A 68,260-nucleotide genomic window follows, 5' to 3' on the forward strand; every position below is an offset into this window, starting at 1 on the left:
ATCCCTAAAATAAGTGCAGTAAAAACTGTCACCCACAGCTTTGCAGATGTCACAGGCTTGACTCTACCTGGTGCCTTCACCAGGTCCGGCCCTTGCCTGCTTGAGATCTAGTGGGTCTGTCTCCTCCCGCGATTTCTAGAACAAGGTTCCATCACACAGCCTTGAGGGGAGACGGTCAGGGGCCCTCGCCAGCAGTTCTCTCACTGCCCAGCAGTCATGCAATTTCCTTAAACCTCATTTTGTCCTCACCTGGAAGATGGGAATGAGAATCTATTTATGGGTTATTAGGAGAATTAAATGATAAGCATATAAGGCACAGTGTCCTCACCATGGTACACACACCCACGCATTGCACTGTTACCCTGTCGATTGACGGTTTTGAGTGCTTTTACAAAAGCCGTGTACTTCGATTTTAAGTAGCTGCTTAGTTTATTAACCCCAGTTGTGTTAGGCACCCTGTTTTTCCCGTCAGGCAAGCACTGGTCTTGCTGTCTCTTTCCTTAGCACTGACCTCCATGAGTGATTACTGGGTCATCCTGTAATGCACCACCTTTAATGAAGCAAATGCTCTCAGCTCTGAACGAGGAACCCAGCAGTGTCATGCATAAAGAAAGAAGGAGGAAATTCCAGAGCCTTCTTCAGGCTTAATGAAGGAACTTTATAACTATTTATGCTTCTCAGAAAACAGAGACGTCCATATACGTTTTACTCCCATGGCAACAAATCACTGAGTGAGGTGACCACTCAGAGTGGTGGACTTTTAGGGGTTACGGGTGCATTTTGCAGCCACAGCAACACTCTCTGGAGCCACCATTATCACTTCCAGAGACCCTTACGATCAGGGAACACAAACCCCCGTCTTCACACGGCCTCACGGAACCGAGGAGGGAGGATGGGCTCGCGCGATGCAGTCAAACCGGCCCCTGTGGGGCGAAGGCGAATGCTAGCTTGTCTTTCTGAGATTTCCTTTTCTGGTGTTTACCAGGATCTGTGGCTTCAGCGCTGAGCCCGAGAGAGCAAGAGCCTAAAGCTGACCTGGCGGCCAGGCCAAGAGTGGCTCGGCGCGAAGGCGTCCACACGCTGTGTCCAGTCTCCGCTCGCTCCCCAGAGGCTGCGCCCGCCACCAGCAGGGAGCGATGGTGCCGCGTCTTAGCTGCTCAGGGATTGTGTTTCCAGCGTATTTGTGGAGTGTGGTTTCTAGCCAGTGTTTCTCAAGTTTCTGCCGTAAACTTGAAGGGACTTGGAAGGTGGTGTTGGCAGCAGAGTTGGGAGCTGAGAAACTGGTGGAGAAGGAGCAGCCTGCCGGCGCCGCGAGCTGGGCTCCGTGGGCTTTAATAGAGCAACGCGGTCGTGACGGCTGGTGCTCACCTGCGCTCCTGTGTGCCAGGCGCTGCTCGCTTGCTGCGCCTGGCACATGCCAGGCCGCTGGAGCACAGAGAGGTTCGGGAACTTGCTCTAGGTCACACAGCTCACAGGTTTTCGAAACTTAGATTTGAACCCAGGCAGCCTGGCTTCCAGACCAGTGCCCTTAACGTCTACACTCTGCTGCCCTGGTAGAGACACATAAATACATACGTGTGTATAGGACATGTGATCATGGAAATCTGTGCAACGTGTATCAACAGCATTAGAGAAGGGATTTCTGTGTCACCCACAATCCTGCCGCACTGTGACTGTAAAATCGTACTTGTACATATCGCGGGGCGAGGGTCAGTGTGCGTGTGCTTTGTCCTCTCTCCTTCCGTACTGTCCTATCTCATTTACGATCCCACCTAAGGGCCCACTGGGTGTTGTACCGGACTTCCTGACGTGATGGTTACTGGCTGTTTTTGTGCGGCCGTTGCTGCCGCAGAGGACGCCAGAGCTAACTCGGTGTGTGTGTCCTTTAGTTTCCTCTTCAGTGTCTCCTTGCATGAGAACCAAGGCCCGGACGTGGCTCCTGCCCTCGTTCTCTGGGCAGTGTGGGCCCGGGAGGGAGAATAGGATTCAGACACACTTGGGGATGAAGTTGCATGTTAAAGGATAGCCGATGGGAGAGGTGTGATGTGCGCAGTGGTGGCATCTGAACTGCCAGCCGGGCGAGACGCCGCGTCTCCAGGCCGGGAAGCCACTCTAGCAGCCGCGCGGTGAGGCCTGGCCTCGTTTTTCTGACGCTCGTGTCTCCCGTTTAAACGATTTAAGGATAAATGTTATGGGTTTTCTTTTAACTTGGTGTGTATGATTGCAGTCACTAGTGGAAATGCTTTGAGGATGTGGCATGTTTTAAAATTTAGTTGGTTGACAAAAACATTCTTTTTTTTCTCCCCCTGGAAGCAATTGCACCTTCAGCAAAACGCCCTCTGCACGATTCCTGAACACTCCTTTCAGTGGCTGCGAAACCTCACCTGGCTGGACCTCCGCTCTAACAGGATCACAGCGCTTCCTTCTGGGATCGGCTGTCACAGGTGAGCCGCATGTTTCTTTTCCCAGGTTAGGGGGTCATCGTCACCTCCTTCAAATGCCCGAGTGCCTGTTCTTTGGCTGCCTGGCCGCACCCCACCCCACTGAATGTCGACTTTAGAGCAGAAGCGTATATTGGGGTTTTCAAAGCTGGCTCGGAGGTGCGGTGGCTGCAGGTACCAAAGGCACCTGTATGGTTATAGTTTAGGACACGTAGCACCGCAGAGCACGCTGGCACCACGGCACCTCTGCTGGATGGACCACGCGGCTTTTGCAGCCGGTTCCATCTCTGACTCCCTCACGTGAAGCTGCCTGAAGGGTCAGAAATACTGTACTGAAGAACCTGGGGGTAAGATGGGCATAAAGACACAGACCTACTAGAGCATGGACTTGAGGACTCGGGGAGGGGGAAGGGTAAGCTGGGACGAAGCGAGAGAGTGGCATGGACATATATACACTACCAAACGTAGGGTGGATAGCTAGTGGGAAGCAGCCGCGTAGCACAGGGAGATCAGCTCCACAGGGAGATCAGCTCGGGGCTCTGTGACCACCTAGAGGGGTGGGATAGGGAGGGTGGGAGGGAGGGAGACGCCAGAGGGAGGGGATATGGGGACATATGTTTATGTGTAGCTGATTCACTTTGTTGTAAAGCAGAAACTAACACACCACTGTAAAGCAATTATACGCCAATAAAGATGTTAAAAAACAAAAACAAAAAAAACAAAACAAAAAAAACAGAACAGAAATGCTGTCTGTGAATTAAACCAGCGGCTTTGCTCCCGAGGGCGGGCTTTGCTCCCGAGGGCGGGCCCGCGTGTAGCTGCGCTGCTTCCTGGCAGAGAGTGAGCCATTCCTCCTTTTCGGGAAAATCGGAAACCCCAAAGCAAGCTCTGTGCCATCCAGCCACATTCCTGCCACTCCGATGCCGCGCGTCTCCTAGTACTCCCACTTCTAGAACTGGGGCCAAGCTGCCTACCCCCTTCACCCGCCCCTCCCAGCAGCCACGGGTCAGCCGGCACCCCCCAGTCCTGGAGCCACATGCGGCGTGAGGCCCCCCCGCTCTCCTGGCCCCTGTGCCTCGGTGCCCAGTCCTTCTGTGCCAGCTTCTTAACCTTTAGGAAACCTCACGACGTGAATTTCAGACACGCCTTGAACACGAGTGCCTGCTGAGCAGAGGGAAAAGCACGTGCAGGGGCCGTGCGGTGGCCGTGGCCGTGGGGACGGGAGGGGCGGCAGGGAGGCCGTGTGGTGGAACAGAGGAGGGAAGGGGCAGGAGGTGCCTGCAGAGGCAGTCGACCAGAGCCGGTAGGTGCGATCGCTAGTCTGAATTTCATCACGAAAGAGACAGGAAGTCACAGACGGTCTGAAGGGAGGGACGGGGCTTTAAGATCACTCTGAAAGGAGGGGTGAGCGTGCCGCAGGGTGGCCAGTTAGGCTGCTGCAACCGTCCACACAGGAGAGCCGGGGGATTCAGGTGGGATGGACGGCGTGGGAGGAACAGAGGGGTCCAAGGGTGACCCCCTTCCTGCCAGAGTCATTGCAACCCCCGTGAAATGGCAGAGTAGAGGCGCAGAGGCCCTTCAGTTGCCTGAACTATTGCTCACTGGCTTTAAAAGTATGTTTAAAGAAGTGAGTATCTTGTCTGTGTAAAATAGTAAGAGAAAATCCCCGTGCGCCACCCGTGGCTTGTCAGGCTCTTCAGGGAAGCAGCTAGTTTCTGTCGACAAGTGGGTGTCTCCGGCAGGGTGGGGACACCCCCGGGAGCTGTCTTCCTGGAGCTCCCGGGCCTTCCTGGACCCACTGGGTCGGCCCCGGTTGCCTAGAGCAGTGTCCTCAGCTCCAGCCAGCGCGTCTGCCAGCGGCAGTGTGACAAGCAGCTGTGCCTTCTCTGCTTCCACCTGGTCCCCGCCGGCGTGACCCGGGTGGCCCCAAGCGTCTCTGAGTGTGTGTCAGGGAGGCTTGGGGAGGCTCCGCTCTTCACGGGGTCCTGGGCTGATGTGTCGAGGGCAGTTTCATGCTTCTGGTCCATGGCTGTCTTAGCAAAACGGCACTCAGTTCTGGAGAGTAATTGCTTCTCAAAGGATACCAATAAACTAGGGCTTGTGCTCATAAGCACTATTCTTTATTCTGAAATAAATACGTGGTCTCAGATTTTGGAAATCTTTGATTTTGCCAGTCAAAGCCAGCTGCTTAATGCTGTCTAAGATATAATTTTGCATGTGATTTATAACCAGTTATATCATTAAAATTAGATCAGCTTGCTAAAGAGCTGAAACATTCATTAGAAATTTTAAGTAATTATGGGCTTATTGAAAGGCTTAAACTTTCCAAAAAGCCTAATTAAAACAAAGCCAGTGTTCATATTCTCCCCGCTCTAAACGTCTTAGATGTGTAAGCTTGCTAGCAGGGAGAGAAGGTTTAAAAAGGTACATCAGTGTATATGCTTCCTTAGGCAAGCAGCTCCAGTCCAGCATATAAATGCGTGGCGTTCAGTTGAAAGTCAGTGAAATGAAATAATCAGTGGTTTACTGATAGCATTTGGGAATTTATCACTTAAAAGTGTGCACAAGAATATTTTAATGCATTATTATATAAGGTGGAAAAATCCCCTGTACACTTTCAGGTTCATAGTTGGCTAACATGCCCCCCCCCCCAACAAACAAACAAATAGACAAACAAGTGGGCTGGAACATCCTTGGCTTTGAGGAAGGTGTGTTGGAAGGTCCAGGGTACGTGGCTGCCTGCACATCCTGTTGAAGAATCTTAGAAAATCGAACGCTGTCCTCCTTGGCTGCTTTTGTATTAGCAAAATTAAAAGGGGACTAAACCAAAACCAGTACGTTGAAGTAACAATGTTTAACTAATTTGCCTTTGTGTTTACCAAGGAAAGTTTAATTCCCCAAGTTTACTTTTTAAAAACTTTAAATAATAGGAAAATCCAAGACACTAAAGGGAAAGAGAATTGTCTAATCCTCAGGTAATCCGATTTTCCTTTGGGGCTGCCAGCCAAAAAGTTAAACTTAGTTTAAGTGAATACTTACTAGAGCTCTCAATTCTGTGTCTGTGAAACTGTATTTTCTTCTTTCACATCTTGGGGACTCTGGTCAGTGTGATGTTGAATTTTAATTTTTTCACCTTCCAAGGAAAACGAGACGCGAGACCGCCCCGCCCTCTAGCCGGAGCATCATTTGCCGGTGGGGTCTGCGGGGGGCTGTGTGTCTGAGGAACGGTTTTGGGGAAAGGAAAGCTGAGGATGTGGGTACAGGTTAGCCTCTGCTCCCCATTGGTCTCCCAGGGCTGCTCAGGGCACGGAGCGTCACACCCAGTGACAGAGAAGGCAGGCGGAGCTTCTCTGTCCCTCCCGGGCTGTGAGGTCCTCCCCCGTGAGGCAGCGGCTGTGTCTGCTGCAGGGCAGGCGTGCGGGGCGCCAGACTGTCCCTGGCGATTAAATAGTGCCTCGGCCCCAAGGAGTCCCCAGTCTCCCGGTGAAGCCTGGGCGGAGCGGGGCGGGGATGGACGCCCAGGAGAAGGGGCCGTCGCGCCCCTTGGCTGAAACACTGAATGAGCCAGGGCATTTGAAATCTTTTTACACCAGATTTTAGCTGGTGATCCCTGAAAGCAACTGAGAAAGAGAAAATGATCGTTAATAACGATGGAGCCCTGATGAAACGTGGAAAAACAAAAGCAGCCGAACGAAAGGGGCAAGACGGAGTTTAATATGAACTATTTATCGTCCGCTGTCATTCAACTAGTAAATGTTTGTTGGACATCTTCTACCTATCTATGATATGTCTTTTGCTAAACCTTGTAAGGGATATTAATAGCTATTAAGGGACAGAAGAGATCCCTGGTCAAATACTGGGAGAAACACCCCTTCACCATGTTTCCTGGCTTTGAGACTTCAAAGAGGCCTTAGCGTGCGAATTATTCATCTCTAAGCAGAGCGGATACTCTGTCTCCTGGACATCTTTCCGTGACTGTTCTCAGCCAGGGCGATTGTGCCCCAGTGGACATTGGCATCACCTGGAGATCCTGTGGTTGTCACAGCTTGGGGAAGGGGGCGTCCAGCGGGGTGAGGCCAGGAGGCCGCTAAACACCCACCGGGCACGGGACGGTCCCCCCAGCAAAGAACTGCCTGGTCCCGAGTGTCTGCAGTGCTGAGGCCGAGAGCCTGACCAGATGCTGAGACGTGGAGTCTATTTGCTGGTGGGGGCAGAGCGTGGGGTAAACGTCTGCGTTGAAGCCGCCCCCTTAAAGAGAAGACAGATGAAGAAATGTGATGGTCATTTGATTTTCTGCTTTTAAATTACATAGGTTTTGTTTTGCTTTAAAGGCATTTGAAAACTTTGCTTCTATCCTATCAAAATGTTACCCGTGGAGCTGGGTAAGTGCTAAAACAATAAAATAAAAGATGGTTTTAAATGGGGCCTTCTGCAGTTACCAGACCTGTAACGGAAATACAGGCCTGAGCCAGCAGGGAAGGCCAGCCGATGCTTTAAATCCCTTCCACACCATCCTCCTGGCCCCTGAGATAACATGGATCCGATCGCAAGAGCTGATACTGCCGTAACGTGTGTCCTACATGCGAGCACAGTGTACGAACAACGCAGATGCGGAGCCCCGTACCTGGTGCTCAGGGAAGATCGGCATCAGGCCTTTGTGGAGCCAGGTGTGCTCGTGAGTCCACCTGCCCCGCTCCCCCGGCCGGCGTGGTTTTTGTTCTTCCTTCATTGCTTTCCTTGAAAGCTTTACCACTTACTATCCCTACACAATACGTGTTTACAGGGCCTTCCTTTCACACTTTTTCTAAGTTGCATCGTCCCCTGTGTATTCTTGGTGACCTGGCGTTTGGGGGCTCAGCACGATGTCTTTCAGGTTTGTCCACGTGGATGTGGACAGCTGTTGTGTGTTCATTTCTGTTCATTCTCCAGTGAACGGTCAGCTCCGTTGCCTCCTTCCTGCCTTTTGTGCTGCTGTTTTCCTGAATTTTGCTTTTATATTTGTAATGGATCCAGGAGACACTCTTTAAACTGTCTTATTTGTGTTTTCTCACATGGTCGCCCTTCTGGTGCTCTTCATTTCTTCTTGAAGTTTCGTGCTTCCATCTGGGATGACTGTGTTGGCCTAACGATCTGTCTTTTGTGTTATATTGAGTCTTACTGTAATGAATTATTTCAGGATTTTAAAAGGTCATCTTTATTTTCCCTTCGTTTTTGAAGGTTGTTTTAGCAGACTGTATAGGCTCCTAGACTTTAGGCATCGTGACTGCTTTAGAAATATCTTTATTGTCTCGTGGACTCCATTGTCTGTCGAAAAGTCAGCAGTCTTCCTGGTTTTCCCTTAGAAGTAATACATCTTTTTTCTCTTGCTGCTTTAAAATTTTTCTCTTTTTGTTTAATTTTCAGCAGTTTGTTTTTGTTTTTATAAATTTATTTACTTATTACTTATTTTTGGCTGCGTTGGGTCTTTGTCGCTGCACGTGGGCTTTCTCTAGTTGTGGCGAGCGGGTGCTGCTCTTCATTGTGGTACGGCGGCTTCTCTTGTTGTGGAACTTGGGCTCTAGGCACATGGGCTTCAGTGGTTGTGGCACGCGGGCTTAGTTGCTCCGCGGCATGTGGGATCTTCCAGGACCAGGACTCACACCCGTGTCGCCTGCATTGGCAGGCGGATTCCTAACCACTGCGTCACCAGGGAAGTCCTCATTTACAGTTTTTGTGTTTTGCCGTTTGGCTTGACTTTAAAAACTATCTTTGCTGGCATTCACCCTCCTTCTGTTTGGTGTCACGATGGATCCAGTTTGCCTCTGGCTCTAAGTCAATTGTCCACAAGCAAATTGGACAAATATGTTCATTTCTAGTCACTCCTTAGGATTTTTTTTTTTTTTTTCGGTACGCGGGCCTCTCACTGCTGTGGCCTCTCCCGTCACGGAGCGCAGGCTCCGGACGCGCAGGCTCAGCGGCCACGGCTCACGGGCCCAGCCGCTCCGCGGCACGTGGGACCTTCCCGGACCGGGGCACGAACCCGCGTCCCCTGCATCGGCAGGCGGACTCTCAACCACTGCACCACCAGGGAAGCCCACAAGTAGATTTTTTAAAGAATGCAGTAGAGAAACGAGCAAAGTGTAGGATAGGCAGTTCACAGGTGAGGAAGCCCCAGTGGCGGTAAATTCAGAAAAGAAGCCCGGCTGCTCGGAGCTCTGGGTGTAAACAGCCGCCAGCACCGCTCGGGAAGCGGCCGGCAGAGCAGAGGCCTCAGGCAGCAGGCTCCTGGCCACTGCTGCTGCCAGGGCGTCAGCTGCTTGGAAATGTCTAGTCAAGTTAAAAATACTGGTTTCTTGGAAGACTTCTGGTGTCCCGCCCCACAGAAGTAAAGCGGTCAGATCGCAGGCCTGTCCGTACAAAGACCTGGGTTTGTGGCTTTCAGCATCGTCGGCATGCCCACCGCATCCTCTGTCCCCCGGCCGCGCCAGGCCCTCCCGCGTTCGGGCTGCACCCGTGCGCTCTGTGGGGTCGCCCACGTCCTGCCCCCGGAGCCTGAAAGGAGGAAGGGAAGGGAAGATTCCTCCCGCGTGGGCAGGGGGCCTGAGCCTCCTGACTCATCACCCACTTTTCACAAAGCCTTGCATTTTCATTTTTCACGATGCTCTAAACCCGGCAGCTGTGCCAGTGACCTCTGAATCCATCTTATCGGCCTGAAGGATATCCCTCGTCTGCTTGACACTCAACATGTAAAACTCGGGGTCAAGGGACTTCCCTGGCCGTCCAGTGGTTTAGACTCTGCACTTCCAGTGTAGGGGGCCCGGGTTCTATCCCTGGTCAGGGAACTAAGGTCCCACATGCCGCAGAGCACGGCCGAAAAGTAAAACAAAACAAAACAAAAAACTTGGGGTCGAGCCTCTCTCAGCCATTAACAGGGCACCGTCCTCCTCACCTGCTCCCCAGGGTGCAAGGTCCTCCCTCCTCTGTACTTTGCGATAACCGCAAAATATGGCTGGGGTTTCAGTCCAAGTCATACACTTTTCCAGGTTTTAAAGATAAAATTAAATGTCTGACTTTAAGAAGTACACCTAGTGGCTTTAGCACTAGCTCTTCTCCCCGGGTTGGAACACTGTTGAGGAGAACCCCGCTGAATGGCAGCGTGCCGGCTCCCGGGCAGCCAGCAGAGAGTTTCAATTCTGCTGCGTCTGCAGCCTGGCAGCACCGCGGGGGGAGAAGAGCAGGGGAAAGGTCGGACGTGGGTCCTGCGCCCCCTCCCCCGCCCACCCGCCCCCCTCCGTCCTCCCTCCTCCGTCCTCCCTCCTCCCTCCCAGCCTTCCCCGGCGCTAGGTCCTTCTAAGAGTCAGACAGGTGCTGGGGTGGAGCTGACCACGCAGGCGGACGGGTCCCGCCCCGGTAACCCGCTTAGAGGTGACCGGACAGATAAGCCCCGCACCGACCCCCCCTCGCCTCCCCAGGACCCGCCCCCCAGCCTCTCCCCAGCCCCGCCCTCGCCCTGTCCCTGCAGCAGCTGTGCTGCCCTGACCCACACAGACATACGAGCGCAGGAACGAGGAATTCACTAGCGCCGGTCCGTCCGGGGGCGGGGGCCGCAGCGGGCAGCAGTGGTCGAGGGCCCTGGTGTGTTTCCACTCGCGTCCTTGTTACGTGGGCGCAGAGCCCCCAGTTTCTGGCGCTGAGGGCAGGATCGTACCAGGGCCCCGGGGCAGGACAAGGCTGCCACGGGATGGCTGGGGTGGGACGTGGCAGAGGTCACAGGTTCTCAGGAAGCCCCGGGCACCCCAGCAGAGCAGTGAGGACACACCCCCAGCAGCAGGGTGTCGGGCGCCCTCGGCAGCACGGGGCCGGGCCTGGGAGCCCAGGGCGGTGGGCCTCTGGGTGGGAGCCGCGGAGGTCAGGGCGCAGGAGGGCTCCAACCAGACGTCCAGTCGTGGCCCAAGGAGGGAGGGGGGGAAGGAAGGTTCTGGAAAGGCAAACCTGGTAGATAGAGAACCAGGGAAAGGGGAATCGGGGGGGAGACGGAGGAGGGCCACTTTGAGGAGGTGGATGAGCAAATCCAGATGAGACACACCAGGTCCAACTGACCAGAAGCCCAGGCGTGACGTCCGCAGGCCCTAGGAATGAGGAACCCGCTAGCATCTGTAGCGCTGTTTAAACATATTTTGTGTAATGCTGCAGCCTAGAAGTTTTAAGGAATTTTGTTGTTTTCAACATAAATTGAGGTGGCCTGTGAATTCTTACGGAGAGTTTCCAGAACCACGACAGAACTACCCTGTCTTCCTCTGCCCCTGGACATGGCCCCTCCGCCCAGTAAAACCTGTGGCGGCTGCTGGGGAGAGCAGAGAAAGCATCCTGCAGGAGACGCTGGACGGTAGCCATCTGGAGCTCGCAGGGTCCCTGAGAGCATGGGAGCTTGCCTGGCCTTGGGCGCCGGGCATGGGGTCAGGGGGCTAGTTAGCGGGACACACCTAAGCTCCAGCCGTGCCCGCGCGCGTGCAGGAGGCCCTCCTTCTCACTCGGAGTCACAGTGGTCTTTCTGTAGCAGAAAAGCCAGCACTGAGTTACTTCTTGCACGTTTTCAGTTTGTTTGTGTCCGTTTTGTTGTGTCATTGATCCAAGCTGGTGAATCTATAATTCAGGTTTTCCGACGGCGAGGCTTTTTCTACTTTCCCCACTTTATTAGTCAGGCGTGAGCCCTCGTGTGTTAGCTTGACTTAGCGGTTTAACACAGGGCTGTACGAGAGGCGCGGGGCCCCGGAAAGTGTGTTTCCGTCTGTCGCGCTGGCAGCCCCGGGCCGCTGAGGAGCCGTCCACCCGCCCCGTGTCCTGCGCTCGGCCTCACCCTGCGCCGCCGGCCAGCCCGGGCCAAGGGTTGGGGACCCCGGCGTGTGGGGCACGAGTGTGCTGCACCCGAAGCCGCCTTGGCGTTAGCGGCTGTGCATTCCCGGATTCCTGAAACCGTCTCGCTGCGTTTCCAGGTGGCGTCCAAGATTCCCTTTGCCACTGACCTGATAGGTAATGAGAAAATACCGATGCATTCGCCTGGGAAACTGAAACAAAGCAAAGAGAAATCACTGCAAGCAAGTCAGGAAATGAGGTTGGTACCGGCTCTGATTCCGTTCTGCCGGACGCGGCGCCCTCCGACCTCCCCCTGCAGATGCATCTCTTCCGCTCCCCCCACCTCACCCCCGGCGTGCCCTGGGCCCCTCCTGCAGGTCCAGGTACACTCAGGGACAAAGAGCAGGAGAGCCGCGATGCCGCCGCTTTTCCGCTCTCACTCCCGCAGTGTCCACTCGACCCCTAGAACGCCGCCCTTCCCGCCCCCCCGCGCCCCCGGGACCGCGGCTTCTCGGGGTCCTCCTGTGCTGACACTGCCCTGACGCCGGGCGCTGCGCCCTCGGCCCCCTGCCGACCCAGAGTCCGCACCGGGAATGACCGAGGGGGCTCCGCGCTGCCCTCCCCGCCTTCCCGCCGCCCCCGTCTGCACCAGGCCCACCGCGGGGAGGCACCTCCACGGGCTCAGAGGCCAGAGCTGAAGTAAACCGGGGGGGCTCGGGGTGGGGGGACCCGCCTGCCCTGGGCCCTGGCACTGCCCCCACCGGGGGCACCAGCTCTGCTCTGAGGCCTGGGGGAAGGTCATCACGCTGTGACCTGTGCACGGCAGCGGGCTCATTCTTCCCTCACCCCTGGAAATCGGGGAAACGTGGCAGGTCTGCGCCTGGGGCTAGCCCAGCCACGTGGGTCGGCGTGTGCTCTCATGGCCTCCGGGCGACCTCCGTCGCCCCCGTGGGCCCTCAGCAAGCCACAGCAGACGACATCTACACGGACGCCCCTGCGCCGTGGGCAGGGTTTCCGGAGAGCTGGGCTCTGAGATGCTGGGCGGGCAGGCCCTTCACCCAGCGTCTGTCCTGCGGGGCTCAGGAGGCCGCTGTGCCGGTGGGGCGGGGTCTCGGGAGGCCCGGCCGGGGAGCCACCAGGCTCTGCCGCCCTGCCCACTGCGCGCCCGACGTCCCGCGGGAGGGCTCTGGGCCATACGGAGCAGACGTGTCTAAAGTCCTACTTGAGGCCCTGCTCTGTTCCTCTCTGAGGGTTTATTAAAACTGTGTGTTTCATATGAAAACAAAGACACACCTTGTCCCTCGCGTGCACAGCGTGCGGTGTCCTCGGCGTGTAGCATCTTATGTGAGCTGGCCTAGCAGCTGTGAGCGCAGGAGCGGGCGGGAAAGGCAGCCTGTCCGTCTGTGGGCCGGTGGCCGACCGGGGGCTGGCCGAGCAGCCCCAGGACTGCTGTTTTGGCCAGAGGAGGAAGGGAAAATCCTCCCTCCCTGTTCGGATAGAGTCCTTTCCTCATGCCCTTTGTTTCCCCAGTGCCTTCCGAGAGGAGAACTTAGAGGAAAAGCTGAAACAGCACATCCAGCAATTGCAGGAACGAAGAAGCGGATTCCGAGGGTCAGCGCCTCTCGAGGAGATAGGGAGGCCCACGCAGGACTTGGAAATTGTAAGTATTTGTCAGCTCGACTTGAAAATAAGTGCTTTGATGACAACTCGAAGGGAACCGCACGTTCTCTAAGCTTGTGGAGTCCTCCCAGCGTCACGGGTGGCCAGGGGATAAGGAAACGTTCCCGCAAGCGTGCGCCCCCGGGTGCCGGCAGCACCGGACGGACCCGCGGCTGCGGTCCTCCCGACACGCCCACGTCTGTGTGGCAGGAAGGCTGCCACCAGCATCAGTCCGTCCATCCGTCCATCCCACAGACGTAGATAAGCACCTAGTGCGTGTCTGGAGTGTCCGCCGTTACGCGAGTGACGCAGAGATGGAGGAGACACCTTCCTGCCCGCCCAGCGCCTAGTCAGCCCATCCCCCGCCCTCCCCGCGAGCACCCAGGCCTCCGGGCATCCCCATCAGCTGCCCCCGCTGCCCACGGGCGCTCGCTCTCCCAGCCTCAGGAACACCTGCCTGTCCTCCCGGCACCCAGGCCCCAGCTCGTGGGCCTGTTCCGAGCCGCATGTCTCACCCCGGCGCGGTGGCCGGGAGCCCCTCTCCCGGGTCTGCTGCCCCAGGGCTAGCAGCATCGTCCCCACCGCCTGCCGAGGGCTCTGTCACTATTGTCCCCTCTCTTGGGGCCCACAGGGATGAGGGGGAGGGAAGGAACGCAGGCAGGGGCTGGGGCGCTTTGTAGAGGCCCCCACCCTGCTCAGACTCTGCCCCTCTTCTCAGACTCTTTTCCTTCCCAGCGCTGCCTTCAGAGGAACCTTTATTCTCTCCAAATCTATCATGGAGGGGAGTAACCTCATTCTTGGACAGCCCAAACCCTACCTCTTAGGGCTTCTGAACAGCTGTGTCTCATCGCACTGCTTCAGATTAGAGACTCAAAAGTCTGTTTGGTGTTGGGAACAGCCCTATGCTCACAGATTTCATAACCTATATGAAATGAGTCAATTCCTTGAAAGACACCATCAGCCAAAACTCAACAGGGGAAGAAACAGACAATCTGAATAGACTGATAAATATTAACGAAATTGAATCAGTAATTAATAAGTTTTCCAGTGGGTTCACCGGTGAAGTCTACCAAACATTTAAGGAAGAAATTGTATCAACTCCCTTCCAGAGGCTAGAAGCAGGGGGAATACTTTGTAACACGCTCTGTGAAGCCAGCATCGGCCCCAGTACCAAAAGCAAGGGCATTACATGAAAGGAAAACTACAGACCAGTCTCTCTCATGAACAAAGATGCAAAAACCCTCAACAAAATATGAGCAGGTCAAATCCAACAATGTATAAAAAGAATTACGAACGACCAAGTGGAATGTATCCCAGACATGCAAGGCTGGTTCAGCATCTGAAAGTCAGTTTACATGATGCATCACATCCACAGGCTAAAGAAGAAAAATCATATGATTGTACCAGTAGATGCAAAAAAAAAAAAAGCATTGACAAAATCTAACACCCATTCATGATAAAAACTCTCAGCAAACTGGGAATAGAGGGGAGCTTCCTCAGCTTGTTAAAGGACATCCACAGAGACTCTACACTAACATCATACTTAATGGTGAGAAACTAGACGCTTTCCCCCAACGTCAGTAACAAGGCAGCGGTATCCCCTCTCACTGTTTCTCCTCAGCATCTTTGTTCTTAGATGGCATGATTGTCTGTGTAGAAAATCCCAAAGAATTGACCCAAAAAATTCCTGGAACTAGTAAACAGTTATAACAAGGTTGCAGGATACAAGGTTAATATATAAAAGTCCATTGCTTACCATATACCAGCAATGAACAAGTGGAATTTGAAATTAAAAATACAATACCATTTATATTAGCACCCAGAAAACGGTGCTAGGTATAAATCTAACAAAATGTACACAAAATCTGTATGAGGAAAACTACAAAACTCTGATGAAGGAAACTAAAGAAGAATAAATAAATGGAGAGATGGTCCATGTTCATGGATAGGAAGACTCAGTAGTGTCAAGATGTCAGTTCTTCCCAACTTGTTCCATAGACTCAACTTAATCCCAGTCAAAATCCCAGCAAGTTACTTTGTGGATATTGACAAACTGATTCTAAAGTTTATGTGGAGAGGCAAAAGACCCAGAATAGCCAACACAAGTCAGAAGAACAAAGAGGACTGACACTACTCAACTTCAAGACTTTCTATATAAAGTTACAGTAATCAGGACAGTGTGGTGTTGGTGAAAGAAGAGACGAATAGATCAATGGCACAGAAGAGAGAGCCCAGAAATGGACCCACACAAATACAGTCAACTGATCTTTTGACACATGAGCAAAGGTAATAAAATAGAGCAAAGAGAGTGTTTTTCAACAGCTGGTGCTGGGCCACCCGGACATCCACATGCAGAAAAATGAATCTAGACACAGACCTTATACCCTTCACAAATATTAACTAAAAGTGGATCACTCTTACCAGACTGTGTACATTGAATATGTACAGTTTTTGTATATAAATTATACCTCAATAAAGCTGTAAAAAATGGGTCACAGACCTAAATGTAAAATGCAAAAATATAAAGCTCCTAGAAGACAACATAGGAGAAAACCTAGATGACCTTGAGTTGGTGACGCCTTTTTACACAGATCATCAAGGCGTGAAAGAAAAAATTGGTAAGTTGGACTTCATTAAAATTTAAAAATTCTGTTCTGTGCAGGACACTGTCAAGAATAAGACAGACAAAGACTTGGAGGAAATAGTTGCGAAAGACGTATCTGATAAAGCACTGTTGTCCAAAATATGCAAAGAACTCTTAAAGAGTCAACAATAAGAAAGCAAACAACCCAATTAAATAATGGGCCACAGATCTGAACAGACAGCTTGCCAGAGAAGATATATAGATGTTAAATATGCTTATGAAAAAATGCTGAACAAAATACTTCACCACCAGTGGGAACACAGAGCAGTGCAGCCACCTTGGAGACAGTGTGGCGGCTTCTTACAAAACTAAGTATACTCTTATCATACAGTCCAGCAGTTGTGTTCCTTGGTGTTTACCCACAGGAGTTGAAAACTTATGTCCACACAGAAACCTGCACACAAATGTTTGTAGCAGCTTTATTCATAACTGCCAAAACTTGGAAGCAACCAAGATGTCCTTCCGTAGATGAACAGATTAATGAACTGTGGTCCATCCAGACAATGGAATATTATTCAGCGTACAAAGAAACGAGCTAAGAGGCCATGAAAGACAGGGAAACACTTGAAATGCGTATTACAAAGTGAAAGACGCCAATCTGAAAAGGCTGCCTACTGTATGATTCCAACGCTGTGACATTCTGGGAAAGGCAGAACTATGGAGACAGTAAAGAGACCAGTGGTTGCCAGGGGTTGGGGCGGGGGAGGGATGAACGGGTGGAGCACAGAAGATGCTTAGGGCAGTGAGACTACCCCGTGTGACACTGTGAGGATGGAGACGTGTCATTATACATTTGCGCAAACCCACGGGAGTACAACACTAGGAGTGAACCCTAAGGCCAACTGTGGGCTTGGGTGGTGATGTGTCAGCCTGGGCTCATCAGTTGTAGCAAATGTCCCCTCTGGCGGGGGGTGAAAACTACAGAAATAAAGTCCCGTGTGAAGTGTGGGTACCCGAGAGCCACGCACACGGTTCACAAGACAGTCTCGACAGCGTGTGATGCACCACCAGTGGGGGGAGGTGGGCCCCTCGGCCAGGAGCTCGCATCAGGTTGGAAGGCCAGGATGTCTGCGTCTGGTGAGAGGGCCGGCTGATGCCCGGCAGGCTCTCCCTCCAGGTGTGCGTGGCCCCTTTTCTCGTGGGTTAGTCTCCAGTCCCCCTGCGGCCCCACCAGACAACAGGAGAGGAGCAAAGTGATGTAGCTCCTCAGCACAAAGGAAAGGGAGAGGAGAGGCCAGCTCCTCCCATAATCACAAACAGAGCACGGGCCGCCCGCTGGAGGCCACGTTTCCCAACACCCCTTGCACTGTGTGCGACGGCCTGTGACTACGATCTGGCCAACAGGACAGGAATAGACATAGACGTGTGTGTGAACTTCCTGAGCTTGTCCTCCCCTCCCCCTGCTGGAATGCACAGGCGATGGTGGGAGCTGGGGCAGCCATCCCAGACCCTGAGGTCGAGAGTGTGGAGTGAGGGGCAGAGTAACGTCCCCACGCTGACAGCGGCCCCCGATAAACCGCCGCACCTGGTTCAGCCTCCCCATCTGGGCCTTTGTTCCAGCCGCTGAGCCTGTAACCTAACCATTCACAGGCCAGCTTGGTTCTGGAGGAAGAAAGCCACCTGCTGGTGTGACACGAGGGCCTCTGAGAGGGAGGCTGGCAGGAAGCGAGATGGCTGGTGCCACGGGGCCCACAGACTCAGCACTGGAGGGGCTGAGGGTGGAAGGTCCACAGCGCCCTCACCACCCTGCTCAGCTCCCCTGCCCACCCAGCAGGACGCGCGGGGGCTGGACCCTCAGAGGTTGAACAAGGAGGCGCCCCGCGGAAGGAGGGCGCCACGCGATGCCTTCCTGAGCGCGAGAGCCATGAGGATGAGGCCGGGCGCCTGCTCCACCCCGTTGAGAGCGGGAAGGGGCCTGTGAAGAAGACGGGCGGAGACAAATGCCCTCAGAACCCTGGCTCATGGGCCCCCCTGCCCCCCATCCTGACTGACCAGAAGGGCCGCAGCCCAGTGGGTACGGCGTTTCAGTGCCTACTCCTTGCGTGGGTGGGAGCCGGGGCGCTGGGCGCTCGGGGAGGGACCAAAAGGGCCGCCTGGAAAGGTGCAGACGAACTGAAGTCCTCTGGGCTGTGATGGAAACAAGCTGTTACAAAAGGGGGCACTCAGGTAGCTGAGAACTCGGAGTTTAGTGAAAAGTACGGCCAAAATTCCTAAAAATTAAAAAGCCTAAATCAACAGGTGAGGTCGAGCAAATCCCCCAAGAAGTAGAACAAAGACGAAAGGAGGGATGGAAAGCAGAGATGAGTCAGACCCTAGGGTCGACCGGAGAGGCCTGACCTCCGAGATGCTCTAGAAACTCACGGGAAAACCCAGGGAGGTTCAGGAAACAGTCTGTTTCCAGGCTGCCAGGCGGCCACGGGCCCAGACCATCCCAAACAGGCTCTGAGGTCCTGGAGCCCCCAGGGAGGGACAGGGCACATGCAGAGGCTGGGCCAGGCGCCACGTGGGGCCCCGGGGATGTCCCTTCCCTTCCCTCTGGAGCTGGAAGAGCGGGCGTGTCCTCCCAAGACGGGGAAGAGACCCCGGAGGAGGAGCCCGGCCCGAGGGTCTGCAGGGGAGCCAGGCGAGTCCAGGGCCTGATCCTCAGATCGGGGAGGATATTGAGGACTTGTACTGCTCGGATGACCCCAGGACAGGACGGGCGTGGAGAACTAAGTGGATGTTTTTAAAGGAGCAGTCAGCTCACAAAGAGTACACATCTCTGCAGGAAGGAAACCGGAAGCAGTGGGTACTTAGTGGACAAGTAGCAGAGGTTTCCCTGGGCCTCACAACACAAGCTCTGGATGTTAGTTTAACCCAAGATTGTGGGAGATCTTAGGGGACGAGGCGGTGTAGGGGTCTCAGGGGTGCCTGGGCTGGAGGTGGGGGTCCAGGTTATACCCCAGGGAGACAGAGCTGAGAGGGCGGCGAGGGGAGGGAGGGGAGTGCGGAGGACACGGCCCCCCTGGGGGATGGGGAGGAAGGGAGGCCCCGCACAGAGACGCACCTGCCCTCAGACTGGCAGGAGGGCCCACGACTTTTGCTCTGGCCACCTGGTCCCCTTCGTTCTCCATCTCACCGCTTTCTGGCCCAGCTGATGGATCGGGGTGAGGCACGCTGAGGGGGCTCCCCTTCGGGAGGGCAGCTCTGGGCCCAGGGGACAGATACCACCCGTCACCCAGCACCATCCCCAGCCCTGTGGCCAGGCTAACCTGACCCCTTCCTTTCTCCCCAAGGCCAGGAGGCTGGCAGGATGAAGTAATGAAACTAAAACTGAGGTCAACCTTGAACAGAAACCATCAATGTACAGCTCTCCTGGAAGCCTTTCACTTGGCCCGACTTTGTTGCAGCCTCAGGGTATATATATATATACATATATATATATATGTATATATATATATACACATTTTTTGTTGTTGTTGTTGTTGTTGTTTGCAGTACGCGGGCCTCTCACCGCCGTGGCCTCTCCCGTTGCGGAGCACAGGCTCCGGACGCGCAGGCTCAGCGGCCACGGCTCACGGGCCCAGCCGCTCGGCGGCACGTGGGATCCTCCCGGACCGGGGCGCGAACCCGCGTCCCCTGCATCGGCAGGCGGACTCCCAACCACTGCGCCACCAGGGAAGCCCCAGAATATATTTTTTAACACGAACTATTAAGAACCTGAAAAAGTTCACAGATGCTAATGACAGAGTATCACTGGTACAGACTGAGCATCTTCTCACCTGGAAAACAGGCCGGCAGCTCGCTGCCTTCCCAGGGGTCGCCCCTGTGTGGGGCGTGAGGTTTACGGGTCCCCATCTGCGCTGCCTATCCTGAGGCTGCAGGAGGTCTGAGCTGCATTAAGAGGAGAATACGGTGACCGCCACGTGGCGTCCGTTTGCAGCCCGTCGGCTGGCAGAACGTGGTGTCGGCACCTGTGCCCCCCGACCCTGCTCACACAGCGGGGGTCAAGCGTTCACGACTGACTACAGTGCCGTCCGAGGTCCCATGGGGCCGTCTTTGCCGGGGAGGCAGGAGTGCCCTCCTCCCGCCCAGCGGTGCGCTCCCCCTCCCTGGGCGCTGCCCCTCCCCTGGCCCTGCAGCACTGCCAGGCCCCGTCCCAGGCCCCCGGGCTCTCACCCAGAGTCGGCCCGACTTAAGTCTCTTGTGCCGAACGTCTGATTAGATGTGAAATAAGGGCTTGATCTTGAAAAGACCTTTGATTCGATTTCTTTAACAGATGTAGGATAATTCAGATTTTCTATTTCTTTTTGTGTCAACTTCTTTGGTAGACATGTTTTTCAATGAGTTTTTCCATTTCATCCAAGTTGTCAGGTTTATCAGCATAAACTTCTTCATAATATCCTCATATTTTCTCAGTCACTTAGGACCTGTAACAATGTCCCCTTTCTCATTACTGATGTTGCTCCGTTTTCCTTAATCTTGCTAGGGATTCGTCACTTCTGTTAATCTTTTCGAACAACCACGGTTGGCTTTGTCGAGTTTCTGTTGTGTTTTCTGTACCATTGATTCCTTTTCTTCCCCTTCTTTTCTGTTTTCTTTGCGTTTAATCAGTGCTTAGAGGGAACTTCACCGCTTTCAAGTGCATATGTCACAAAGGAAGAAATATTTAAAATCCATACCCTGGGCTCCCAACTCAAGAAGCTGGAAGATGTGTTAGTTACCTGTTGCTGCATTAACAAGTTACTCCAGAACAAAGCAGCTGGAGAAGTAGATAAATAACAATAAAGAATTATGAATAATTATATTATGTATTATTATATATTATTATATTAACATTGTGTAATAATAATAAATATTTGTTGTCTCTCCCAGCTTCTGAGGGTCAGGATTGGGAGTGGCTCGGCTGGCATTTCTGGTTCAGTAGGGCCATGCTGTTTGAAGGCTCACTGGGCTGGGGGTCTGGTTCCCCATGAGTCCGGTCCTGGGAAATGTGTGAAGACCTGCTTCATGGCTGCCGTACGACCTCCTCTGGGAAATGTTCCGTGTGACTTGACAAGAATCTACTTGGATGTAGCGCTGTGTGTCCAGTCAGGCTGACTGACGGTGTTGCTCAGACCTCCCGCATCCTCCAGGTCGGTTCATCTTGTCCCGTCAGCTGGATACCATTTCCAGCCACGGTTGTGGCCTCATGTATGTCTCCCTTTAGTTGTGTAGGCTGCTGCTGTATGTGGTTCCGAACTATGTTATTAGATGCCTACACATTTAGGGTTGTTGTGTCTTCCTGCTGAATTAACCTTTCTATCAATAGGAAATATTTCTCTTTATCTCTTGTTCCATACTTGTTGCCCTTAAGGTCTATTTTGTCTGATGTTAATACAGGCATATTCCACCACCGTTCCGGTTAGCGTTTACCGATACGTCTTCCATCCTTTTACTTCAATCTTTCTGTGTTTTTATGTGTAAAGTACGTCTTATGTAAATATCATATACTTGGGTCTTCCTTCCTTTCTCTAGCCTGACAATCTTTGTCTTTTAATTAGAGTGTTTAGTCCCCTTACATTCATATGGTTGATTTTAAGTCTCCCATCTTGCTATTTGTTTTATGAGTCTCATGTTTTTGTTCTTTTATTCTTCCTTTGCTGTTCTCTGATAAAGTAAGCAAATTTAAAAAATTTTTTAAATTATTTAAAAAATTTTACCCAGGGCAGCGGAGAGGGAAGGGAAGGAAACATGCAGGGTCAGGGAATGCAGGGAGGAAAATACACGTCTAATTTTCCAAAATTAACAGAGAAGGTAAAAGGATCGTAACTCCTAACAGAATGCAGAGTACAGGGAACTTCAGATGAACAGGGTGAAAAACGGAGTGAATAGCAAACCAGCAAAACGAGCAAATATAAAGATGGAAGGAATAAAATCCAGCGTATCAGCGAGTGAACAGCAAACCAGCAAAACGAGCAAATATAAAGATGGAAGGAATAAAATCCAGCGTATCAGCCATCCCGTTGAACTTGCTAATACTGAAGTTCTGTTGGCTTTCAAAAAAATACACAAAGTAACAATCTTTGACTTTTACCCATACACTGTTTCTAAGTATCATTCTTAGAGCAGAGTGACGTTTCTAAAAGGTTGGAATGAGGGGAGTTTGACTTCCGGGTGGGACTAGGGGGTCTGCTCGTGCGGCAGCTGGGAGACCCCAAGGCAGAGCTCACAGAGGCCGCCAGCAGCACGGGGCCGGCTCGCGGTCTGTTGAAGAGCAGGCGTGTGTGCTCGCTCTTGGCCTGGGCTGCCGGGGCTCTGCGGGCTGGTTCTCTCCCCGCTGTGGTCTGTGCCCTCCGCCGCCTGCGGTACCTCCGCGTGGCCTCTGTGGCAGGTGCCTCGGCCCCTCCCACGGCCGCCCGGGGCCCGGCAGGTGCAGAGCAGGGGTCCCCAGGCCTCGGCCAAGGCTCGGGCCGCGAACAGCACGCTTCCTCCGTGTGCCCCGCGTGGACTCAATCACGGGGCCGCCCAAACTCACCGAGCAGCGGGCCGCACCCCCCGCCCCTCGGCTGTGCCGAGACCCCGTGCTCCTTTCTCTGCTCCTGTGGGTGTCCCCCCCAGGAGGGGCCGGCGCGAGGGGGCCTCTACGTGGCGTGTCAGTGCCACGTCCCCAGCTGGGCTGACATCCCCATAGCCGCCCAGATGTCCAGATGGGCCCCGTGGCTCTGCGTCGTTTCTGCTTTGCCTCGAGGTCTCTGTTCGGGTTTCCAGTTGTTGGGTTCTCCCTGCCTCACACCTGCTCTGCTCTTGTGGGGAAGGTGGTCATGTCCCCTCCGAGCCCATCCTCCGCCCTGGGCGGGCAGTGGCTGTGGGGGCCGCCTCTGGAATGGACACCGGTGCGCCGAGCGGACTTCCAGCCTCCACTCTCCAGAGGCAGAGCCCGCGTCCACAGGTCCCGCGTCTGTCCGTCTTCACAGGGGGCCCCATCACCAGCCCTGTCCGGAAGCCAGGGACCCCCGCTGGGCCTGGCGGACGCCGGTCTCCCCAGATCAAGACCGGCGTTTGCTTCTCTTCCCGGAAGCCTTGACCCCTTCTCCTGTCCCCTTCTGTCTCTGGAGCCCTTACTGCGCATTGGTCAGCTCTCCTGACTCTGTCCCCAGCTGATATTTCCTTCTTCATGCTCGCTGCTTAGAGACGTTTCTTCCTGAAATATCTTCCACGTTTATTCTCTGCATCTCAGCGTGACTGTCCTCCCCTTCAGCTCACTGACGGAAATTCCGCTGGGAGAGTGTTCGCTTTCCAGCTCTGAAAGTCTGGTGGAGGGCACTGGGCCCGGGCCCCTCCTCCGGTGTCTCGCTGGCCCGGGCCCCGAGTCGGTCAGTCTCCTGGGATGCCGGCCCCCTGAGACGGGGTCAGGTCGGGGCCCACACCTTTGGGGCCAGTGCTCTGGGTCCAGGCCCTCCTGCACCAGCTGCTGCCGCCCCCGCCGCGCTTCCCGGCACTTCCCGGCCTCGGGTGTGGGCTCCGGCAGCCCTCTCAGCTCCTCTGGGCCTCTTGGTTGGAGAGAGGCAGGGTTGGACCAGGCCCCCAGATCCCAGCCTGGTGTCCCCAACACCGATTTCTCGCCGGGGGGTCCTGGGGAACCCAAAGCCCGCTGTCCCTGGAGGTCAGCCCCCGTCTGAGGGTGGAAGCCCAGGGCGGAGACCACCTCCCTCGGACCCCCTTCCCCTCCTCAAGCCGTTCATCTGTTTATTTATTCACTGCTGCTCCCGCGAACAGGCTGTTGGGTAACGTCCTCATTCTACACGACCCGATTCTGGCACGATCACTCACCGCACTTGTTCTGAGCTTGCTCGGGGGACCCACCTGGACCCCTGCTCGGAAGGCGCTCGGGCTGCTGGCGGGGGGTGGCCCTGCTCCCCCAGTGGATTCAGAGTATGTGGGGTGGGGGCCTGCTCTGTCCTGGGTGCAGTTGGGGTGTCCGGGTGGGGGACGGCCTCCATCCCCCTCACGGGTCACCTGTCTCCACTCCGTCTCCCCTCTCCTGCTTTGTCCTCTCCTTCCTTAACCGCTAAGTCACCCCTGCCATGCCTGACTGCCCACATGGGTGCTCTGGGACCTGTCTCCTGCCAGACAGCCTTGGGGGGGGCAGGGAGGAAGAGCCGCCCCCCCACCCCAGGTAAAGGCCGAAACCCTGGGTGCGGGGCCTGTGCTGCGAGGGCGGGGGCCGGCCTGGAGACGTGGCGACCGCAGGCAGTAACAGTGGGCGCCCTACCCAGGACCTTCTCCTGGGAGTCAGCAGCCCAGCGGCCTCGTGCCGTGAGCCACGTTCGCCTGCAGGTGGCGCCTTGGCCAGGACGCAGCCTGGGCACACAGCCTGGGCACACAGCCGCTGACCTGCCGCCGGCCGGGGTGCAGCCACAGCCCCACAGGGCGGCCTCCCACCCCCACCAGACCCCTGCGTCCCGACTGGTACCTGGTCCATGAGCTTGGATTCCTGAGTCCTGGGCCCAAAACGAGTATTAGGACAGGAGGGTCCGGCCCCGTCAGTGGCTGCGGCCCCGTCCCTTCCCACAAGCTGCCTGTGGACGGTCAAGCCCACGGCTGCGCCATCCGATCCCTACGCACCAGCCACCAGCCAGCCCAGGGGAGTGACCCCTATGGCCTATCCGCGACTCAGAAGGATGTAGCGCAGAGGTGTGGCTGGGACATGGGCCCTGGGCCCTGTGGGTGGAGGTGGAGTCCCAGGTGACCGCAGGTGGTCCTGAGGTGGGGTGCGGACCCCACACGGACACACATCCTGGCCCGGGGATGCCTTGCCTGTTGGCGGGGGCGGGGGGCCTTCTTGCTGGGCTGAAGGGGGGTAGCGGTGTGTCCTCAGGCACCGGCAGTGCGTCACCTCCTCTGCCCCCTCGGTGTCTGTGCCACCTCCATGGGGCAGGGAGCCCAATGCTCAGGAGGGAAGGAGCAGACCTCGCGGGGCTCAGGGCTGCGTGTTGCCATGTGTTTCCAGCCTGCATGTCCCAGTGCAGTGTTCTCTTTGGGCCAAGGACGGCTGACGGTGGGCTCCTGGCAGCCTGAGGCACAAGGAGAGGAGGGTTCAGAGGAGAAGCTCCCGCCCCAGCATACAACCATCAGCCTCCATTTCTTCCCGGGGGCGGGGGTGGGGAGGCGGCAAGCAAGTAGGAAGCGACTCTGGGCCTTTCCAAACCCTGGGGGTAAAGAGCTGCCCCACCCCCAGCCCTGAGCCCCCCAGCCCTGGGCTGGGTTAGGGTCAGGGGGACCTGGGGCACTGAATCCTCCAGGCCTCAGCTGGCACTTGGGCAAGGACACAGGAGGGCACAGGTTACGGGGCGGGTGGAGTTATGGGAAAGCCCTCTAGGAGGCACCAGACCCCCTACCAGGGCCATTCAGCATCTCCACTGGCCTAGGCTCAATACCAGTGGGGGGCAGACACTGCAAGGAAGATGGCCCAGCTACAGGGGAGAACTGTGCTGGTGGTGGTGGTGACGGTGGTGATGACAGTGATGGTGGTGATGATGATGATGGTGGTGATGATGATGATGGTGGTGGTGATGGTGGTGGTGATGGTGGTGGTGATGGTGGTGACGGTGGTGATGACAGTGATGGTGGTGATGATGATGATGGTGGTGATGATGATGGTGGTGGTGATGATGGTGGTGGTGATGATGGTGGTGATGGTGGTGACGGTGGTGGTGATGATGGTGATGGTGATGGTGGTGACGGTGGTGATGACAGTGATGGTGGTGATGATGATGGTGGTGGTGATGATGGTGGTGGTGATGATGGTGGTGGTGATGATGGTGGTGATGGTGGTGACGGTGATGGTGGTGATGATGGTGATGATGGTGGTGATGGTGATGATGGTGATGATAGTGGTGGTGGTGACGGTGGTGACGGTGGTGATGATGTCACCATGACAGTGGCAATGGGGAGGAGGGTGAGAGCAGCGAATTCTTACAGACTCATTACCCGGTGCTTTAGTGAAATCAACGCCCTCATCCGGGCCCGACTCTTCTCCCTCCCGGCAACGGCCGGGCCCGAGATGCGCCGTGAGGTGGCCTGGGCCGAGCAGTAGGGCCCACCCCGGCTCTCACATCCTTGCGCGCTCTGGGCACTGGCTCTGGGGAGACCGTGGTTTCTGACCCACGGCTCTGGCCTGCGGTTCCCCTGTGACCAGGCACTCTCGGCTCCACCTCAGAAGCACCTGGCTTTGGGAGAGCTGGCCTGAGCTGCAAGAGACCCCCCTGCCAGGCCGCCGAGGGGAGCGCCAGTAAAGGAAGTGGAGCAGGCCCGGGGAGGGGGTGGGGGGAGGACACCAGCCACCTGGCCGGGCAAACCCAGAACAGGCTGGTGACGGTGACAACGTTCCTTCCGGTCACAGGGAGGCCTCTGGGAGTCTCCCACCTCGTGGGAGAGACAGAGGATGACAAAGGCAAAAGTATGTCCCGCGGTGCCGGGCAGGGCTCACGGGCTCTCCCGTGGGTGAAGGGAGTAGGACAGACGCTGAGCTGGGGTGTGGACAGGTCACCCTGAGAGACTGGGGGGCCGGCAGGGAGTCAGGGAGTGAGGGCCAGGCTGCCGTGGGGTGAATCCTGGGGCTCCTCCAAGAACCAGCACAGGACCTCCGGGGGACACTGAGCGGCCACTGCCCGGAGCACCTCTGCTGCCCTCCTGCCAGCTCGTGGTCACCCGACTCCACCCTAGTGAGGCGCTGGACGGTCTCCTGTCCCCCTGCCTGCCACCACCCTGCCCGTCTAGCCAGACTAGCCAGCCCTGGTCACTCTGCCAGCGCCTCGGGCAGGCCAGGCCAAGGGCCGGGTACCGGGCAGGCCCCGCAGCGGCTGTGTGCCTGCAGCCAGGGAACGAAGGCTTTAGGGCCAAAGTCCGGAGACCTAGGGAGAGGCTCCTGGCCCAGTTTTCCCTCAGTCGGGGGCAGCTCTCAGTGGGCAGCTGCCGGGGCCCTACCTGTCTGGGGCTGTTCTCTCCAGGATCTGCCGGCCTCGCTGACCTGCCGGCACAGGGCTGGCCCCGGAGGGGGCCTGGAGGAGGGGACACCGGCTCAGGAAGGAGGAGGCGGCATGTGGGGGTCAGGATCCAGGATCCCTGGGCTGATTAAGCCCCTCTGAAGGAATCTGCATTTTAGTCTGGTGTCTGGAAGTTCCCCGGGCCTTCCAGAAACCAGAAAGGAGGCGGGGAAGCCCGCAGGGAGCAAGTGGGTGGGGCTGGGCTGGGAGTGGGCAGGTCTGCCCGGTGAGGTCCTGAACAGACACCCTTTGAGATGCAAATCAATCTCCGGTCAGCTGACTCTTCTTTCAATACCCTCCCTCCTGGAGAAAGGGCTTTAAAAATGGCTTCCATGCTCACTTAAAAAGTACCAGGCACAGGGCAGGTTGGGGCCCAGGCTGAAAGAAAGCAGGGCGGCCGCCCTTCTTATAGCGCTCTCCCCTCTCAGCCCCCACCGTGGGAGCTGCAGGGTGGTCCTCGGGGCCCCAACCCCGCCCACAGCACACACCCACCGCTGCATCCCCGCCCCCGCAAGCCCAGCGTGTCCTCAGGTGTATCTGTCCGCCCACCGCAAACTGCTCCTCTGCAGATACCTGGGAGTTCCCCGGAAGCCCCCTTCCTCGCCTCAACCCCGGCACCTCTCGGAGGACCCCCTTCTGTGCACTCCCACACCCACCTCTCCAGCCCCGCCGACAAGCCACCAGACTTGTGCTGCCCAAGCGGCCTCGTGGGGCCCCTTCTCCCTCTGGTGGATGCCTGCTGGCCCAAGCATCGCCGCCCCGGGCCCTCTTTCTGGACACCCCCGTCTGCACACGGTCCCCCGTGCACACACTGACACGGCCCACGCGTAGTGCCCCCACCCGCTCCGAGCTGACCCGAATCCCCGCTCCCCGGTGCTGTGTGTCCCCAGTGCCCAGGAAGGGCAACGCCCAGCAGGCATCTCCGGCACGCTGGCGCCTGTGCTGAGCGGGTGGGCAGCCTCTGGCCAGTCCCCCTCCCAGGGCTGCAGGGGTCCCTGCTGCCTGGCCTTTCGGCTCCAAAGTCAGCCCCGCCCAGCTCTGGAGAGAGGAGGCGGCAAAAGGCCTGGGGTGCAGACAGCAGTCAGGCCCCCTGGGGTCCGGCAGTCACACGGAGGGGGCGGCTGGGCTGACCCTGGAGAGGTGTCAGGTGCCCGAGGCCTCCTGGTGGGGTCCCTCTCTCCGCAGGGGAGGTCGGGTGTCTGCTGGAACCCAGGCCTTGCAGGGGACAGGCGCTCGCTCAGCTCTCAGGCCTCCCCGGGGGCTGCTTGGGGCCGGCCTCTGGCTCACGGGGCCTTGATCCCCAGCCCTGTACAATGCTGGGCGGTGGAGCCCTGCGAGGTCTCCGCGGGCGCCTGGCTCCGCCTGGGCTCCTCTCAGCCGGTTCCCCGCGCCGCGCGGCCGCCGGAGGGCGAGGCCAAGCGGCGCCGCGGCGGCCCCACTGTCCGCGGCGGCGCCGGGGGTGGCGGCCCCGGCGCAGATCCGAGCCGGGCGGGCCCTGGACGGCTCGGAGGGGCGGGGCCGGCCGGCGGCGGCGGACGGGTCGTCAGGACAACCGACCGCCTGCTGGTCTCCGGTGCCCAGCCGCGCGCAGCGAGCCCGGCTCAGGGGACCGGGCCGGGCCGCGCTCGGGGCAAGGTCACTGCAACAGGCGGGGCCCTGGGGGCGCCCCGCGGGGTCCCGAGCCGCGTGCGGGACGCGCAAGTGCTCAGGAAAGTCGAGAGCTGGTACTGGGCTGAAGGCGCGTGGGAGCGGGGCCCGGGCGGGGGTCCGGCGTCCGCTTGTCCCCTCCACCTCCCACTCCCCCCATCAGCGGCCCGGCTGCGTGCGCCGGGGAGCCCCAGTCTCGCTCGGGGAAGGCAATCCTTTCCATTGTGAACATTGGCCGCGTGGCGCCCTGGCCCCTCCGGCCGCACCAGGGGTCGCACGGAACCCAACGTTTCCCCGGCTCCCCGGGGTCACGCGACCTAGACTTGTGCACTGATCACCCTCCCTAACCCCGCTGCGGGTAGCCCGGAGCCGAGTGCGCGCCCTCCCGTCACCCAGCGAGGCGCCGAGCACACGGGGGGTCGTCCAGTGCCCCCCGGGGGTCGTCCAGTGCCCCCCCCCAGGCGGCGAGGTGGAGACCGGGCCGCTGCGGCGGGCCCGCCGGTGTCCCCTCGGCGCCCCGCGTCTCCGCGGCCCGGCCCCGCTGGGCTTCCTGCTCGCGCCGCCGGGACTTCCTCCCCGCAGTGCCCGGGTGGCCACCCGGGCGCCAGACCCGGAGGCGGGGAACCCGGGGACACGGGCAGGGAGGGGGGGGCCGGGGCGAGGAGAGGGGAAGACACCCTGCAGCCGGGAGGGGCAGGCGCCCCGGGTGGACCCCCGGCTGGAGAGGAGGGGCTCCCTGGAGCCGGGGCCGGGGCAGTTCTCCAGGCGCCGGCTCTCAGGTCCTCTCCGCGGGCGCTCGCGGCCAGCGTCGCCGGGGGTGGAGCGCGGCCCTGCCCCATCCTGCCCCATCCTGCCCGTTCGGTGGGGCTCCGCAGTGCGTCTCCACGCCGAGTGGGGAGGCCGCACGGCCCGGCGCGCGTCTGTGGGCGCGGGTGCCCCGCGCGCCCCTCCCGGCGCCCCCGGCCCGCTCGCGGAGGCCGCCCCGAGCGGAGCTTTGTGACGTCAGGCGGCCGGCGGGCGGCGTCACGCGCGGGGCTGACCCGGCGCGGGGCGGGGGCCGGGCCGGGACGCGGAGCATGGAGCCGCGGGCCGGCTGCCGGCTGCCCGTGCGGGTGGAGCAGGTCGTCAACGGCGCGCTGCTGGTCACCGTGAGCTGCGGCGAGCGCAGCTTCGCCGGGATCCTGCTGGACTGCACGAAAAAGTGAGCGGGGGCGGGGGCGCGGGCCCCGGGACGCCCCCGGAATCCCCTCGGGACAACCCCCACCCCGCGCGCGCGCTGGCCCGGGGCCGGGACTGCTCCGGGGCGGGGCAGCGTGGCGCCGGCGCCCGCTTTCGGTTTCTCCAGCCCCGGGTTCGGGGTGCGCGAGCGCGGCCGCCGCTCGGGGGGGAAAAGTGGTTCTCAAAGTCGTCGCGACTTCTCGGGCAGGGGACCGCGCAGCCGGGCGGGAACGGCGGTGGCGCCGAGCCGGAGCCTGGGCGCGGCGCGTGGAGCCCGAGACCCCGCGCCCACCGCCGCGCCGCCCGGCTCCGAACTCCGCACGTCTGCCATAATTAACGCACTTTTCTTTGTTCAGACTCACTGTTGAATTCGGCTGTCTTCAGAATTGTCATCCGCCGGGGTGGGGGCAGTGGGTTCCGATGCGCTGCCGCGCTTGCCCTGTCAGTTACTCACAAGGGGGGGCGGTGTGTAATGTAATGCCCCCCCCGCCCCGGAGCAGTCGGGGCTGAGGCGGTAAGGATTGCTAGCGAGCAGTTGTGTCCAGCGGCGGCATTTAAAAACACTGTTTCGGGTTGAGGAGCCCCGGGCAGAACAGGAATGAAAAGACACAAGTTTCAGAGCTGTGCTGAGCTCCCTTCGGGAGCCGGGCTTCTCTGCTGGAGGGGTCCCTGGGCAGGCCTGGCGGCAGATCCATCCTGAGAGGCACCTGTGTGCCGGCTGCAGGGATCCCTGCAGCGGGAAAGAGTCTCCTGGATACAGTGTCACATGGTAGTGAGCTGTCGCGCAGATAAATGATTAGGCATTAATCAGGCACTAATGTCTTGAGGCTCAGGCTGGGCCTTATTTTGAACCGGGAGCAGTAAACGGCTCCCCTTTGCAAAGGCCCAACTTTTTCCCTCCGTGGAGCCCAGATTTTGTGCCGGCGGCGGGGGTGTGGCAGGAGGGCCGTCACCTTTCAACGGCCACTCTGCTGGCATTATCTCCTCATTAGTTGTGCCAGAGCCATTTATGTGCAAGTCATGTGATTTAACATATGGCCTCCCAGGTGACTGTCGCCCTGCTCTGCGCTGGCTACTGCAGAGAGTGCCTGGTGGGACCTAGTGACCCTCCGGGGCTGCAGCATAGCCGCTTGGAAGCCGCCACGCCTGTCCCCTGGGGCGGCTGAGGGTCCTCTGCCACCAGCGGCCACCGCTTCCTCCGCCGGCCTGGTCCTGCCCCTGCTCCTGGGTCTGTGCAGGGCTGCACCCCGCGCTGCCTGCACAGCCCTGCCTGGCCTTTCCTCCCTGAGAGGGGCCCTGGCAGGAGAGGTCCCCCCACTCTCGTTTTCTGTGCTCCCTGACTCAGGGCAAGGGAGGCTGGGGGTGTCGCCGGCCCCCCGCCCTTGGTCTCTGCCTCCAGGCAGGGCCCCGTGGCTAACCTGATGTGGAGATCTGCACCCCCCCACCCGCCTCCCCACCCCCTCGTGGAAGGAAGCAGGCTCTGCTGGGATCCCAGCATGGGAACTGGCAGCTGTAGGGCGTGTGGGCGGCAGCCCCGCCCTGGCCACATAAGGCTGTAACCGGAGCCGCCCACAGAACCGGGAGCTGGGCCTCGGTGGGCACCGCTCTGCTCAGCAGCTCCTCTTTCTGACTTGAGTGGGCTCCCCCCGCCGGCCCCCGGTCCCTGAAGAGAACCTGAGGAGAGACCTGGCCTCTCCCAACCCCTCCGGTGTCTGGGGCTCGGCCCCGAAGCTGCCCCTGTCCCTGCCTACCGCACCTCCCCTCTGCGGGGCACCTCCAGTTTCGCCCCGATGCAGTTTTCTGCCGTGATACTATGACTTGCAGCGCTCATGTTTACAGCCGACCTGTCGGACGGGGTCCAGGGGCAGCTCACCACCTGGCCTGGGTGTTTCCGGCAGAGGGGCCCGGCCTCGGGCCCCGGGGGTCCGTGGCACCGACCCGCCTCCCCGGGGGCCGGTTTCTCCTCAGGGCCCACTCCCCGTACCCCATACGGCACGGTGGCAGGGCCGGTCAGTGAGGCCCCATCCCGGGTGTGGGCACTGACAGGCGGGCAGAGCAGCTGGGGCTGAGCCCAGCTCCTGGGGCCTGTGGGTCCCAGGGCAGCAGGCCGGTGTGCCCGTGGTGCCCCAGCCGGGCGCAGACCAGTCACTGCCACGTGTCAGCACTTCTCGAGCTCGTGGACAGACCCCGGGGGCCTAGGAGGACAGAGGGGTCCCCGGGGAGGGGCAGTTCACGCGGGTCCCTGGGTCCTCTCCTGCAGCGGGGCCCAACAACCAGTGTTAATTTGGGGGCACTGGGGCGGCAGCACCCCTCCCTTGGTGCTCTGGGAGCTCTGGGCTGAACGTCTGTCTGTCCACGGAGGCCAGGCCGAGGTCCCAGCAGGCGCTCGGAGCCGCCGGGCCGGTGCCGAGCCTTGAACCTGCTGACAGGCTGCTGTGTGATCTGAAGCAAGATCCTTGGCTGCTCTGAATGCCTGTGGCTCCTGCATCCACATTCGTTCATTGAGCACCTACTGTGTGCTGGGAAGTGGCCTTAAGTCCCCGGCGTAACTGCTGTGGTGCACGGTCCTCCAGCACCTCCGGCGCGCGGTGTGCGCTCTGACACACAACGACGCAGACGGCCCCGGCCTGCCCTGACCCCACAGCTCCCCTCTCCAGGCTGGGGTGCGGGGGAGGCGTCTTGTGGGTGATTTGGGGGTGGACCTCTGGTTGAGGACCTCAGATGGGGTGGCCCAAAGACAGCAAAGTCTCCGAGTGCTGAAGGGATGGTCTCCCGGTCAGTGGGCGTGAGGGCCAGCTGCCTGTCCGGCCTGGACAATCCGAAGCCTCCGGCCTTGACCTCTAAGTGACGTTTCGTAAACTTCCCCAGCGTGAGTCACCCAGGGCGCCGTTATCACACAGGACTCCGGGGCCCCTCTACTGCAAAGGTTGGGTACGGGCCTTTGGGACCCACACCCGCCCGGGGGGCTGGGGACCCAGGCGTCTGGAGACTCAGCTGGCCAAGAATCCCAGCCACGGCCTGTCCCTGGGCAGGAGAGCGCCCCTGCTCCATCCCGGACACACCCCCTGTCCAGGCCCCACTGGGCTCGTCCTCCCTGCCCTTGGGGAGCTGGAGGGACTGAGAGTGCGCGGTGCATCACGGGGTGATATGACCTGCAGCCAGCGGGCAGATGGCTCCCAAGGGACCTGGCCAGCATGGCTGGTCTCTGGAGCTGCTCCAAGGAGGGCGTGGGGGGCGTGGGCTGGGGGCCTGGCCTTGTGCTCCTGGGAAGAGGGACACGCCGTCATCTGAGCCTTATTGGAATGATGCTGATGGCTTTTCAGCCTTTGGTCCAGGACTCGGGGGGCCAGCTGTGACGAAGCCCCTAGGTTGATATCCACGGGGGAGGGGCAGGGTCCCACGTGTGGCCCTGCATGAGGGGCCACTCTGGCGTCCAGGCTGCAACTCCCCGTGTCATCCTGCTTTCCCCAGCTCCCTGAGCAGAGGTGGACCTCCGGGCACAGCAGCCTGGCACCCACCTGCCCCTCCCCTCCCTCGGGGCTCCAGCCCTGCGGCTGTCTGTTGGCAGGGCTTTGGGAGAGAGAAACGGCCGCCGTGTATTTTCTAAACCAACGCTGGGACGTACAGCCTGGCCAGCCGCAGGGTGGGCCTCGCCTCGGGACCCGGGCCTGTCTCGGGACTGACTGCAGGCTCTGCCCACAAGGTACCTGCCGCGCGAGGCTGCCCTAGGCGCCTGGCCCTGGGCTTTGGCCCCCGGGATGTTTCTGTTCCGGAGCCACATCTCCTCACCTCTTTACAGGACGCGGTGGCGTCTCCCCGTGGGAGGACGAAGAAGGAAGGTCCAGGGCAGATGGGGACCTGGCCGGGGCCAGAGGCTGCCAGTGGGCACCAGAGACGCCTGGGCCGCAGGCCTGCCGAGCTGGGAGGGCGGGGGTGAGGAGGCCGCGAGCTCTGGCAGGCGGCAGGGCCCCTCTTAGCCATGGGCCCACCCAGGCCTGCTGCTCTCGGAGGGGTGCTAGGCTGGAGGTACAAACGAGCCCCAGGGACGTGTGGGCGCTGAGGCTTGGCCACAGGTGTCCCACGGAGGACTGAAGGCCAGGCTGCTTCTCTCTGGGTCCCTGTGTCCATGCCGGTGGCCGTGCCCTCACCTGGGCAGAGCAGTGGGTGACCCTGGGGACTCTGTCTCCTCTTCCCTTGGGGGCAGGACTGCTCTGCTTTGGGGTCTGATCCCTGTAAGCCTTCTGGCTGAAGCTCCCTGTGTGAACTTCTCGCCCGGGCTCGGTCTCCCCAGCCTCTCCTCAAAGCGCAGGCCATCTGCCCCTCCCCTAGCTCCCCAAGGACACGGTGCTGAGGTTTGCTCAGGGCCCCTCGGGTTTCTGCGTGGGCACGTTGGCTGGCCTTGCGCTCCCGGTCGAGGCTGGGCCAGGCCCTGGCTCTGCCCGTGAGTCACCCCTGCGGGGCCCCGTGAGTCCAGACCTTCCGCACCGCAGAGGGCAGGACAGTGCGGGTGCCTGGGTCCCTCGCCCTGAGCCTGGCAGGCCATCTCTCTGGCTCCAGGGCCACCCCAGCCCTCTGCCTGCCAGGGCCCTGCAGTATCACACGTGGGGCTCTGCCAGGCCGGCCAGGGCCTCTGTCCCTGGGTGTAGGCCCACGTGGGCACAGCCCGGCTTCTCTGAGGGGCCCGGCCCCGTGGTCAACCCGCAGGCCGCGGCCGGGCCACACCTTGTGCCTGGGGGTCCAGCAGGCACCCCTCGGCGGACAGGTTGCTGAGGTCCTTCCCAGAGAGAGTGGCCTTGGCTGGTGCCCTTCCCGCGCCCAGAGGCAGCAGAGCTGGGGCACGAGCACGGACCCCACCCGTCCTCCGACCCGCTGGTCTCCCTGGTCTCCCTCAGCTTCACTGTCCCATCCGAGAAATGGGAATGGTGAGGACGGCGCCTCATGGGGCTGTAGACAGAGAACCTGCTCGTGGTCTGCAGCCCGGCAGCCAGGGTCCCTCTGGCCCTGTTTACCCACCGGCAGGCGTGGGTGTGGCCTGGGCAGAGCAGCAGCTCTGGGAAGGAAGTGTCCGAGTCACGGGGCCTGCCGTGGCAGCCGCGGTGCCATTCCGCCGGGCCGTCTGCAAGGAACCTCCCCCTCTAGGCTGCAGCCCACAGCCCTGTGGGCAGAGGGGGCAGGCATACCAGGGCACTGCTCACAGCCGAGGATGCCTCCCAGTTTGATCTGCCTGGCAGGGCGGCATCGACTGCCAGACCCTGTCTGTGTCTGGTAGGTGCAGACCCGGCCCACCCAGGGTCCCACAGCTTAGTGCTGTGGCTCAGGTCAGGGCCTGGGTCTCTGGCCGTCCTGAACATGCAGAGACCGACCCCCTGAGGGTTGTGTGTGATCAGTGGGGCAAAAAGCTCCCTGAATGGGCCACAGCTGCAGAGTCTTCAGGGCCACCTGTCCCCAGCCTGTGTGTGCAGAGAGGTGGCCAGGGAGACTGCAGAGCCCCCCGGGCCGGCTGGCCGAGGGCACAGTACAAGCCTAGGAGGGTCCTGGAGGGCAGCTGGGTTGGGGGGTGGGGGATGACTGGAAAGGGGCTGCCCAGGGGTCCTGCTCCTGGGGTCCCTGGGCCCCAGCTGGCAGGAGGGGCTCTGCACCAGCACAGGCAGGCTGACTGGGGGCACAGGCCGGGCTACGGGGCGGGGGGGTGGTGAGGAGCAGGGCCTGAGGAGGGGGTACGGGCTGGGTCCTAGCGGGGTGACAGCCCCGGGGCCTGGGAAGGTGGGGCGGGGTGCAGATGAGAGGGGGCTGTCAGAGTGAGCCCCCAGTTCATGGCCTGGGTGCCTGTGAATGGTGGGCAGGAAGTGGGTTTGGGGGAGGCCTTGGGAGCGACCCTGCGGCCCCAGATGTGTGGATCCAGCCTGGCGTGTGGGCGCCCGGGTGCATGTGTGTGCGCACGTGTGTGGATACGCGCTTGCAGGCATGTGCCTGGGTTTAGTTGCCAAATTCTCAGCCTGTTCTGAAAGCCCGCGAGGGGCTTGTTGAAGGGATTGAGCCAGCTGCGGGGTCCAGTACCCGCTCTGATGCCTGGGACTCGGGTGAGGTTTGGTGACCCACCAGCCTGTCACGCCCCTGGGGGGGGGCTTGTCGCCCACACCTGGACACAGGCAGACTTTTTCCGGGAGGGGCCGGTGGCCATGCGGCGTCTGTCACAGGTGCTCAGCAGTGCCGCAGGGGCCCTGCGCGGGCAGCGGGCGTGGCTGCGTGCCAGTCACACCTGACTTACAAAACCTGGCGGCTGACTTGGCCTGGGGGCCGTGGGGTGTGGAGCCTGTGTGGCCAGTGCCCGACCCGGGGCTGGTGAGAGGGCGGCTGACAGTCAGGGCATGATCCTGGGACCCCCTTTCCCACCCCTGTTCCCCTGAGAGTCTCCGCCCATCCTGGTGTGGAAATCATACATTCCTGCTTCCCGTGGTGGCTGCAGGAGCCGTGAGACGCGCCCCCCCACCCCGCGTGCGGCCACCGCTGACGGACGTGGTCCGTGGTTCTTGCTGCCATTGCTCGGCTGGGACGTGGGGGCCTGTGGCTGCGGGGGCTGCAGTGGTGCCAGTCCGGTGGGAACGGCTTGGTCCTTCCAGCGAGAGGGGCCCTTGAAGAGCCACATGCCCACGGGTGATGGGGAGGGGGGAGGGGAGGGATCGCAAGGGCTGCCCCCCACCCAGCGCAGAATCCCACCTCACAGGGGGCCAAGTCCCCTACTGCTGGCCTGTGGCTGGACACTCGCCCCAGGCTGGCCCTACTGCCGTCTCCCTTTCTCTCTTTCTGTACCCCTCCCCCTCCCCTCTTCTCCCTCAGTCATGGTCACAGGTCACGTGTCAGCCATCTGAATGAGCTGCATCCTCCATGGCCAAGCAGAGGGCAGGTGGCCGTGGCCCTGGTTTGCTGGACCCGGTAGATGCAGAAGTCATTTTTGAGAAATGACTTCTTTGAGAAACAGCAAAGCCCACTTATCTTTTCTGTTCTGATTGAATTACAAAAGGGAGGGAGACACTGAGGTACAATATTCTAATCCTCGTTTCTCTTAACTTGGCTAAAAGTCTGTTCTGTGCTTAAAAGTGAAAACTAACAGCTTTTAGCTAAAGCAGTTCTTACAAATTAAATCGCATGTGTTTAAAGTTATGTGTGTCACCGCCAAAGAAAGGTGTAGCCTGTTTGGGCTCGGTTTTCCTTACTTGGAGCAGTCTGTTTTCCTGCGGCCCCAAGAGCAGCTTGCTGATCGGATGTGGCTTCCCGACATTCGCGGCACAGGGCCTGGGGGTGACGGTCACTGGCTCTAGAAGGGCGCTGCTCCCAAGCTGTTTGGTGCTAGGACTCCTGAGGGGAGGCTGCTGGCCCCGAGCTTCCCGGGGAGAGAGTCCCAACTGGGGGGCCCCGGAGGTGCCGGCCACACGCCCAGGCTCAGCTGTGGGTCTTCGCTGGAGGGGGGCCTCCTGCTTTCTCTGGCCCCTTCCCATGGGTCACGTGGCCTTATCGGTGCCTCCTGGCCCACTCTGTCCTAGAGCTGGAGGTCCTGAGAGAAGGGGCCGGGAGTGCTGGTAGGAGGGGTGGTCCTTCCAGGTCGTGGTGGGCAGGGGCGGCCTGAGTGACGCCCTCACCTGAGAGCCGTGGAAACAGGGGGGCCCAACTCAGCATTCAGGAGGGAGCGGGCTCACTCCCAGGCCCGGGGCTCAGGTTTGGTGGCTGACCCCTGTCCTTGCTGGGCCTGCCCACGAGTGGCCCCCACCCCCAGACACACGTCCGGCACCTGGGACCCCGGTCCTATGGGCTGTCCTGGGACTGGGGGGTCCTCCCAGGGACACACGTGGGCTCTCGCCTCTGGGAGTGCTTCCCTCAGGGAGGAGGGGCCTGAGTGGGTGAGGCCTGTGAGTAAGGGCCGCTGGCCACACAGCAGCCGGCCCCCCGCAGGCCAGGCCAGGCCCGTCCCAGGAATCAGACCCCGTCCCCAGGCTTCCTGGGCCCCAGGCCTGCACCGGGTGCTGGGAGGCCTCCAGCTTCGAGCCCGCGTTCCCCTTGCTGCCACGAAGTGAGGTGTGGGTACTCAGTGCCTGTCGGGCCGTCGGTCTCCATGCTGGTCTGGTCGTGTGACTTCAGAGCACAGCCTGCAGCTGGGATGCCCCCGGGGCACGTGCTGGGCCCTCCGGGAGTGGGGTCTGCTTGCGGCGGGGTCCTCCCTCCCTGTCCTGACTGTCCCTTTCTGTCTCCCCACCGCCAGGTCCGGCCTCTTCGGCCTGCCCCCGTCGGCTCCGCCGCCCCAGGCCCAGGACCCGCCTGTCAACGGCTGCCACGGGCCGGCCGCCACGGAGGGGGCCGCAGAGGCGATGCAGCTGGGGACAGGCCCCCCGCCACCTCCCAGTGGGGACCAGGCCCCTGAGACCGTCAGCCCCGAGCCGCCCCTGCTGCCCGCCGGAAGCCTGCCCCCGTTCCCGCCCTATTTTGAAGGCGCCCCCTTCCCTCCCCCGCTCTGGCTGAGGAACACGTACGGGCAGTGGGTGCCGCAGCCGCCCCCCCGGGGCATCAAGAGGACACGGAGGCGCCTGTCCCGCAACCGCGACCCTGGCCACCTGGCCCTGAGTCCCATCCGCCTGCGGCCCCGCCAGGTGCTCTGTGAGAAGTGCAAGAGCACCCTGAGCCCCCCGGAGGCCAGCCCCGGCCCCCCGGCCATCCCCCGGCCCCGCAGGGAGCCCCGGAAGGCTGAGGACCCCGACGGTGGGGGTGACACCGCCGCCAAGAGGAGCAAGAGGGAGAGGCGGCAGGAGGCGCGGGCCCGGGTCCCCCGGAGCCCGGTCATCAAGATCTCCTACAGCACGCCCCAGGGCACCGGCGAGGTGGTGGAGATCCCCTCCCGCGTGCACGGCTCACTGGAGCCCTTCTGCCCCCCGCAGGCCCCGCCCGGAGGCCCGGACCCCGAGGCGCCTGCCTCCATCCCCAAGCTGAAGCTGACGCGGCCCCTGCCCCCCAGCGCTGCCCCGCCGCCCCCCAAGATCCGCCTGAAGCCCCACCGCCCGGGGGCTGGCGAGCAGGAGCCCGTCTACAGGGCCGAGCTGGTGGAGGAGCTCAAGGGCTGTGGTCGCGGCCCCCGGGCCGGGTCACCCGCGCCCCTGGCTGACGGCTCTGCCCGCTCTGGGCTGGCGGACTCGTCTTCTGGAAGCTCCGGCGAGGACGACGACTTCAAGGGGTGTCCCCGAGGTGAACACGGGCGTGACGGCCTGGCTTTTCTCGCCGCCTGCCCCCGGGGAACTGGCTGTGCCGGCGTGTCGGTGTGGAGTAGCGACAGCCTGGACGAGTCCAAATCGTCCAGCTCGGAAGTGACGTCGCCAGACCTGTGTGACCTCTCGTCTGGCGACGGTGCGTCTGTGCCGGCCTCGTCCAAGGATGCGCAGCCGACGGTCCCACCCCTGACGGTCAGGCTGCACACACAGAGCGTCTCCAAGTGCGTTACCGAGGATGGAAGGACCGTGGCCGTAGGGGACATCGTGTGGGGTAAGGTTCATGGTTTTCCTTGGTGGCCAGCACGTGTCCTGGACATCAGTCTTAGCCAGAAGGAGGACGGGGAGCCCTCCTGGCAAGAAGCGAAAGTCTCATGGTTTGGTTCTCCAACTACATCGTTCTTGTCTATTTCAAAACTCTCCCCTTTCTCTGAATTTTTCAAACTGAGATTTAACCGTAAGAAGAAGGGGATGTATCGGAAAGCTATAACAGAGGCTGCCAATGCCGCCCAACACGTGGCCCCGGAGATAAGGGAGCTCTTAACCCAGTTTGAAACGTAACTCGGGTTCCGACCAGGTGAGTGTGTGCGTGGAGGGCGGCCTCTCTCCGGCCGTCCCGAGCCCGTGTCTGCATCTGGGCTGTCCCTCCGCCCTGGGCTTCGGTGAGCTAGGGGGACGCGAACGCCCCTGGCCGTCTGGCTCGCTGCTCCGAAGGGGCCCGTCTGGACAATCGCCCCGCTTGCCGGCAACGTTGTCCAGCTTTTCGATTCACAGAAGAGGTGTTTTAAAAGCAGGCGAGTCGTCAGCCACCTGTTCAGAGAACAGAGCTAGTTTGTGTTTTGTGGCCATTTTGCAAAGGACCGTAAAAGGTCTCCTTGCTCTTTCATTTCCCTTTCGAGAGAGGAGAGGGTTTTAAAGATGGCGGCTTTGACTGATGGGGCGGGCGTGAGCGAGGGAGGGGCTTCCTCTGTTAGTCACTCTTCCCAGGCCACAGCCGGGGCCTCCCTCCCTCCCCTCCCCCACCTCCTGCTCGCAGGTGCGTCCAGGGGTCTGACTTTGCCGGAAGGAGGAAGGTCACTGAGTCTGCCTGCCCTCAGAGGTAGCGCCTACGGCCCAGTGCTGCTCTGCTGCTGCCGGTGGGGGCTCCCCTCCGTCAGCCGGCACGTGGGTCCTGGACATTGGTGCCGGGGGCTCCAGGCTCCTGGTGGCGGGGCCGGTACTCTGGGATCTGTCCCTGCGACAGTGCCTTGCCCTCCGTCGCTGCCCCCGGGAGACCTTTGTAGGATCTCCAGCCACAGGCCTTATGGAGCCTCTGTGGGGTTGGGGGTGTCACCACCTGGGGTTGGAAGCATCACCTTGTGCAGTTGCCGTGTCACCAGGTGGGGTGGGGCATCACCTTGTGGCATGTCTGGTCACCTCTGGCATGTCTGGTGGGGTGTCCGGAAACGGCCGAGGGGCTGAGGGCGTCTGCCGTGAGCTTCCCCTGGGCCCCGAGATGCAGGGAGGTGTGGGCGTGTTCTCATCTCATGGCTGCCGCCAGCTCTGGTCCCTGGGCAGTGGGGTGTGTCCAGCAGGTCACTGGCGCTGGTGGCCACTCTTCCCAGTTCTGACTGCCCTCTCTGTCCTCCCCTGGTTGGTCCCGGGCAGGCCATGGTCCCCCGAGGCTCCAGGCCGCCTGGGTGGACCAGAGGGGACATGACAGGGTCCCCTGTGAGGGGCAGCCCGTGGGGTCAGTGCTCGTCCTGGCCCCGTGGCCTCGTGCCCACACCCCCAGAAGCAGACGGCATGGCACGGGGGCCAGCCCGGAGGACGAGCTGGGCCTCTGCCTTCATCTCCGGACCCTCAGGTGACCTTGCTGGCCTGGCTCTCCTGCTCACCCACCTGTCTGTGCCAGTTTCCCGGGTGACGCGAGTTTTCAGGGCTGGGCAGGGCCAGCTCATGTGGCTGGGGAGGGGCTTTGTGGAGTGCTGGTGCCCACTCCCTGCTGTGCCGGGTGCAGCGGGGTCCTGGGATTGAAGAAGCAGTGATGCGGGAGGGGCACGTCTGGGCCGGGGTCCCTGCCGGGGCTCCTGAGGCCTTGTCCCCACCCCTCCTCCACCTGCTTCCCACGTCACCTCCTGCATGGCTCCCCGGATTCCGGGCACGAACTTCTCCTGCTGGGAACCAGGCACATCCCCCATCAGTTCTGGCCTTCGTGTTGGGGCGTGGGCCTGGCACCGACCTGGTGGCATCCAGGCAGCTAGGGTCTCAGGTGAGGGCGGCCAGCTCGCCTGAGGGGCAGCGGTCCAGAGAAAGTCCAGATGCCCTGGCATCGGGCTTCCTGGGGCATCTCCCTGCTGTGGCCAGGCTTAGGGGCACCCCTGGCTGCGGCCGCGTCCCGCTGGCCTGGGGACCGCCGGGGGGACCCTGCCTCTCTCTGTGCCCTTCCGCTCCTGGCCCCGCCCCTCTGCTCACAGGGCCCAGCCGGTCTTTGGCCTGGTGGCGGGCAGCTTGCCCACGTGCCCGTGCTGTGGGCAGAGACAGCCCCGTGGGTTCAGGGCTCTGTGTATCAGGAAGCAGAGGAGGAATCTCGCCGGACGGGTTTGCCTGCTGCGGGGGCCTGTGCCCCCCGCCCCCGCGGGGTGTGGAGCTTGGGGAGCGGGGCGGGGCGGGCGGCCTGGATCCTCTCGGCGCCAAAGCACCAAGTGGTTTTGGCTGATGGGCTCTTGGGTTTTGTTTTTTGAGGCTTAAGGACTGAAATGAGGTTTGTGCCAGCCAGGTGGCTGATCTGCTGGCGTCAGCAAGCCGGGGTCTCACGCTCAGGTGGGGTCTGCGGTCTCCTGGTGGACAAGTTTGCTTTCAGGTGTCAAGTGTCTGGGGAGCAGCCGTCCAGGCTGCTCCTTGAAGGGCAAGCAGGGAACTGCCCTCACCGGGGAAGGTGGACTCCCCCAGGCAAGCTGAGGGCTGCGGGGCTGGTGCAGGAGGAGGGTCCCGGCAGAGCCTGTGTGAGATGCTTGCTGGTGGCAGTGCCCCGTGGTGGTGCTGAGGTAGGGGCCAGGGTGACCAGCACCCGGGCGCGTCCTGGGAGGAGGAGGGACCTCCCGGCGGGCGTGGGCCCCCCGGGCCCCCCACGGGAGGGCTGGGAGGCTGGCACAGGGGCCTGGAGCTCGGCCGGGAGGCCTGCTGGGGAAGGTGGTCCTCCAGGCCCCACCCACCGGCCACCCTGGCCTGGCCCAGCTGACCCCGCAGCCACCTGAGGACGGCTGAGGCGGTGCCAGGAGCTCTTTGGGATTTGGGGTGCCCGTGCTGCCCGCAGGTGTGTCAGGAGAGTCTCAGCAGATTTGGGGCTGGGCCCCTTCCAGGGGCATGTGCCCAGCACCTCTTCCCCGAGAGACCCTGCCCGCTTTGCAGGGCTGCTGGAGGCTCGGCTGAGAGGTGGGTGCCCATGCGGACGATGTGAGAGTCGCGGAGCCGGCCTGGGGCCTGGTGGCCAGGGCGCTGGGGAGAGGCCAGCGGGGCCTGGCTGGGCACAGGGTCTCTGAGCAGGCACCGCCCCCAGGGTGCTCGTGTGCCCCAGCGGGGCGCATCTCCCGAGGGCTCCGGGCCCTGCCCTGGCCCCAGCAGGCTGGCGACTCTGAGCCTCAGTTTCCCCATCTGTCTCCCGGGTAGTGGGTGAGTGAGGGGACTTGTCTGCAGCCCGCTTTCTGGCTCTGCTTTCCCGGGGGTCCTCCCATGTCCCCCCGGGGTGGGGCCGGGGTCGTCCTCCTGACTGGATGGGCTGGGCAACTCCTGCTGCCCACTGGTCAGGGGGGCGAGGGTCCTGCAGGTGGGACAGGGATGCCCTGAGTGCAGGGCTGGCCCCCCAACCTGACAGGTGACAGCGACTCCTCCCGGGGGTGGTGTGACCCCAGGCCTCTTCCTCTCAGACCCGGTTACGTGCCTCTTCTCTCCCCACCCACCCACCCACCAAGGGGTCAGTCTACCGAGAACTGAATGCTCTGCTGGATGGGGGACAGAAGTGTGCACGGTCACCGAGGCCCTTGTCTGGGGGGGCTGGGGAGAGGGCTGTGACTCACAGTCCCCAGATTCGTGCATAATCACGCACAGGAACGTGCTGAGAGGGGACAAGGGCCTCCCAGCAGAGTGTCAGGTGAGGAAGCTGATTTGGACTGGGGATCTGGGAAGGCTTCCTGGAGGAGGTGACATATAGCTGAGATTAGAACAGTGAGCTAATCATGAGCTAATGGGGGGGATGAGCATCAGAGGATGCAAAAGGAGCAGCATGTGCTGGGGCCCGTGGCAGAAGGAAGCTGGGCATGTCCTTAGGGGTGGGGAGAGGCCCAATGTGGGCCTGGTGGCCTGAGGCCCCAGCTGTGGCCTTATCCTCAGAGTAGCGGTGCCATGGGAGAATTTCAAGCAGAGGGTGGATGGTCCTGTGCTCTGGGACAGCAGTGTGATGGGGGCCCGGAGGCTGGAAGGATGTGCCAGAGGACGGAGGCTCAAACCAGGATGGGGCGTCAGAGGGCCACGGGGAGCAGGGGGCGGAGGTCCAGGGGACGGGCTGGGCTGCTGGGCGCTCCCAGAACTCGGGGACCGCCATATGCCCCTCGCCGGCCGTGGAGGGGGTACTCCGGTTGCCGGCATGTGAACGCCTGGGTCTCGGCTGGGAGGAGTCTCGGGGTCCAGCCTCAGAGGAGCCTTGGGGCCAAGTGATGGATTCGCGGCATCCCACGTGGGTGAGGACGAGGCCGTGGGTGAGCACGGATGGGCTGGGGCCTCGCCCAGCCCGCGGGCACCACCCAGGTGAGGGCAGGCGGTGATGGAGCCCTCCATTAGCGGGTGCACGGTCACTGGGAGCGCACCCCGAGGGCCTGGGAGGTGCGGGGACGGGTGCCCCGGTGTCCTGGGAGCCGTGACAGCTCAGAATGCCACCCAGTGTCCCAGCCTCTCAGCCCAGTGGGAAATTCACAGGCCCCATGTGAGCTGGGAGGGTCCAGGGCTGGGGCCCAACCTCCCGTGGAACCGCAGGGGCCCTGGCCCCTTCCCTTCCTGCCCGAGTGGCCGGGCTGCTTGCTGGCCAGCAGGGAACTTTGGGGGCTCACTCCGTGGGCAGCTCCGAGCGCTGGGTTTTTTGGTTTCCCTGAGTGGAGGCTCACCCTTGGGGTGAGCCTTGTCCCCTATGAACTTCCTGTGGCGCTGGTACAAATGACCTCACGCTGGGCAGCTGGAAACAACAGAAATCTCTTCCTGTGGTTCTGGAGGCCAGAAGCCCGAAGTCAAGGTGCCGGCAGGGCTGTGCTCCCTCCGAGGCTCCAGGGGAGGGTCCTTCCTGCCTCTTCCAGCTCCTGGGGGCTCGGGCGCTCCCGGGCCTGTGGCCGCATCACCCAGCCTCTGCCTGCATGGTGACGGGGGGCCTCTCTGCTGTGGTGCATCCCCCCGCCTTCCTCCATGAGGACCCTGTGAGGCGTTTATGGGCCACCTGCTTAGTCCAGCCTGATCTGCTCATCTCAAAGCCCTGATTGCATCACACTGGCCGCACCTGTCCCATGGAAGGTGACGTCCCGGGTTCCAGGGTTGGGGCCCCACTCGCCCGCTGCGTCCTCCGCCCACTCAGCAGGCCCGTGTGGGTCCGTGCACAGCACGTGCGGGGAGGCCGTGCACACGGGCCGGCGGCGGCACCAGGGCCGCTTTCGGCTTCACAGGGTGACTCTCCCGGGAAATAGAGACATCCGCGGGAAGCCAGTCCGGACCGTGCCGCCCGGGAGTGCTGACTCGGCGCCCAGTCCCCAAGCGGAGGCGTCCAGATCCTGTCTCCAGGGGCCGCTTCCCTCCTGTGCCTCTTCTAGAACGGTATCCTCGAGGCGAATGCCCCAAACGGGCTTTTCTCTCTTCCAATGCTAAATAAAGATGTACTCCTGCTTCCCAGCTGACTTCCGCGTTGCTTTCAGGGAGCTCAGGTCCTCTGTGAGGGTTGTAATTATTTTGTTCCAGAGGAAACTAAGGCCTGTAATTCCGAGGCTGCTGCAGGGGCTCAGGCCCCGCCCCCTCCCCGCGGCCTCCCCAGGTGGGTGCGCCGGGACACAGGCCCTGCGTGTGCAGTTGCTCTGCTGGGGTCCCTAGCGGGGGCGGTGACTTCTCCCAGCCTAGGGGAGGGGCTGCGGGCCCCCTGGGCTGGGCCTTCCAGGCCCAGTGCTGCCCCTCCCACTGGTGAGATGCCTTAACCCCTCTTTGCCAGGGGTCCCCACCGCCAGCTCCAAATACTCGCCCCTGTTCCTGTCCTGCTTCTTCCCCGCTGGACGGAGCACCTACCCCAAGGTCGGAGGTCCCAGGGCACACGGGGAGGGGCCCGAGCTCTGCACCCCCGCGCCATGGGATTGGGGCGCGGCCCCTCCACGGGACGGTGGTCCCTCAGCTGCCCGCCGGGAGGCCCTTCTGTCCTGGTGACCTGATCAGCTCCTTAGCCATCCTGCAGTGACACTTGGGTCACCTTTAGATGAGGTCTTACAGAACGGACGGACGAGCACCTTCCGGAGTGACCAGCGTGTCTGTCATAAACATGGTGGACCCCTCTCAGTCCAGGCGAATGTCCCCTTTGACGCCCAGATCGTTCCATTGCTGGCCCTGGGCTCAGCGGCTCGTGCGTCCACCTGATGACCACAGTGGTCTCTGGCAGCGGCCTCACTTTCTGCCAGAACTCGGGGTTCTGGGTCACCGTGGGCATTTCTGGCCCAGACCCAGGGTCAGCCGTTTCCCGAGGAGTCCCGGGTCCTCTCAAGGGGACTGGTGTCCAGCCGCCATCCTGCCTGGGTGCGAGGGGTGCTGGCTGCTGGGGTCGCGCTTGTTTCCAGGTGGTTTCTTAGGCTTTGCAGTTAACAGACCTTGGAATTTCTTTCAGGAGAAAAGAAATCATGACTTCACACTGATTTTTCTAATTCAGATTTTTTACTTCTTCAACTTTCATATTTGCATCTCTCTCTCCTTATACTGAAGATCTTGGTTCTTAGCGATATTAACACAATAATTTTACGTGCAAAGGTTAATATATGTCAAATATTTAGTATATGTAGACTGCATTCACGTATGTAATCGTTTCAGACAGTGATGCCACCAGCTTGCCTGCGGGCCTACACCAAGCTTTGCTTGCAGGCCTTTTGTCCCTGGGCTCTGGCCCTTCGGGGGACACGTCAAATTCCTGTTTCAGAGTTATCAAGGCGGCGCCCCCTCCGTGGTTGTCATGACCTCAGGCACTGTTAGGGTCACCGAGTTCCCTTTTTCGTTCCATCTGTAGAGATCCCTTTACGTTTTGATTCCGTGCGCAGTTCCAGGGGTCCCAAGTCAGCCTGAGCATCGTCCGGGCCCCTCCTGCAGCCCTTCTTTCTGCTGTGTCCGCTTGTCCTTGTGTTTGCAACAGAAGCAGATACGCAGGGCGCCCCTCCCCAGCTCTCGGCTCCGTGTGGCAGAGCTGCAGTGCCCGCCCACTCTGTGCCCAGCGGCCACCTCCTCAGGGACTCTCTCCTGAGCACCCCATGTACGGCCGTGACCCCGAGGAACCCCCCGAGCTTGGGATTCTCCATCCCAGCATCTTGGTTTGTCACGGCTCCTTCACAACCCATTCCTTCGTTCTTTGCTGTTCTGTTTGGGGTCTCCCCTTCAAGGAAGTAAGTTCCTGCACACCCAGACCCGCGCACTGCCTGGCACACGGTAATGCACACGGGGGCCCAGCCTGCTGGGGGCCTGGGCGCGGCCCTCTCCCGCCCTGCCCTGTGCCAGGTTCATGGCACTCTGCACGCTGGGCTGCGTCGCCAGGAGGGGGCCCGTGGAGCCCTGTCCCGCAGGTGGGGAGACCGGTCCCCAGGGAGGCACAGCCAGGGTTTGCTCCCAGGCCAGGCTCTCTCCCCTGTGCGTCCGGCAGCCCCTGGCCCTGGAGAGGCAGAGCCGGATGCCTGACGCGTGCCCCCCCCACGCCCTCAGCACCTCGGGCAAGGGGAGATGCCCCCCAGCTCTGGAGGAAGGGGCCTGGGAGGATGGTCTGGCTCCAGGCGGATTGGCATCTGCCCTGTCCTGTCTCTGGGTTAAGAACCCTGAGCTGGAGGTGTCCACACCCGGTCTACACAGCAGATCTGGAAGAAGGGGCCGCCTGGGCCTCTGGACCAGGAGGTGGGCCGCGTGTCAACCCTCTTCGTCGTATCCTGGGGACATGACGTCAACAACAGCTTTCCAGCGCTCCATCCCGGAGGAGCTGGCATTCCTGGGAACCGTCCCCTTCCCCTCCCTGCGTCTGGGCCAGGGTCTCACCAGACCTGGTGCAGTCTGGGTGTGGCTGAAGGGACCGCGGGACCAAGCGGGCGACTGGGGAGGTGGATGCTCGGGGGCCATGGCCAGCGCCTTGCTGGTCTCCGCTGGGCTGAGGGAGCGGCTTTTCCTGAGCCACGCTGGATGGCCCGGTGTGCGTGGCCCGTGGAAGGTCGTGTGCCCGCAGGGCTGCCGTGGGCCGCCTTCCCAGGTGGCATCGGCGATGCCAGGCCACAGCCGCCTTCCTTTGCTTCCTTCTTCGTGAGGCTCCGTGCTTCTCACTTCCAACGGTGGCTGTTTTGCTTCTTTGCTCGTGAGACGCTGATGTCACCGCATTTCAGAAGGCTGTGGTTTGGGGAACAGGCCTTGTCCGTCCTGGTCTTGTGCTGAGCTCAGCCGGCCTGGTCACCATCCCGCAGCCCAGGCCCTGTCGTGGAGGGAGGGGAGGCCCCCCATCCCCCCATCTTCTCAACAGGCCCCCGGTCTGCAGGCAGCTTAGCCCCGGGAGGGAGCTGAGCCTGGGGTGTCTGACCGCCCTGTGTGGGGAGTGGGCTGGGGGCCGCTTTCCAGGCCGGAGACCCCAGGTTGGGATGTACTGCTGGGAGCCCAGGGTGGTGTGGCCTCTGCCCCACGGCACCCTCGTGGGGAGACCCGGCTCAGGTGTTGCTCGCGAGCTGCATCGGCGTGGCCCCGTGCCGGAGGCGCCCTCCCGCTGGGTGCCCTGGTGCCTGGAAGCTTCCCGGTTAACCTGCTCCCGGCAGGCAGGAAGCGGTGGGGGCCGCCGGGGGGAGCCACGTTCGGTGCAGGTGGCGTTCGCCTCCCAGTTCGAGGGGCCTCCGGCATCGTGGCTCCCCCCTCAGACGCCTGGGCCCCCGGGCAGCTGTGGGACCGCATGGCCTGCCCCTTGCGGTCAGGGTTGGGGCGGACCTGATCCCTGGGGTGCTGGCCACGGGGGGCGGGGGACGCTGGGGCGTCGGGGGGGCCCTTCCAGGACCCAGGCTAGAGGGAGTGCCACCTGCAGGGATGTGAGGGCGGGAGGGGCCTCCGGGCCAGGACGGCGCTGAGCGGCCCTGGGGCGATTCTTGGGGAGGGAGGAACTGGGGGCAGACGGGCGAGGAAGCCTTGCTGGGCAGGGGCGTTGGTTCCTAGCCAGTGGGTGTCTTCCTCCTGGGAGGAAAAATGAGCTTCTCTCTGGAGGACCACCAGCCGTAGCCTCTCGCCGTGATCTTGTGCCCTTTCCGTAGTTTCTAAGTGGGGTGGGGGACGGCAGGGCTGGCACGCTCTGGGGGGCAGCTCAGGCTGTCGCGGTGAAGGGACAGGGGCCGCCCCGCCCAGAGGGAACGTCCCATTATGAAAGAGGGGCCGGTGTGTCCAGGCAGAGGGCCTGCCTTAGTCTCGGGGGCATTTCCCTGGCTGATGGGTCAAGAAGAAAGTACAGGGGAAGTCCGGGTGTGTCCCCCGCGTTATGAGAGCCCCTGCTGTCCTCACAGAGGCCCGGGCCAGCCTGAGGGCTTCCGAGGGCCACCCGCTGGCTGCCCCAGGCAGGGGGGTGGGACAGACGCTGAGGCAAGACCCACCCCCCTGGGGCCTCTGCATCGGGCTTTCTCCTGCCTGACCACCAGGGCTTTGGTCATAGCTGCTGTCCCACGTCCGCGTCCTCTCCGTGCCCCCCACCGCCCCTCCTTGCCTCTCCTGGGGCCTCTGGTCGCTGGGGACTCGGGCAGTGGGAGGGCCCCGGCAGCCACCACAGGCAGTGAGGACGCTGCCTGGTGTCCGCCCTGTCCTGGGGCACCTGCAGAGAGGAGACCACCAGCGTCAGGGAGGGCCTGTCCCCAGGACTGGCATTTGGAGAGGGTATTTGGCGGCTCAGACAGTTTGGGCAGGAGGCGGTTGGCAATTCGAGAGCAAGGTCCAGGATTTTGTTTCATGGTTTCCGTCTTTTTCTTTGCCAAGGGCAGTGTCCCCGGAAACCTGCTGCTGGCAGACACTGCAGAGCCTTTCCTGGAGCCGACCGTCTGCCCAGCCCAGGGCGCTCCCGGAGGGGGCGGCCCGTCTCAGGCACTGATGGGCAAGACGGACCCGGCTGCGGGTACTGGGCCCCGGGTCCGGGATCTGGTCCTGGGTTAGGGAGGGTTCTAGGCCCCAGGTCGGGGAGGGTTCTGGGCCCCAGCTTAGGGCTCTGGGCCCCAGGTCCGGGTGTGGCTTAGTGGACGTCATGCCCAGAGGCTCCTGCCCTCAGGGGTGCCCCGAGACCGGGAGCCCGCTTCCCTGGGTGGACGAGTCTCCTTAGCGGGGCCTTAGCACTACCCTCAGGACTTAGAGGTCTTTCCCGTGTTTGCACAGGGTCCTGCCCGGGCCACATGCCTTGCATCCCTCTGGAGATGGCTCTGGAGCCCCCAGCCCTCTCCATCCGATGCTGAGCTGCTTCCTTGGACCAGCCTGGGGGCCGTGACCGAGCTCCGAGGCGATGGGGAAGCACGGGGCGGGGGGGATGGCCAGAGAGGGGTCCCTCCTGCACACCCCAAGTCGGGCTCCTGGCCGGGAGCTTTCCTTGGAGCCCTGGGGGAGGGGGATGACAGGTTGGAGCCCGACGAGCGGCTGCGGCTGGGGCGAGCGTGCGGTCCAGTTTGCTGTGGTCACCGCTGGTGTTTCTTTCCTGGTCATTGGAATCCTGGGCGCTTTGGATAAGGAGCGGGACGGCGGCTCCCCTTCCCCACCTGCCGGCCGGGCCGCTAGGCCGCGGGGTCACTGCTTTCAGACCTGGGCAGCGATGGTGACAGGAGAGGACCCCTGCGCTGAGGCTTCACCAGCCTCTCCTCCGACGCAGGGCTCAGGGCCAACAGGCAGCCTCGGGGATGGTGGAAGGCGTTTGCATTTCTGTGTGCAGATGCATCTACTGGATTCTATATTTTAAAAATAAGTGGAAAAAGGCTTCGGTTCCTATTTCACATTATAGTAAGATGTTCCTGAACGTGATACCTTTCCGTTGAATTTTTTTTTTTTTTTTTTTTGCGCTACGAGGGCCTCTCACTGTTGTGGCCTCTCCCGTCGCGGAGCACAGGCTCCGGACGCGCAGGCTCAGCGGCCATGGCTCAAGGGCCCAGCCGCTCTGCGGCATGTGGGATCTTCCCGGACCGGGGCACGAACCCGCGTCCCCCGCATCGGCAGGCGGACTCTCAACCGCTGCGCCACCAGGGAAGCCCTCCATGGAATTTTTATTTGTAGCAATGTTACATACTCTCATGGTTTGAAAGCCCACTAGTAACATGAAATGTGTAATGAAAGGATTTCTCTGCACATTCCTACACTTATCTTGCTGTTTCTTCTTTCATGATTTCTCAGCTGAAGCCTTTATGGACTTTTTTTTCCTGTGGAAAAGGAAGATTTTGCACCCTGATAACACCCCCTTTTCCTGCCACACAAACATGATTTCTGGCTAAATCAAGATTCAGTGTTGATATTAAAAATTGCAGCTTAGGGGCTTCCCTGGTGGTCCAGTGGTTAAGACTTCGCCTTCCAATGTAGGTCGATCCGTGGTCGGGGAGCTAAGATCCCACGTGCCACGTGGCCAGAAAAAAAAAAAACATAAAAAAAAAGAAGCACTATTGTAACAAATTCAATAAAGACTTTAAAAATGGTCAACATCAAAAAAGAAATCTAAAAAAAAAAAGTGTAGCTTATCCATGTAGATAATTATGAATATATTTTGTTTTTCTTCAGATCTGTTCTCTGCAGAGTTGAATTTGCCTCATTTGGGGTCATTTATATATAATCAGTTATTGGTTCCCAGGTCTCTGAGAGAAATTGAAACCTCTCAGTGCCTTCAGACACGTAGGGTATTTGTTTCAGTTTATGATCACTCTGTGAACAAACTTCCCCGAAACACAGCGACTTCAGACAACTCTGCTTCGTTATTTCTCATGATTGTGTGCGCTCCCGGCCGGTGGCGTCGGCCGCGCTGGAGTGTCCGCGGGACTCCTCACCTGCCCGAGGCCTCGGCCAGGGTGGCCGGCACCTCCCCTCGCACACGCGCGCACGCACGCACGCACGCACGCCCGGGCCCTCCACGTGGCTGGCGTGGCAGTCTCAGGGCATTCGGGGTCTTGTCATAGCAGCTCACGGCTTCCAAGACTGCAAAAGCAGACGCCCGCTCACGGGGCTGGGCCAGGCTCCGGCTGGCATCTCTCCCTCCTCCTATGTAGGAGCGCTGTCACCGGTGCGGGTACACCTCCCCTCCTGGACGGGGAGCAGCCGGCTTCGTGGCCGGCAGCCCCTGTGCGCTCCCCCTGTTCTCACTGGACTCTAGGCTCCTGGCCTCTCCCTCCCCCTCCTTCCAGGCGCCCTCCTTCCCAGAGCCTCCTGTGACCGGCAGAGCTGCAGGGTGGGGAACTTTCGCCCTGGTTTGTGGGACTTGGGGAGGCGCCCCTCCCTGAGAGCCCACTGCTTTCTTTAGGTAGGGGTTGGCCCTGAGATGCTGGGCTGAGATGGCTGCTGTCCCTACTCGAGGATGATCACCTGGTGGTCAGATGGGAGGTGGGGACAAGTCAGGAAGCAGGGCTGAAGCCTGGGCTCCCCACCAACCTGGGAGAGGATTTTCTTGTCTAGGGTCTGCCCTCTGCCCCACCCCCGCCCACCCCTGACCCCAAGGGGGTCTCTTTAAGCCAGGAGGGTGCATCTGGTGGTAGGGCGGGGCTCCCGGCTGGGGGCGGGGCTCCAGGGGTGTCAATCACTCCTCACACTGGGGCCTTCTGAGCCTTGAGCCTGGGGCATGTGCACAGCCATTGGCCCCGCCAAACCCCCAGGCACTCCCGGCTGGCAGGACCCAGAACAGCTGGCCTGCCTTCAGCCCCTGTGTGCCTGGCCCAAGGCTGCAGGGCTGCAGGACAAGCCTATGGCCTGGGTCCCTGGGCCACTGAGGCTCCTGCACCTTCCCGGGGCAGTTCAGGGCCCCTGGGAGGTAGGGTGGGCACAGGGGGATGCAGGGGTCAGACACCTGCCCCAGGAGAGGGGCAGGGGCACCAAAGGAGGCGGCACTCCGAGATGGTGAGGGCTGGGTGAAGCTGAGGGACCACGGAGCCTGAGGGAGAGGCTCAGAAGAGCTGGGTGGGTGCCCTGGCCTGGTGCTTGGACGCCGAGAGGCCTGCCCCCCGGCACTGGACCCTGAGGTAACCTGTGTCCCTTTCTGCTTTCCCCCAGGTCACAGACAATGAGGGCATGGCTATTCCCCTGCAGCTCCTGACTTCAGGGGTGTCCTCCACACCCCCGCTCCGTCCCAGGACCCTGCAAGCCTTCTGGCCGGCTGCGCGCAGAGACCCGGCCCGCGGGGTCGGCCTGGTTCGAGGCCTCCGGGGGCAGCAGGTGCGTCTGGCCACGAGGACAGACCCCCGGAGCACTGCGACTCCTCTTGGCCAAGTGTATTTATTCCCCCGACGCAGACTTTAGCTTTTCTGGTTTGTGAAGAGCCAGAGCCCGGCAGCAAGGGTGGCCTCCGGGGTCAGGGCGCCCAGGGGAGCAGGGCCGCGTCACCTCCCTGCTGGCTTCGGGACAACCCAGCCCCGGGCGCACGGGGTCTCTGTGCGCTTGACAACCGGCCGCCTCCCCATCCCCGTCCTGCTCCGTGTTCGTCCAGAGCGTGGGTCTCACTGGGCTCCCCGCACCAGCCCCAGGGCCGCCCCGTCCCCCTGTCCCGTGCGGAGGTGACGGGGCTGCCACTCTGCAGTCAGACTTCAACGTGAAAAGGATAAAAACCTCGCCTGTTCTTTGTAAGAGTGCGTTCCGTACCCCTTTCTGTCACTCTGAAGACCAAAAAGCAAAAAGAAAGATAAAGAAAATGAGTTCTGCTCTTGGTTTAAATGTAAGCGAACAAAGAGGTCTGCAAGGAAGTCACCCTGGCTCGGGCGCATCCGCGGTGCGGGGGGACCCCTGGGAAGCGCTTATCACGTGGACAGTGGCGGCTTTGAGGACGGGTCGCTTGCGGTCCTCCTTGCCCGTGGGCCGGGCCGTTGTTCTGGCTACCGCTGCTCGTCCGGCCCCCCTCAGGGCTTTCTAGCTGGCACGACTTTCCCAGGCAGGACGACGGCTCAGGAGGGGGAGAGTTTTGTTCTCGTTCCTCCCTGTGAAACCTCCACCCCGTGGTTTCCTGGTCGGCTCCTTCAGAGCCGAGGGACATCCCAGAGGGGACGGTGGTGCCTCTGCCTGTTCCTGGCTTTTCTAGAACATTCGTGGTGTCCCCGCACCCAGCAGGACCTGCTCCTGGCCAGGCCGGAGGTCCTCTCCGGGGTGGAAGAGGGGTGGGACTCCCCTCCCCGTGGGGCCTGGGGTTCTGGGCCTGACTCTTGGGTGCGGGTAGCGGGAAGACGGTGGTCTTCAAACATTTGGAGCATCAGAGCCCTTTTCTCAAAATCTTACCAGAATAAACCCCCTAGGAGGAGCTGTTCTGGTCCAGGCCCTCCCACCCTGAGACACCCCCACCCCCAGAGGAGGGAGGGGCAACCTTGCATGAGTCCAGGAGGGCAGAGAGGGGGTGCTATCCTTCGCCTGCCCTCCCCTACCCAGGGAGCCCCCTTCCTGCCCCTGCCCTGAGGGTCCAGCAGAGCCAAGGCCCCGACTTGGGGCAGGGCAGCCTGGCCTCCGTGTGCAGGCCAGAGGGGCCGTCCAGACCCTCTGCGCCCGCGGTTGCCCAGAGCTGTTCCCCACCTCAAGCCCCGTTCTGTGGCCTTGGTCCTAGACGGCTCCCTTGGGGGCCAGGGGCTGCCATGCCCACCTTGAGGGAGACGCGGCTGCCCTGGGATGAGGCCTGGACTTGGGGAGGAAGTGCCGACCGCGCAGAGAGAGACAGGGCGTTCTCTGCAAGCCAGGCACTGCTCCGTGGAGAAACGCATGTCTCAGAGTGATCGGGACCCCGGTCCCCCGAGATGGCAGCCTGGCCTGGGCACGTTCACTCCTGACTACCAGCCTGGCTCTCCCAGCCCGGCTCTCCCAGCCCCTCCCTGCAGGCCAGCACAAGCAGGACCAGCCCCAAGGTCAAGTGCGAGGATGGCCAGCGGCACGTGGGGCTTTGGAGCGCCACAGGCAGACAGGGGACCGCCTCTCCAGGAGACACAGGCAGTCCCTTGCCCTGGGGTCGTCCCTGGGCCGTCCCAGGCCAGCGCCCTCTGTGGTCCAGCTGGGCCCGGCCCTCACGTGACCCTCAGGCCTGCGGGCTCCCCGGTCCCTTGGCCACCCTCCTCCTGATGGCCTGATGCCGCCTGGTCCTGCCCTGGGCTGGGGGCCTCTCCAGGCCATGGCGCCAAGGCTCCCCTCCAGCCACCCACTGCTCAGACACCCAGGGCACCCAGGATGGGGCTGCCCACACTGAAGCCTTCAGGAGGGCGGCTAGGCCGGAGGGGCTAAAGGGGAGCCGAGTCCTGGCCAGTCCTGTCCCAGGGCTTTATACGCCCCTGCCGGCTGGGGTGCGCTGTCCGCTGGGACGGACAGCAGTTCTGATTGAAAGGGAAGGCAGCCTTTTGTTTCCTTCAGTCTTTGTGACTGTTTCTTTAAGCAGCAAATTGATCATGTTTTCTTGCCAGTTTGATTTCATTGCATCTCGCCACGCCTTTCTGTGTGACCGTCATTCCTCTCAGGACCCAGGAGGTAGGACCCTCACCAAGAGCTGGCCCCCCAGACCTGGGTTGATGGCTGGCCCCTGGTGATATCTGGGATGCCACGGTGATGTCCGGCCCTCGGCTCCTTCCCCCCGCCGGCCGCCCCCCGCCAGAGGCCGGGCACAGTGGCTGCAGGAAGGGAGTGGGCCTCCAGGGGAGTGGGCACCTTGCGGGGGCGGGGTGGGAAAAGCTCAGTGGAGCAGGAAGGCCCCTGCCATTCTGGAAGGGGCTGGGGAGGGGTCCTCTCAACAGAGGGACCCCACAAGCACGTCCCAGGCAGGAGGGGCGGGTGTGCTCAGGAGGGGAAGGGCAGGGAGGCCGGGCTATCAGCGAAGCCGAGGGAGCCAGCCGGGGCCCTCCTGACTCTGGGTCCCAGCTTCCCACGGGTCTCCCTACGGGAGCTCGTCTGCTCCGAGATCAGAGCCGGCCGGGCCTCCCTCGTGTCCTTGTGGGGAGGGTTCTGACCCCTTAGCCTTCCAGGGGACCAGGGTGAGCCCCGTGGGGAGCCCTCGCCTCGCTCCCCGTGGCCCTCCAGCCTCCAGCCCCACAGGTCCCTGCAGGCACCCAGCAACCGCTCGCCCACCCGGTCGCACGACCCTGCTCCCCATGGGGCTGGCCGCCCGCCCCCCGCCCCTTGGCCAGCTGTCCTCACCTTTGCTGTGGAGCAGGCTGGCCGGTGGAGGACAGCAGGGTGGAAGGCGACAAGTGTGCAGGGCACGTGACTGGCTTTCTGTCACCCTCCACCCGCCCAGCCCAGCCCCGTTCCTCCAGGGGATGGGGTCTCACACCCCCTCCCGGCTGCGGTGGGGGGCAGGGGCTGGCGTGGCCGGTGCGGGAGGAGAGCGGTCTTCCTCCCTCTCACTGCCCGTTCGAGGTCCTCCAGCCAGGTGGCCCATTTTGGCCAGTCCCCTCTGTCCCGGAGGCCCCAGCCCCCGACCCCCAATCCACGGTCTTCAGAAGCCAGAGCAGCCAAGGAGGCACGCGCTGCGGGGACAGGGCCCACGTGGGGTCCTAGGTCTGGAGTCCGGGGTCTCCTTAGCGTGGCCACTTCCAGGCTGAACCCACATCAAGGAGAAGGAAGGTAGAGGGACACAGGACACGGCCCATGGTGGCCTGGCTCCCCCCGACACCCTGGGGTGACGGCTTACTTTTGGGCTGCGGTGTCCATCTAGAAGGAGCCATCGGGTAGAGGGGCACTGATGGGGTGGCGGCCCAAGGAGGCAGTGGAGGTGGGTCTGGGGGCTGGAGGGGCTCCCCCTGGGACAGAAGGGAAGCCCCGAGATGGAGGAGCTGCTGAGCAGCTGGCCCGAGGGCATGAAGCCTGGCAGGTCCCCCTGGTCTCCCACGCCAGCACCACTCTTTTAGTTTCCGTGGAAGCCTGGGGCTGGGGGGACCACCGCTATCGCGTTGTTCGGATGGGGGCACCAGGCCCCGAGACCGCACCTCCAGGCCAGGGTGATGCTGAAGGGGCTCGGGACTTGTCCTCGGGGGGCGGCCCCTGCTCACCCTGCCGCCCACCAGGGAGGTCAACGTCTTCTTCAGCTCTCGGAACTCCGTGGGGTGTGCGGCCGGCCTGTACCACGCAGTGTGATTCTAGACACGGGCCTGGACCCCAGGGAGGCCTGGGCTTCCAGGTGGGGGCCGGGTGCTGTGCAGCAGGGGTCGTGGGTGAGGCTCTTGGCCCCAGGATGACCAGCTTCTGCAGCCCCTCAGTCCCCGGCCCCCCCTCCCCACTGCGCCTCTGGTCTCCACTCCCCATAAAGCACACAGTGTGGGAACCCCACATGTCACCTGCTAGGCTGCTCTTGGGGGTGGGGGGGGCGGTGAGGGGCAGAGCAAACATTTTCGGGGCCCTCACCGTGGGCCTGCAAGTTGCCACGGTGCCCACATCTCACAGCTGGGGACACTGGGGCTGGGGCATCCCAGCTGGTCCCCGAGCCCTGTCTGCAGGGTTTAAAGGCCCTGCCACAGGTGGTGTGGCCCCCCTGCTGTACCAGGAACGCGGTTGGTACCTTCCCTTTTCTCCAAGTTTTTTTTCTCTGATTATAAAATAATCCCTGTTGGGGGTAGGACGTTAGTAAAATAAAGAAAAGCAGAAAAGAAAAGAAGAATCCCCTGCAGTCTCCCACCGCCCACCGCCGCGGGTCTTCTGCGTGTTTCTCCCTGTGTGACCGTGCCGGGCATTTTACCAGATCCTTCCCTGCGTTCCTGGCCTCAAGCCACCCAGGACGCTCTGCCTGACTCCCCTGCCCAGTCTCCCCCTGTCCTGGCGCTCCCCCCCGCCCCCTTCCTGCCTTGGGCCTGGGGCGCGTCCAGAGGGCACCTCCACCCCCCTGGACGCCGCGCAGGAGCTGTCAGCGGCCTGAGGCTGGGGCCGCTGGCACCCAGAGCCTCCCGCAGAGGAGGAGCCGGCCTCTGCCCTGGCCGTCGTCAGGCCGCGGTAAGGGATGAAGGCGGAGGAGGTGAGGCGGCGGAACCAGGTGGGGCACGGCCATCCTGCTGGCCGGTGGGGGCTCCGTCCCCGGCCTGAGAGTGGCCGTCGTCTGCTGGGGAAAAGCTAAGTGGCTTGTGCTCTTCCCCCACCCCCGGAGCCCCAAGGAAGCTTCCGGACTGGAGCCGGGCAGTACCCAGTGGAAGGCAGGGGCCGGGGCTGGGGTGGGCTGCCCACAGCGCCTCGCCCACCTTCTCGGGCTGGAGGCACGTCCGCGGACGCTCCGGTGCGGCCTTGCTGGGCCTGCGTCCCGTCAGTTACGTGGTTACGGGGCCTCCCTTCCTGCCCCGCCCTCGGAGCAGCCTGGCAGTGCTGGCTGAGGTATTTTTAGCTCCGCCTGACGCCAGGGTTGCCTTTCACCCCGGAGATCAGAGGCCTCGGGCTGGGCGGCCAGCGCCCTTGACCCTGTACTTTTACAGACTGGCTGGGCATAGAGGGAGGCAGAGCAAGGGTGGGGGTGCCTTCCTTCCTGGTGTGGCTGAGGGCAGGGGCCCAGGGGCCCCAAGCCTGGGGGTGCGGCCCGGGGAGCCCGAAGCTGGGGTGGGGGTCAGAATCCTCATTCTTCAGGAAACTGAGGCTGAGGCCTGAGCAAGTGGACCCGCCCCTCCTGGGGGTGCGGGTGGGGGTGGGGGTGGGGGTGGGGGTGGGGTGGGAAGTCCTGGTCAGCTCAGGCTGACTTCCTGGTGTGGCTGAGGGCAGGGGCCCAGAGGCCCCAAGCCTGGGGGTGCGGCCTGGGGAGCCCGAAGCTGGGGTGGGGGTCAGAATCCTCATTCTTCAGGAAACTGAGGCTGAGGCCTGAGCAAGTGGACCCGCCCCTCCTGGGGGTGCGGGTGGGGGTGGGGATGGGGGTGGGGGTGGGGGTGGGGTGGGAAGTCCTGGTCAGCTCAGGCTGCATTACGAAGTACTACGGACACTTATTTCTCCCAGGGTGGAAGGCAGAAGTCCAAGGTCTGGGTGCCGGCTGATCCAGTGCCGGGTGAGGGGCCCCTCCTGGTGCACAAATGGCGCCTTCTGATGACTGAGAGAGGCTGGTCTCCCCTGGGGAGGACATTGACCCTATTGTGGGCGTCTCACCCACCCTCATGACCTCATCGAAACCGAGTCACCCCTAAGGCTCCTCTCCAAATACCGTCGTGTTGGGGATTATACGTCACCATGTGGATTTGGGGGGTGTGGACACGAGGAGGCACCCTGGACGGGGGTGTGTTGCTGGGCCTCAGGGAACAGCCAGGAAGGCCGCAGGAGGAAAAGTGGGTGCCGGGGGTCTTGAGGGAGCCGGCAGGACTGTGAACGGACCTGGACCCGACCTGCCGGGCACTGGGGAGGGGTGAGTGGGGTGGGGGAGGCCCGGACCGAGGAGGGCTGAGGATGGGGTCCAGGAAGGAGTCCTGCGAAGGGGGTGGGGTCGCAGGTGAGTGTGGCAGCACCGGGGTGGGGGAGGGCAGGCTGGGGTTCAGGGGGAGCCGAGCCGTGGCCGGGCTGCTGGGGCCCGGGCGCTGGTCCTGCACGGGGCCTGGACGGGTAGGGCCCATGCGCCCACAGGAGGAGGGTTGGGGGGGCCGCCTGCTTTGGGGAGAAAGCCTTGCCAGTCCCCACCGGCTGCGTCAGCCCCTCCTCCCCCTTGCTCCTGCCCCCCCGGTTTTCCGGTGGGAGCAGGATGGGGGATCGTCCAGCACAGGCCCCCGCGGGCGGACGGGAGCTGCTCACGCAGGCAGGAAGGGGCTGTGTTAGGGCCAACCGCAATGACGGTCACCCAGCCGTTGGGTCCCTAGTCTGGAGGCAGGTTCAAGCACAAAGCTCCTAATGGCCATTGTCATGGAGAGAATGGCCCTAAGGAATTCCCCTCGTGTTTTTAGGGTGAGGACTCATGACAGGAGCAGGGGTCAGGAAGCCCTTCAGTCCATCTCGTCTCCCCAGGCCAGAGGCACCTGGTCATTCCAGAGCCAGATTTACAGAGACACCGCTCTCATCCCATCAGACCACCCGTCACAGGGTGCGATTCAGCGGGTTTTAGGGCGTTCACAGATCGTACAGCCGTCACCACAGTCGGTTCCAGAGCCTTCCGTCACTGCCTTCAGCCATTGCCTGAGCCCGGCCCAGCCCCCGAGACCTCACGTCCGAGTCCCGTCCCCGGGGAGTCGCCCAGCCTGGACGTTCACACCAGCGGGTCTCGTGGTGCGTGGTCTCGGCGCCCGGCGCTCCCCCCGGAGCTCAATGTTTGCAGCGCCCGCGCTGCTGCCTGCGTCAGGGCTCCCCTCCATCGTGGGGAACAGCGTTCCCTGGCTCGGATGAGCCAAGTTTTGTGTGTCCCTTTTTCTGTCGGTGGACACAGTTATCTGCCTTGTGGCTGCTGTGGATACTCCGTGCAGTCTCGGGGTGACGTGTTTTCATCTCACCTGGGTACGCGGGGTCCTTACCTCCTGGGATTCGCTGTCTCAGCTGACTTGCTGAGACCCTGCTCCCAGGTTTCGTCTGAGACGCAGGCTCCTGGCCTGTGGCCCAGCTGCCTCCCCGGCCTCCCCCCACGCTCAGGGTTCCGTGCCCCACCCCACCCGCGTGGCTGCAGAGAGGGCAGTCGGAGGGTGGGCTCCGGAGAGGAGGGGCACAGGCCTGACTGGTCCCCCGGCTCCTGGCACGCTGTCCAGAGGTGCCTTCCCATCGTCCGCCCTGCTGCAGATGTGCCAGCCCTTCCGGACGGCCCCCAACCAGCAGCTGCCCGTATGCTGAGTAGGGGCCTCCTGGCCACCACAGATCGTCCCACTGGTGCTTGGGAGGAGAGTGACAAGGCGGGGAGGTCCCCTGCCGCAGCCGGTCCCAGGCCCCCCTGGCCTGGCCTTTGGCGACGGGGCCCCGGAGGTGGCCAGGCCCAGCAGGGGTGACCCTACAGGCGCAGGCTGGGTCCACCCCACAGGCATCGGCTTCCCTTGATTGGCTTTTTGTTGCACCTGCTGTGGAGCCCTACCTCAAGGACTCAGGACAAAAAGTCTGGAATTAACCAAGCCCCCATAGCAACTGTTGCCATGGGCTCTCCTAACCTAAACCGGACAACCCCCCCCCCCCACCGCCCGACTCCATATTAGGTAAAATAATCGCCATGCAGTAACCTTGTAGTATCCTGACCAATCACCTAATGCCATCCTGCCGGCAGGAATCTTCTTTGTCTTGAGGCTATAAAAGTTGGCTACCAGCCCACAAAGGGGCTCGGCTCCCCCTGGTCTGTCAGGAAGTCGCGCTTTGTATTTGCAGCGCCCCTCACTAACTCTGCTCTTTGTTCTCAATAAAGTCACTCTTTTCTAAAATACTTCGTGTCTGGAAATTCTTCTTCCAACCGGTGCATGGACCACGACACTGCTTTCCTGGCGAGCCCCCTGCATGGATGGCCTGTCCGTGTCCGCACAGGCATTTCCGGGGTGGGGGGCATAACACTCTCCGGGACCTGGCGTGTGTGTCTGCTGGGACGTGGGTGCACCCCTGGCCCAGGGTCTCATATGGCGGCTTGGTTTCTGCAGAAGGGGGAGCGCAGCCCTGCTTCCTCAACGCAGCACAAGGGCTGTAAATGTGCTGTGCGGTCCTTCCATGCGGTGAGGCTGCGCTAACCAGAGACCTTTTTCCTACAAACAGCCATCACTCTGGGCTCAGTCCTGGAGGAACCCTTTCTTTCTGGGTCACATACTGTGCATTTTCCCCTGAAATATGTCATGTGTTAGGTCCCAACTTCAAACACATTAGCTCTAAAGTAGACTATGTTTAGCTTGATTGTTAAACTGAATTTGGCTCTGAGATTTTAAAACAGAAAAAATTCCTGCCAGAACTATGTCTCTAAAGAGATAACATGGTTGATCTTTGGCAAGAAAATGTCTCACTTTCTTCAGGTATTTGTGGTTGGGTTAGTATTTATTGGGAGTGGACATTGTTTCACCCACCAGGGAAATGTCTAGAACATTAGGCAGATGTTGCACATTGATGCAGGTACTCAAATACTTTATCTCTTTTCAGAAATGAGCTTTTTGGTTTAATTGCTCTGAATGTACTGGCTGAGATTAAACCACGTGTGCCTTCAGAACGGAAAACCCTACGGAAGTATTCAGATCCATCTGCAAAGCTGGGAATGGACCCCACTGGGCAAGCCCTAGAGGCGGGCTGTGTGCCTGGGCGTGTGTGCACGTGTGTGCCTGGGCGTGTGTGCACGTGTGTGCCTGGGCGTGTGTGCCTGGGCGTGTGTGCACGTGTGTGTCTGGGCGTGTGTGCACGTGTGTGTCTGGGCGTGTGTGCACGTGTGTGTCTGGGCGTGTGTGCACGTGTGTGTCTGGGCGTGTGTGCACGTGTGTGTCTGGGCGTGTGTGCACGTGTGTGTCTGGGCGTGTGTGCACGTGTGTGTCTGGGCGTGTGTGCACGTGTGTGTCTGGGCGTGTGTGCACGTGTGTGTCTGGGCGTGTGTGCACGTGTGTGTCTGGGCGTGTGTGCACGTGTGTGTCTGGGCGTGTGTGCACGTGTGTGTCTGGGCGTGTGTGCACGTGTGTGTCTGGGCGTGTGTGCACGTGTGTGTCTGGGCGTGTGTGCACGTGTGTGCGCGAGTTGCATCCACACAGAATTGCACTTTCAATGTGATCGTTCCTTCCTTTCAGGCCACTGCTGAGGTGCCCGCTGTCTGTGGCCATCACTAGCTGTGGAGCCCTGGTCTGCGGTGGCTCCTGGATGCCCTGCTCCATTCACCAATGGGGAGACTGGCTGTTGAGGGGCTGGGGCCAGGAACCGCGGTTCCTAGGTCCTGCAGGGCTCTAAGGGGCCCCCTTTGGTAGCCTGGGGATAATTTTTTCATATTTAATAAACTATTAAAAATTAATAGGGCTTCCCTGGTGACGCAGTGGTTGAGAATCTGCCTGCCAATGAAGGGGACACAGGTTCGAGACCTGGTCTGGGAAGATCCCACATGTCACGGGGCAACTGGGCCCGTGAGCCACAACAACTGAGCCTGTGCTCCGCAACAAGAGAGGCCGCGACGGTGAGAGGCCGGCGCACCGCGATGAAGAGTGGCCCCCGCTCGCCGCAACTAGAGAAAGCCCTCGCGCAGAAACGAAGACCCAACAGAGCCAAAAAATAAATAAATAAATAAAAATAAATTTATTTTTTTAAAAAAAGGAATGTACAGCTTCTCTTTAAAAAAAATTAATAGACTTTAGGGCATTCCCTGGCAGTCCGGTGTTTAGGACTGCATGCTCTCACTGCCAAGGGCACAGGTTCAATCCCTGGTCGGGGAACTAAGATCCTACAAGCCACGTGACACAGCCAAAAAAAAAAAAAAGAGAGAGAGAGACTTTATATTTTAGAGCAGTTTTAAGTTCCCAGAAAAATTGGGCAGATGGTACGGAGCCTTCCCATCCCCCTCACTGTACATCCCTTATTACTGACACCTGGCACCAGTGGGATACATTTGTTGCAGTTGATGAGGCAACATTGATAGATTATTATTAATCAAGCCCAAGGTTCACGTTAGGGTTCACTCTTTGAGTCCTCCACGCCACGGTTTTTGACAAATGCGCAGGACAGTACCCACCATCACAGTAGCACGTGGAATCATTTCACTGCCCTAAAATCCCCTGTCTGCCACCATTTATTAATGTTTTCAATGAGTAAAGACACATAGGATTTCAAAGGAAGCAGTTATTTTTAAAATAATTATCAAAATATTAACAAAGCAGCCGCACGGGCTCCGTGCTGATCTGGGTGAGGAAGACCAAGCTGCCGACACCGCCCAGGCTGGGCTCGTGGTGAGCGTGGGACCTGGTGCTTCCTGGTGCAGGTGAGTGCCAGGCACCGCGGGCGCTCCTGGGGAGGGAAACGCTCAGTTTCGGTTGAGCTCAGCGAGGCTAAGACGCCGTTTGTTCCTGAACCGAGGGTCCCTGCTCTAGAAAAGACTTCGGAAGCTGGTGAACCGGGAGAACACGGGCGAACGGGAATAGAAAATGTGTTCTCAGAACCAAATCTATGTTGCTTTTGGAATTTCCCTCATGACAAGTAGCCAAGTGGGTCTCAGATTTCTCTGTTTGCACTGAGGCTCTGAGCGAATTCAATGATCTCACGTTGACAGAAAACGGGTTAATTAGGAGAAGTTGATCAGGCTTTGCAGGAGGGAGTGTAATTAGCGCCCGTCCACCGCAGGCACGCGGGTTGCATGTCAGTATTTTCCCGGGACCGGAGAGCTGCTGCCTGAGCCGGGAGAGGCTGCAGGGCGACCACCGTGCCGCTCCCAGGGGTCCAGCAAGCAGCCGGCACCCCGCCGTCCCCTCACCACCCGCCCCCCGGGCCCCGTGACCCCCCTGGTGCGCAGGGCACGGGGTGAACGGCGCTGGGCCACCATGAACAGGCGTGGGCTGGGCCTGGGCCACCGGTGCTGCGGGGATGGGCGCGCAGGCTCTGAGGCCAGGATGGCGACGCCTTCGCGGCTGCTGGGAAAAGGCCGCTGGGCTCGAAGGACCAGAGCCTCGGCGGCGCGGCGCTGTGCTGTTGGCTCGGTGGCCCCCTGGGCAGCGTCGGCCCTCGGTGAGCAGGTGCTCGGGGTCTCTCCCCCGCCACACCCGCTGCCCAGCTCAGAGTAGCGCCGTGTGGCCTCCCGCTCTCCCGCCCCCGCCCAGCCCTTCCTCCCGTTTTCTGCCCCACTCGTTTTGACCTCGTTCCTCCAGGCCCTCAGATGCCTTTCCCATCCCGGGATCCCAGAGCTCCGGTGGCTGAGACCTGCACTCACGGCAGGCGCCCTGTCCCCCTGCGCCATTGGTCCCACCGCCAGCGCCCCCCTCCCCTGGAGGCCCAGGCGGGACTGACTGGGGTACCAAGGCAGCGGGCGTGCCCGCGTCTCCCTCCTGCTGTGGGAGTGGGGAGCCAGGGCAGCTTGTCCAGGGCCCCGGCCGGCCAGGCTACCACTTGTATGTTGATCTGCGCCCCAGGGCCTCAACCAGAGTCACAGTCCCCTCTGGGGCAGCTGCCACCCCCTCCGCATGGCGTCTGGCTCTGAGCCTGTGGGCGGGGTGTGCTGGGGACTCTCGGGTGAAGGCCAGGGGCCTACAAGGCTTTCCACGGCCAGCCTTTCTGAGCACCCACCTGCCCCTCCTGATGTCCCCGCCCCTCCCCACCCCAAAGGCAGGCCCTGGCATACTTGGTACCACCTGCCAGCCGGCAGGTGTCCCGAGCTGGCAAGGCCCCCAGGGGAGGGGTCCCACCCCTTCAACCGGGCAACAGGACTCCAGGCCCGCTTCTCCCCGGCCCCCTCCTCTCAGCAGTGCTTTTGTCTCTAGGAAAGCAGGCATCTCAGGAAGGGCTTCTGCCCCTGGGTACGGGGGCTGGCCGGCCTGGCTGGAGGAGGCAGCGGAGTGGTGGGTGGAGGAGAGGGTCTTTCCTCCCGCTTCAGTACCTGGGTGGGCAGAGCCTTGGGCTCACAGGCCTCTGGGGGGCTGGGCTTGGCCTCCCCACGGTGATCTCAGGGCCTGTCCCCAGCCCCCGGGGCCCCTTCCGCCCACTGGCCATCTCATCCACTCTGGCCCTCTGGCTGACGCCCACTTGTAGCCTGAATTCCAGGAAGGCTCTAGGGGGCTCGTCTGGCACATGCCGGAGGCCCTCGGGGACTCTGATGCCGTGACAGTGACCGCGTTTCCTAGGAAACCGCAGCCAGCTGCTGGGCTGCCTGCCTGTCGGGGTGTGGGCAGGGCTGCGGCTGGTGCAGGCAGGGGACACCGGGGCGGGAAGGTGTGTCCCAGTGCGTGTGTGTCTGTGGGGGGGTCTGTTTGGGGGTGTCTTGTGCGAGCCTGTGCCGTGGCAGGTCCCTCTGGGGCATCTGTCTGAGCGTCCTGGCTCTCTGTCTGGGTCTCTTGGGGGTGCCTGGCGTGGGTGTGTGAGTGTCGCGGGCGCTTCTCCTCGTGCCTGGGGTTCAGCAGCCTCACCCACCAGCACCAAGCTTGCTGTGTCAGCTGGCAGGGCTGCTCCCCTTCCTCGCCTGCCCGGCAGAGGCCTGGGGCCTTCCGGATGCTCCGGTTGGCAAACAAGCGGGGCTGCCCGGGCCTGGCCCAGAGGGAGGAGTGACCCGCCGAGGGTGGCGAGGCTGGGCCGCTTGCTCTCAGCAGGAAGTGGACGGTGCCTCAGAACTGCGGGGTCGTCAAAGCCCACCGCCTGCAGCTTCCTGCCGGCCCCTCTGTGAGGGCGCGGGCTGAGCCATGGGTGGGGCGGGCGTGCAGGTCGGGGGCCCTCAGGACACAGTGGAGACCAAGGCACGCTCCTGCCAGGCCCCCACCTCCCCTCCATCTGCGTGTGAATTTCTGGGCCACACACGGTGCACAAGATCAGGGAGCCCAGGACGCAGGGAGGAGGAGACGCAGGTGTGACCATCCCCTGAGGGCCACAGGCCTGTTCACAACGTGATGCCGCCCACTCTGCGGTCTGCGGGGCCGGTGGGGAGACCCGGGGCTTTGGTGGCCCCTCACCTGCCCCTGCTGTTGGCGAGGCCACACGCTCAGGCGGGTGACCTGAGGTGCTGGGCCTGGGGGGGCCCCGGCTCCTGGGAGGCACCAAGCACAGAGTCATCTTCAGGGCCTGCCAGCTGGAGCACAGCTGCCCCCGGCAGCCCTTTCCAGCACCGGGACTGTCCACAGAGGTTCAGTGACTCCCAGCCTGCCTACCGCTGTGGCCCCAGCAGAGGGGCCGGAATCTCCTCATTGGGAGCCCATTGCCCCTCCCCGGGGGCTTTCGGGCCAAGGCAAGGCACCGCGTCAGGCTGCCAGGGAAACGGGTGGCTCCAAGCACCCTCAGGGCCTGCACCTCATTCATTCGTTTGTTCAGTTGTTCCTCCAGCCCCTGTGGGGATCCAGGCCCCAGGTGACCAAAGTGGACGCAGAGCAGTCGCTGGCTCCTTGGCGCTCAGCCCTAGATGCGTTTTCTTTGAGGACGTGACCTGTGAGGGCGACTGTGACGCGAAGAAGAATCCAGCCCCCTGGGGAAATAAGGGAGACTTCCTGGAGGAGGCAGTCTTCAGGCTGCCGCTGAAGCAAGAATGGGAGTTAGCTTGCTGAGGCTGGCGCTGGAGGAGGGAGGAGCTTTCTGGACAGAGTTTGCACGGCCTGGTGCACTGCACGGCGCCCTCTCGGTCCTGCCCAGACACGGGGCCCGCACGAGGACGTGTGTGTAGGGGGTGCTGGTGGAGGGCACAGCAGGGCCATGGAGGTGAGCGAGGCCGAGGCCCTGGAAACCGGGGAGCCTGCTGCAGGCCCTGGAGGAGCGCCAGCCTTGGCCTGCGGGGCTGGGGGCTGGGAGCTCTCCCAGGCAGGTCTGCAGTGTGAGCTGTGGCAGAACCTGGGGGCTCTTTGGGGGCGAACAGTGTGGGGCAGGTGAGGAGGGCTCACCCCCAGCGCAGGAGTGAAAGCAGGCGACCCTGGGTGCCCCGTCACGCCCTATCCTGAGGTCTGCCTGGGTGCACGTGGTGGTGAGGAGTCGGGTGAGCCCAAACTCTGGTGTCACTAAAGCACGTTAAGTACATGGGGGCTTTGGGCCACTCTGTGGCCGGGGCCTCTGCTCCCCACTCCACATTCCAGGAGAAGCAGCCCAGCAAGGCACCCCATCCTCCAGGCATGGGGGCGGGCGCCGAGCAGGGAGGCTGGATTGGGAAGGGCTCAGGACCTGCCAGGCCCAGCCCCTGCCAGCAGAGACCCCCAAAGGGCCCTGACCCCAAGGACAGGGAGCAGCCCCGAGGCCAGGGCTGGGGTGCTCTGAGGGGTCCCCTGTATTGAAAGCACAGAAACGGTGGCCCGAGGGAGCCCCTTTGTACAGCAGAAGCGTGGCCACCACCCCGTGGCCACCCCCCGGGGAAGAAGAGGCTGTGGGGTGGAGAGTGACAAGGAGGGCAGAGGGCCCGCAAAGGGGACGTGCCAGTGAGGCATCCATCAGGCAGCCCCCTCCTCCCCACCCGGCCCTGCCCCGTGCCAGCTCTGCTCCCCCCATGTGGCCCAGTCCCTGAGGGGCCCAATATCTAGATTTTCCCCTTTGCTATTTGGAATCTATCTGCCTTAGAGGCAACTGAAAGAATTAGACATGCAGGATTTACAGTTAACATTTAAAAAAAGCACGTTCCCCCCTCTGAGCTAATATTGGATAAGGACAAGCAGGACGTCAGCCTGCAGCTGACGGGAATGAATGATCACTGTGGCCGCCATCGCTCTGTGGAGCCTTCGTCCCTGCCCCGGGCCCAGCGCCAGAGCGGCCCGGGGTGGGGGAGGGGCTGGCCGGGGTGCACGGTCTGCCGGCCCCTCCCACGCCGGCCTCACGGAGCAGGGAGATCAATCCTCCCGCTGAAAGTCTTTCTGCGGCAGGGGAGACTGTCGGGCTGGGTTCACCGTGCGCTCTGGCTGGGGGAAGAGAGCGAGGTGCGCCTCATTATGTAATTGTTCTCGAGTCTAATTGAGCATGGAGTCCTCTTGGGCTCCAGAAGCCACAGCACAACCCGTGCTTTGACGGGGCGGGGTGGCAGCATTGCTGGGCTTTGTTCAAATTAATGCAGCCACCTTGGACACCGGGTCGGGCACGGCAGAGCCACAAGGCCAGGTGGCGGCTGGCCTGCAAGACTCTGGCCCCAGAGAGGCTGGGAGAGGGGAAGGGGCTTCTCTGGGGGCGGGGTGGGCGGGTGGGTGGAGGGCCCAGTCCGTGGGTGCTGCGGGCAAATTGGGAAGGGGCCCTGGTCCTTCCCCGCTCAAGTGCTGGTCCCCAGCTGTGCTCGAGGTCGGGGCTGGATGCCATGGCCCCGCTGGAGCCAGGGCAGGGCCTCGGTTGCTGTGGCGGTGAATTTCACGTGTCTGCTGGGCTGGGCCACGGCGCCAGCCGTGTAGTCAAACAGCAGTCCAGGTGTGGCTGTGAAGGTGTAACATCTGCCATCCGGGGACTCTGAGGAAGAGTGTGCCCTCCAGGAAACAACAGCCCTGCTTCTCCTTCTCTCACCCGCAGAATTATTTCCGACGTCAGACCTCTGGGTCTTCCCCACACCAGCCGGGTGTCCTGCTATTCGATTCGATTCAGACACCGACCAGTTAGCTCAGACCCCACGGGGTAAGGGCTCCGTCCCACAGCTGTCCCCCACTTCAGCCCCAGTCACAAGGAGTAGGTCCACAGGTTACCCACAACTTCTGCCCA

The 68,260-nt window shown here is 61.4% G+C and overlaps 2 protein-coding genes across 8 annotated transcripts in view; both read left to right on the top strand.

The window, feature by feature from the left end:
* Positions 1-20,422, top strand: part of LRRC27 (leucine rich repeat containing 27) — a 22,167-nt gene extending 1,745 nt beyond the window's left edge. For 2 of the 4 annotated variants that reach the window (XM_028481672.2, XM_028481674.2), the window contains 3 exons: positions 2,314-2,444; positions 12,804-12,933; positions 20,170-20,422. In XM_028481672.2, coding sequence (XP_028337473.1) covers positions 2,314-2,444; positions 12,804-12,933; positions 20,170-20,337 — 429 coding nt within the window. In that variant the 3' untranslated portion in view covers positions 20,338-20,422. Of the gene's footprint in view, positions 1-2,313; positions 2,445-12,803; positions 12,934-13,667; positions 16,702-20,169 lie in introns of those variants that run through there. The other 2 variants (XM_028481673.1, XM_007101188.4) reach the window with 2 other exon arrangements.
* Positions 20,423-28,190: 7,768 nt separating this feature from the next.
* Positions 28,191-60,381, top strand: PWWP2B (PWWP domain containing 2B). Of its 4 annotated transcripts, none has more exons than XM_028481683.1 (4): positions 28,191-28,217; positions 37,702-39,272; positions 52,163-52,820; positions 58,957-60,381. In XM_028481683.1, the coding sequence occupies exon 2, from the start codon at positions 37,808-37,810 to the stop codon at positions 39,254-39,256; it is 1,449 nt and encodes a 482-aa protein (XP_028337484.1). In that variant the 5' UTR covers positions 28,191-28,217; positions 37,702-37,807; the 3' UTR covers positions 39,257-39,272; positions 52,163-52,820; positions 58,957-60,381. The 4 variants fall into 4 exon arrangements, with proteins under 4 accessions (XP_028337484.1, XP_028337482.1, XP_028337483.1 ...); XM_028481681.1 differs by lacking the exon at positions 28,191-28,217 and adding an exon at positions 29,296-29,430; XM_028481682.1 differs by lacking the exon at positions 28,191-28,217 and adding an exon at positions 29,296-29,430 and having other exon boundaries at positions 52,163-52,324.
* Positions 60,382-68,260: the final 7,879 nt, after the last annotated feature.

This window comes from Physeter macrocephalus, chromosome 20 (assembly GCF_002837175.3).
Source record: "Physeter macrocephalus isolate SW-GA chromosome 20, ASM283717v5, whole genome shotgun sequence".
Classification (NCBI taxonomy): Eukaryota; Metazoa; Chordata; class Mammalia; order Artiodactyla; family Physeteridae; genus Physeter; species Physeter macrocephalus.

What these genes read in the sequence shown, in the direction of transcription:
- PWWP2B (XM_028481681.1), top strand. Translation starts at nt 29,306, where the DNA reads ATGGAGCCGCGGGCCGGCTGCCGGCTGCCCGTGCGGGTGGAGCAGGTC. An exon ending in CTGCTGGACTGCACGAAAAA is followed by an intron (nt 29,431 to 37,701) that starts GTGAGCGGGGGC and finishes CCCCACCGCCAG; the next exon opens with GTCCGGCCTCTTCGGCCTGC.